At 42.0% G+C, this 67,755-nt stretch overlaps 2 protein-coding genes across 2 annotated transcripts; both read right to left on the reverse strand.

Annotated features, from left to right (window-relative positions):
* Positions 1 to 6,076: 6,076 nt before the first annotated feature.
* Positions 6,077 to 29,982, reverse strand: smc3 (structural maintenance of chromosomes 3). The gene is made up of 29 exons (XM_070856531.1): positions 29,828 to 29,982; positions 29,096 to 29,171; positions 28,862 to 28,900; positions 28,708 to 28,775; positions 28,372 to 28,443; positions 27,531 to 27,610; positions 27,347 to 27,425; positions 27,003 to 27,120; positions 26,440 to 26,615; positions 26,222 to 26,302; positions 25,530 to 25,694; positions 22,580 to 22,701; positions 21,906 to 22,119; positions 21,344 to 21,447; positions 20,246 to 20,345; positions 18,703 to 18,863; positions 18,020 to 18,161; positions 17,550 to 17,700; positions 16,839 to 16,991; positions 14,802 to 14,953; positions 14,526 to 14,684; positions 13,625 to 13,732; positions 13,164 to 13,272; positions 11,751 to 11,998; positions 9,525 to 9,737; positions 8,915 to 9,106; positions 8,453 to 8,630; positions 8,122 to 8,228; positions 6,077 to 7,389 (listed from the first exon to the last, which is right to left on the reverse strand). The coding sequence occupies exons 1-29, from the start codon at positions 29,840 to 29,842 to the stop codon at positions 7,318 to 7,320; spliced, it is 3,654 nt and encodes a 1,217-aa protein (XP_070712632.1). The 5' UTR covers positions 29,843 to 29,982; the 3' UTR covers positions 6,077 to 7,317.
* An 804-nt stretch (positions 29,983 to 30,786) lies between these two features.
* Positions 30,787 to 36,089, reverse strand: dusp5 (dual specificity phosphatase 5). The gene is made up of 4 exons (XM_070828200.1): positions 35,679 to 36,089; positions 34,690 to 34,829; positions 33,856 to 34,075; positions 30,787 to 31,575 (listed from the first exon to the last, which is right to left on the reverse strand). Exons 1-4 carry the CDS (start codon positions 36,040 to 36,042, stop codon positions 31,169 to 31,171), a joined length of 1,131 nt encoding a protein of 376 aa, XP_070684301.1. The 5' UTR covers positions 36,043 to 36,089; the 3' UTR covers positions 30,787 to 31,168.
* Positions 36,090 to 67,755: the final 31,666 nt, after the last annotated feature.

Genomic DNA, 67,755 nt, shown 5'->3' on the forward strand with positions numbered 1-67,755 from the left:
CTTCAAGATGCATCATCAAAGATGAACGAAGAGCCTTATGGGTAGCACTAGCCGCCATAGACAATATGAACGGGCACAGACTAGAGCGTCACTCACCCAATCTCAAATTTTAACTAAATAAATTTCATGTCTCATATTGTTTGCCTGACAAGTGATCTGTGGGAAGTACAGCTCAAAAACACCACAACAATGACTGCTTAGAACTAGCAAATAATAGGAATGAACAGAATCGTAAAGTTAACCACTTTTATATTTGGTTACGTTTTTTTTTCATCAAAGAAGTCTCTGATCGCTTCACTGCAAATCAGTTATAATTACAGACGGTTGAAAAGTCATGCAAATCCCAGAATGAGCTAATAAAACAACACTGATCTATATTGAGCATATCACACTTTACCAAAGTCCCTCAGCTTGGGTCATGTTTTGAAATCATGGGCCGGAGCGGCTGGTGACCTTTGGTTCCACGGAGTCTAAGCCAGGGCCTCCTGCAGGGCTCCAGCAGCTCAGCAGCAGGCCACCAGGGGTTAATGCTGTCTGCCTGTCGGGCAGATTGCTGTCAGCTAAATAAACATTTCTCTGATACCACTTTTCCACCAAGGCAGTCCCAACCAAGAGACACTGAAACTGTGACCACCAATCTTTCTTGAACGTGATCGCTGTCCATAGCAATGGTGACAAGCAGCACGAATGTGTTGGATCACTTGTTCGGATGCCAGTGCAGACTCACAAAGCCAGGAGCAACACTAAACACTAAACAGACAATGTCGTCCACTGTTGCTGTTGTGCTTGAAGTTGGCCCAAATATTACTGGAAAAGTGGAGAGATATACAGAGACATAATGATGTGGCTCTGTGGAAGAGAAGACACATTCATATAAGGCTCATATGCTGAACCGACTGTGAATCAGGAAGTAGTACCAAGGACCAGAGCTAGGAACAAGGTCCCCTGGAGAACTAGTATCATTTCTAATTGAAAAAGTCACTCTGCATTTGTATTCATGTTAATTACAGACATCTTCATATAGAATCATGTTTTAGCGTTACAGCACAATTACAAGGCAGCATGGTTGGTCTAGCTAATTGCTAATTCACTACCCAAACTAGTCCAACTAGGTTAACTAACCATACAGACAAGCTGACATGAGGGCACCAGCTTGGTGTGTGAAATATTCTCTCGTTCTCTCTGCCACCAAAGCCACCTGCATTTGGTTCAACACATCACTTAACTTCACTTGCTTTTCACTCACATAAGCTAGTTAGATCAGTAATACTGAAGACACCTGACTCATCACTGTCACACAGCCATGATCTGACTGGACTGAACTGAACTGAGGCATCTTAATGTTATTGGTATCACCTGACCTGTGCTTTCCCCACCATGACAGGTCAAAATGACTTGACTTTTTTGACTGAGGACACAGTTTGCTACTTGCCTGAAGGAGGACGAATAAATCGAGCTGTTAAAAGTTGGTCCAGAGTTTTTCCAGGTGTGCTTCCTCACAGTCTGGTACCCACTGAGTGGTACTGACCTCTGAGGCTCAATACATTAGCTAACATTAGCCATCAGTGGCAGGTAGGTCAATGGCAATTAAATGTGCATCTTTTAGCCAGAGAGGTCATGTTAACTCACATTTAGTGTTTAAAAACCATCCTGACTGTCTGTGACCCATTTGTCGTAGTTTAGCCTTAGCTAACTAGCCTTACTGGACCGTTACATAGGTAAGGTAGCCTTAACTAGCTAACTAGCTAACTAACAACCTACCAGTAGAGGTGCCCTGAACAAAAATGCTGCACAAGTCATTAAGGAGATCGGAACAAAGTCGGGAAATTCTCACAGTCTTATCAAAAGGTAAGTGGGGGTTTCATAGTTAGCTTCAGGAGAAACGCAGTCAGGTGTGCTAAGCTAACGCCACAGGTGTGCAAGGACGCATTCACATGAACACGGAAATTTGAGGTACTGACTGTGTGTGACCACCATGGATGTTCATGTGAGACGTTCAAGGTAACAGCATACTGTTAGCTGTTCAGGCTTGTTACATATTTTAGCTCATTTCATGAAGCTACATAAGGCATAAAGAATATTTCCTTAGATTCTATAATACAGCATCTCCTTTTTATACTACTGCCATACTTTACCACACACAGCTGTACTGTTACACCGCCTGCTTATGTAACTTTCTTTTACATCTCATTACTACAGTTTGTGTGTTTGTCTTAGATTCTGATTAGATTTGAACGTGCATAATGCATAAAGGCATTTTTTCATATATTGTTTTTATATTTCATGCACATATTTGTATGGAGCACTGTTGGAGAGAGTTTTAAGATGTTACCACAATAATACATAGGTAGATATTACAATAAAGAACTTGAACTCTTGATAAACTTATCTAAAGTGTTATATAACATGCCAGCTCACACCCAACAACAGAAACACATGGAAAAAAATTGGGTTAGACATACAGTATTATTATCTGGGGATCCTTCCTAAAGTACAGAATAGTTGCACTTTGGACTTAAGTTTGATTTAATGCCTTTTGGTGTAAAACAGATGTGGAGATGGATTATAATCCTCTATAACTCATCTTCCACATGTGTTACTCACATAATTCTCCATGGTCTCAAAAAGTTCAGACTATTCATTGAATTAGTCTAAACTCACAATTATACAAAAATCAAAAACAAATTGGTGAGAACTAGACCACAGCCAGTGGTTCATGATACATGAAAATTAGACTTTAGGTGCTCAAATAACAAAATATTTAAGAATATGTTTTAAAAATCACCTTTACCCACATTATACTTACACCCTGGGGTTTGCTCCCTAATGTCCATACCACCACTGTGAGCCCACAGTTTTAACTCAATCAGTCAGAAAAACTGTGGGTCTGCAGCTGTGTTTACTGAGATTTAATTCAGTGAATGAAATTAATTTTTCCCCTGAGCCAAAAAAAAAAAAAAAAAAAGCCAATAAAACCACAACTCTCATCTGTGATATTTTTCTTGGCAGCCTTCAAGTCATCGCTCAGCACCACTCTCACATGACAGGCAGTGAGACGGGCAGACAGACAGACTGATCGTCTGACAGGCAGATAAAACAGACAGACAGACAGAGATAGTCGGTCGGCCTGTCAGGCCTGCACGGCAAACGGACCACCGTGAAGTGCAAGGACAGAGCCAATCTGTTCACAAGGCACCCTCCTCCTCCTCCTCCTCCTCCTCCTCCTCCTCCCACTCTCCACCACAGTTAATAAGCACCTGTTAGACAACAAATTAACTCGTTGACTGTAAAAACCAGGACAGTTTTATGCCTGTTTTTATGATAAGGAGCTTGATTATGGGAGCTGGTATTATCTGTTCATTACTGCACTTCACATTCTGATACCAGAGGGCAGAGAGGCAGGTTGAAAAGATATGGTGTTTATTGTCTGAGAATGGAGGGAAGAGGAGATGCCAAGGACAGGGGGGTGGGGGGTCTAGGTAATAGTGGATTATCATACGAGGACACAAGAGAAGGTGTCATCAGTAAAAAAACAAAACTTACAAATCCACTCACATTGACAGATTTCAAGCAATGGCTGACAGATGACAAGTTATTATTATGAATTACAGCCAACCTCTAATTAATATTCAAAGATTGAAAATTAATTAAATTAAATTATTAAAAACGTACAGCTATGTGCCAGAGAACAAGCAAACCTGCAGCATACTCATGGGCAGCCATGAGTTTATCAAGACAGCTACAGCCTAACAGGCCCACTGGATTAGACGTGACGACACCCATTTGTCTCTAAATGACCTTCAATAGGCCAGAAGACATTTTGACACGTCACCATAGAGAAAGCACAGGAGTAAATAATAACAGCAATGATGGCTTAATTCCATTTAGCTGTTTCAGTTTCAGGGCGCTGGTATTGTTCATGCCAGCTCCCTGTCACACCGTCAGGGCTTTCACTGTGAATGTGAGTACACAGCGTCTGATGGTACGCTGGCCGGGCCACACTCCTATCAAAATAATATCAAAGTAATAAAAACCACGGGACAATACACCTTACGCCCACGAGAGAGGATTTTGATCCTCATCATCTGTGAGCTGACGGATAGCGTGCAGGGTTGTTCATATCTGGCAGCCAGAGCAGCAGATCTGCTCTCTGCTGGAAGGCACAGAGGGGCGAGGCGTGCTGTCACCATCGCACCACGCCCACTGCTGTGATGGCGGCCATCCTTTTTTTTTTTTTAAACCAACTGACTTTAAGGTCTGTGCAGTTCACATTTAATGAAAGCAGGAAAACATAAACTGCAGATAACATCCCTTTGTGCGGGGTTTTAGTACATGGTGCACTATACACACTGTAGACCTTCATCTTCAGTTCTCACAATGGGGACATTCACTTCCATTAAATCAAACAACTAAATCTGCTTTACATTAATTTCTTTCCAACACGTCTGGTATTACCACCACTCTTTTGTACATAGTGGTGAGTTTCTAGGACCAAAAAATAACATCAATACATAACTTTTATTTTCAGCTGGTGCTTTAAGATCATTATGTGGTACCACAAAATGTGGACATCCTGCTCCTCACCATGTAATAACAAGGTTTGTTTGTTTCGTCCACCTAGAGGACCTCTGTCACCTGCAATACCCTTTTATCTCCCTCCTTCTCTTATTCTATATTTTCTTGTTCTATTTAGAAGTGTTTTAAAGCACATTGACTTTGTTTTATATCTCGTCTTACTGCTATGTTATGCCTTATGTAAAGCACTCTAAATTACCTGGTTGTTAAAAGGTCTGATGCAAATAAAATGTCCTCGTTTTACTATCAATGAAAGAGTAGATAAATAAAGGCCAATAAACAGTAACAAACAATTTGCATTATTGCATTTCCAACGATTGAAGTTCTAATCCAGAACAACTCAGAATCACAGCCATTGTGCGACAAATGTGTGACACTCAAACAGGGATGGAAAGAAGCCCTATAAACATGTAAATTAGTGTTCCTCACACCCTGGAGTGAGCAGATAAGGAGAAATGTTCCTTATATACCAGAGTAAAGTGTACGGCAGAGAGGATGGGGGCAGATAAGAGGGATAGCAGCTAAGGAGTGAGATGGCAGGTTAAATCTAGATTTCAGTCAAGTGAGAATTTGCGGTGGAGGAATCTGCAGGAGGGCGGCGCAGCAGAGAGGCCGTGGTGAAAATGAAAATCCAGTGGTGGGTACTCTACTTTTAAAGGTTAAAATCCCCTGAGGTGGGGTATCATGTGAGTCCTGGCGAACGCAGCAGACAGAGATGCTCTGGAGGTCTGTGGTATTACAACAGGGGTCTACGAGCCCATCTCAGAGGAGCTCAGGGCCTTTCAGATACGCTGCCAGTGCAAGGCGATGTTACACTAGAATGACAGCCGTGTTATGTGCGCCATGTGGGATCTCCCCTGGCACACTGTAATTCAACAGGATCACTGATATCAACAACAAAATATAACACAGGTGTAAGGGCTTTATCACGGGAGCCAGCTGCCGCCCTCGTGTGCAGTGACGCTGGATCTAAAGCTGGATGGAGTTTCCTTCCCAAGATACTTCGAGATGGATTACAGTGGATCCAGTGACGTTAACTTGGTAGTGAAATCAAAGGATTAAATACAGACATGCACACGATAAAGAAAAACGGACGATAATACAGAAATGATTAAAAAAAACATAGTTTAGAATCATAGAATATGAAAAAATAAGTCGATATTTACAACTTTTTAGTCGATATATGAATTAATCAGATTTGACAAAAAGAGGTATATTATACCATATTTATATTATCATTATATTTTTAAAAACAAACAAAAGGATAAATTAAGAACATATTTACTGTGTATGAATTTAAAAAAAAATCACTAACACAATTTGATTTCCATGTGGAAAGTAATCCAATCACTAAAACCCTCCTGAATGGTGCATCATAAGTTTCCTCCAAAGCTCAAACTGACTCCAGACGCTGCTCGGATGTCAGGATTCAGTGAGGCAGCGCCACCTAGTGGTCTCATTAAATGAACCATAACATCAACAGTGTCACACACACACACACTGTATTTTAAAATCTTTTATTATTTTTGTAAGTTTTCTAATTACATAAAAAGGAACCAAAACATTTTAGAAGCAGGTTTTAAACTAGGTACAACATATGAGGAGTTTAATCCCAAACAATAAATCCAGTGAGGAAATAAACAAAAGATAAATTACAGTTTGTCAGTCCAGAGAAGCACAACTTGGCTTAGTGCTCAAGTTATGAGTCATTTCTGGAAGTAAATAGATACGGATGTCCACCACTTTGTCACTTCTGTTTATGAAATATTGACTGATTAAATTCAGAGTGTTATGTTGATTTCCAAAATGGATATCCTTAGTTTTGGAATTAAACTTTTCATATATTTAAATGACCTAAAAACAGGAAATTACACAATACAGTAACAACCATAAAAAGGAACCACAACCTTGAGACATTTTAAGCCATGTGGCTGGTTATGACAGATACAAGTTAGCATGAGTACAAAGATTATACATTAAAGAAACCTCAGAGTGAACAAAAACTCTTTTTTTCAAGGCTGGCGACAAAAACAAAAAAATCCAGATCAGTTTAAGACCCTCCAGTCTACACCGAGCTTTAAGGTTTCACTTTAACGATCCTCATCCAAGTCGTATCAAAACAGTCTCCACTGTACACAAGATGATTTGCTTGCTGAAAAGATCCTGAGAGTTTGTTACCTTTTCGAGTGTCTCTGGCGTGTCCCATTTCAAACATCAGATTTCCAAAACTCACCTCAAAACTATTTCTTAGAAAAATTCTACACAGTAACACAAAAGGTAACAAGTGCTCTCTTCAGGACCTCTTCAGACTTTTTTTTTTTTTTTTTTCAGTGTAAAAGAACTACACTTCTGTTAGCTGTCAGATCCGATGCAGCAAAGCAGGAAAATGTGACAAAACTAAGGTCCCATGCTCGCAGATTTTCAACAATAGCATGTTTTTTTGTTTTTTTAACCGCAAGATTTGTCGTTTTCTAAGCCTGAATTGATATCAACACTAAACAGTGAATATCGGGGTTTTGTGAGTGTCATCAAAACACCACATCCCATTTAAATTTCCAACTTCAGAGATGGTTTGAGAAGCTTAGACTTGCTGCATTGTTTATCTTTAACAGAAGGACTAAAAAAAGGCTGGTGGATTAAGCTATTTCTGTCTTTGGGCCCTGTTGTGGAAGGCTTTGAGCTACGCAGTGCACTGTAGAGGCGGAGGAGGGGGAGAGGAGGGCGATGAAGAGCAGTAGACTATTAACCATGGGTGGTGTCATCCTCCACAAAGTCTTTGGCCTGCTCCGCTGTGATCACATCGATGTGACTCACCTAATAAAAAATAAAAAAAATAGAAAAAAAATTAAAATAGAATGAAAAAAACCCACGAACCCACAGTTCCCAAACAATCAATGCTTCAATTTGAGCAGTTCTGACTAAGCGGTAATCATTTATGTTATGAAACCTCAAAAACTCAAGAGAAAGTATTTTCTTTTCACTACGGCAGCTCAGCACTAAACAAACCTGGTCTACAGGGAGAAACTGAAGGAGAAGAAAATGGAGAAGTGTCTGTTCACTGTCAACCCTAATTCACAGGAAACAGTGACGCTCTTGCGGAGACTTCTGTGATAATTCACTGACAGAAGTACTGTGGAAAACATTTCCTGTTATACATCTTCATTTTTCTAATTTGACATAAAAGGACGACAATGGTGACGATATACTAACGGTGATTGGAGGGGAACTTTTTTTAATCCAAGGTCTGGTACTATTTTAGACTTTATAGTCATGTCAAGTGAAGCTTACTGTGACTAAAGCTGTTGGTAAACTAGGTTTGTGTTTGCTACATTAAAACGCTCCAACTACACACTTTGACTCACTCAGCCACTAATGATCTGAGCGTGCTTTCAAACACTTGATCATCATGTGGGGTCGATGCTGCATGTTTGCGCTCATGCACACGGTGCGGGTGATCACAGGTAACGCAAAAGTCTGATTTTTAAGGCTTTTTGGACGAGGATTAGGCACAGGAATGCATGCTGTGACCTTTAGCAGGGGACTGACCTTGTTTCTGAATTTGACTCCGTAGAACTTGTCAGCGGACTCGAGCAGCTCAGGCCTGAAGGTGGTGGTGATGAACTGGGCGTGGCCTGCCAGCTCTACGATCATGTCTGAAATGGACACGCAGTAAAAAGATGTAGTGATTACTTTTTTACATTTGCAAGATAAAAAAAAGATGTATCCAATTCAACTCCAGCACAAAATCTAGCCATAAACTTCAAAACGACGTGAATTATGAAATTCATGATTCATCATAGTATTTACTGCAGATGTTTCTATTTTGCTACTCATTGGAATGAATGAGACTCTCTTGATTTTTAAACGAGCACTCTACCTGAGACAGCTTTCCTGTGCTGGGCGTCGAGGGCCTGATCGATCTCATCAAACAGGTAGAAAGGGGCGGGGTCACACTTCTGGATGGCAAAAATCAGGGCCAGAGCCACCAGAGACTTCTGACCTCCAGACAGCTGCTGCATCTCTCTCATCTCCCCCTGCTTCCCTGTGAACGACACCTGCACAAGGACAGGAGGGGGATTCATCATTGTGATTACCATAGTTCAGTTTGAATTATATAATATGAATAATTCAGGCAGTAGACCAGAGAGTTTCTCACTTAGTGCATTTTCTTGGTTGTTAGAAGACAAATATTAATATATTAAGTTTAAACAAAGAAACACTGTCAATATATAATAAACAACCCATACTTGGTGTTAGAAATGACATTTATCGGCTGTTGAAAAAGGAAAATGCATTCTCAGTCAAAAGGGATAACACTGATAAGTGAAAAGACTCTTACCCTGATGCCGACTCCAGTGAACTGGTCCACTGAGGGAACGCTGCTCTGTGAACCGGAGCCCCTCTCGCTCTCTGCACCGCCCTCGCCCTCATCCTGAGACTGGCTGCCTTCAGCATCACCCTTCTTCATCACCAACGTGGCTTTGCCACCTGGCACCAGCTTCTGGAAAACCTCACTGAAGTTCTTCGACACCTGAGGGGGGAACAGAAAAAGTGCATCTAATGAGAGGCTGAAGCAAAAACATTATTGACTTCTAAAAGTTCAACTAGGAGAATAAGTATCTAGTGAAATTTATGAAATTGTTTGTTAAACAACAACTAAATGTGCAAAAGCATTAAAAGAATTAAAGATTCTATGCTGTTTTATTTCCATGATAAAACTGTCAGGACTGAAACAATCTAAAAATCACACTGTATCACATTATTAGCAGTGCCAGAATTACTGTTAAACAGTATGTTGTTTCCAAGTGTCTACAAAACCAGGCTTGGCTTGTCAAACAATGAATACCCAATACGTGTCAGCTTACACAGATCTTTGCACGCTTGAGTGATGTCAGCGGATGTACGTACCCTGTCTGGACAGTTTGAACAGGATCTGAAGTGCCACGTACCTGTTTGAAGGTGAGTTGGATGGCCTCATATTTGCGCAGCTCCAGGACATTCATGAGCTCCATGATGGATTTGTAGCCACGGTCCAACTCGTCCTGACGCTTGATTAGCTTTTCCTTCTGCTCAGAGAAGTTGACGAACTGGTCCAGAGCTTTCTTGTTGACATGACTGTACTTCTTCAGCTCTGTGTTGCATTGTTCCAGTTTCCTGAACAACTGTTGGAGAGGGAAGAAAAGGAAAAATTAAATCACCATTTGCTGCAGGTGAAGTCAGGCTGGCAGTCTGTCAGTCAGTGTCTTTTTTTGTGTCTTCATTTTTGTATAATTCTGCTCCATATTAGTAAGTACAGTAGTAATAGAGTATAGAGAATAGTGGTAATAAATAATTATTGAATTATTTGAATGTGGTCACATGCGGCCCAGACCACCTCTGAATGTCCTTGGGTCTTTTGAAAGGCGCTATATAAATTCAAGCTATTATTATTATTATTATGTGGCCTGAGTGTGTCGATGCGTCTCGGTTGTACTCACACATGTACTGTCCATTCGTGATTAGACCCACAAAAGATGCATGTCAATGAAGCAGGTCTGAACAGGGTCTTACGCAAGGCCATAAATTCAGAACCATGATGCATTTTAGAACAAGTGTCTAAAAGTGCTTTGCCAGGTTCTATTTATATCTAAAGATGACATGACCTGATTAATTAAGGACCAGCTTTGTCTGGCTCAAAAGTGGCATGCACTCTCCAAACCCTCAAACTATAAATTCATCCATCTGAATCACTAATAGCTGAGGGAACATGAGCAAGTGCCATTATTACTTGGCCCTCTCACCCACTTCTGCAATCAATGGCACCATCTTGCCCCCGAGCAGTGTCCCGCAGAGAAAGATTAACTATGTGGAGTGTTTATGAGAAAGTGTGAGGCTATTTTCAGCAGTGTCAAGGAGGGGAGATGACACACACACACACACACACACACACACGCTCAGACACTTATGAAAGATGCAACCAAGTCCACTCAACACACAGTCTGTGTTTTCACAGACAGCTGGCTGGAAAAAAAAAAAAAAAACAGAGACAGAGCACTAACTAGCGTCTGAGTCACTGGTGAGCGGGTGGGATGTGTTGGCCTCAGGCCTGAGTTCTTCAGAGACCTGGGTCTATCTGTGTGTGTGTGTGTGTGTGTGTGTGTGTGTATGCATCGGTTTGACTCAGGTAGTAAGACAGACAGGATGCACAGACAAGTGGACCTTCAGGTAGACCTACTTAGTTACTGTTAGTGCTGCTGCTGTTGTGTCTTTAGCATCAATGTGAAGTCAAACAGTTTATCTAAAGTAATGTTGCTGCGGTGACAAGAGGGTTCAGGGGACAATAGCTTCATGAATACAAAGTGGAAACCAGGACTGGCTTTCGAATAATTTTCCTTTATAGCACCCAACACTTTCAAGGGCTCAAAGCTGCACTAATTTGTTTTATATCAACAATTGCTCAAATGACTATGTGTAATGTACAAGCTTGTAGTGACAATCCCACAGAGAATTATCACCTCTCTGCAGCTCTACGGCCCTTCGTTCAACATCTTGCAGCACATTGTTTTAGTTTTACGGTTCCCAAATTTAGTTTGGTTTAGTCTCACTGCTCCCCTCAACCTCATCTTCAGTTGCGACGTGCAGCTGTTTTCATCAAAACATCTGATAAACACAATGTTTGAAATCAAAGTGAATATTGGACCTAAATCCATCAGGGGGACAGAAGCACGACTCAAGCTGGATGTTAATGTTGCTCTGTGTCAGCTGGGTGTTTAAATATACAACCATTTGCTAACACATTTACCGCAACAATTTCTCGAGGTGATAATGTCACTGTTTTGCATTTAAAGCGTGTTCTGCTGCCCCCAAGTGGCAGCTTCAGAAAATAGTGGAACATAATTTTGCAGAGGAGGAGTAGTGTGGATATTTTAGTCCATTAGGAGGGGGAACTCCGATATAAACAGAAGGAATGATTGCAGCTAGCAAATCCTGTTGCAATGTTCATATGATTGTTTTAAGAAAATGTCATCAATCTACTGTGATATATAAATCCCCATTAAACAATAACACTGCATCCCTGAATGACGACAACGATGATGATGATGATGATGTTGCCTGGTGAACAAATGAAACTTAAAAGCCATAAACCATCATGTATCATCATTAATAAGTCTGTGTGTGTGTGTGTGTGTGTGTACCTGTTTGAGAGTGAGGGTCTGGTACTTCTCAAAGGCCTCCTGAGGCAGCGAGCCGAGCTCTCTGATCTTCTTCATGCACTCCTCTTTCTTCTTGAGCAGCATGCCCTGTCTGTTGGTCATCTTCTCCAGCTCCTTGGTGTCGTGGTTGATGGCGTCATTCTGCTCCTTCTCGATGTTCTTCCAGCGCTCCATGCTCTTAATGTGGTCCTTGATCTCCCCCTCCGTTTTGTCAATCAGAGAATCCAGATCTGGAAGAGACGATGGACGAGACGGTAAGTGGTGGCTCTGCCCAAGTCGTGGGTTTCACTCCAAATTAGACATTAGTGCGAACACTTAGAGACTTAGACGAGCAAAAATAATGGTTTTAAATTAATATCTCAAAAACAGACCGCAAAAAAACATCCAGCACTGCTTATAAACATGAGTTCCATTTCATTCAAGCCAAAATGACTCCATTTGGCTTTGAAGCCTTCATCAGTAACCTTTTAAAATGGAAGCTTTTTGACCCACTTTGGTATAAGAGAGACAAAAGAAGACTGTTCACTGAATCATTAATAGAAAATTGACAGGCAAAGAGTTTGAAACAAAGGACTGAATATAATGACTACGTGAGGAATGAGGCTATGAATATGTCTTTAATAAGCAAGTTAAATATGAATGCATGCAATTGAATTATACTCAAGTGCTTTCTGACAACTGCATTCTATCAAATGTGTGTGACTCACAGCGCCACTAGAACATTTATACAACTGTGCAGCCAGGCCGGCTCTGGAACAACATATTCTCCAAACTGTGAGTCAAACATATCACAGCACTTCTCACCATCTGCTGGTGGTACCAACCCACTGAGCTCAGTCTACAATTTCTCAATTTAGATTCCCAACTGACAAGTTGTGGGCTCAGTAGATGATAATTCATTAAATATTACTGATGCCAGATAATAGAAATAAGCTTTGTTTTGATAGTTGTTTGAAGGGATACCAAACAATATGGCTCTCAAATAGTAATGAATATTAAAATGAACAATTTAAAAATCATTGCCTGTTTCTATTTGTCTATTTACATCTATTCATATAACTTTTTTGGCCTTTGCTTAAGTATTAGCGTACGTGTGTGTGTGTGTGTGTGTGTGTGTGTGTGTGTGTGATCTTGAAGAATCTGCTGGCCGTGTACCAAGTTTGCCACAGAGGATACCAGAGCATTTTGCAGTAGAGGCCTATGTAGATTAAACTGTGAAGGCTGAAAGCAACAAAAAAAACACTGGTACATGACGATATTACAGAGGACGTTCTGTCACAGTATGGCTACACCTACAATTGACAGTCTTCCCTCAAAACCACAGTGGGAAATTTTTATATATACATTGGGCTCATGCAAAGCTACACTGCATTTAGTCTAAAGTACAAATCGTACCTTCTGATCGAGCCAAAGTTTCTTTGACACGTTTATTGATGCCATCCAGCTCAGATGTTGTGGCTGTGAGCACTGTGCCTCCCTCGGTCTCTCGCAGCTCGTTAAGCTCCTGTGACAATGCAAATGAGGCCACAATTTAAAAAATACAAAAAAACAGGGTCATGCAAATTCAAACACCTCTCTTTTGACTTGCATGAATGAAAGCTTTGAACCAAAGACTCTCCATTTACAACTGCACACAATTTCCACACATTAAAATAATTAAATCATCCAACAGCTGCAAACAAAAACCTTGAACTTGTTGGTTATGCAAGTAATAATGTATAAATCTAAGAATAGCAAAAGAAGAAAGTGACAATTATGCATTAACCTAATATTATGTCATAGAAAAACTATTCTGTATGCAGAGCTGTACTATAAAACTTATGACACCTTTCTAGGGAGTTAAAGGGACGGGTTACCTGCTCCACTTGGTCGAGACGCTTCCTTAAGTTCTCATTGAGGTACGTTTCCACTCTGGTCATGATGCCCTCCAACTTGATTCTCTCATTCAGCAACTGTCTGTTGTCCTGTGGGTGGATAGAAGGATCAACACACAAAATACAGTTACTCCTGTCAGGTCTTGGCAGAGTGCAGACAAGTTTTTAACAGTTTTTATTTGCTCTGCTTATCATATGGAGGAAATCTGCCACCACAGTGTTAGAAAGGAGAATGATGTTAAATAAAACTGTTGCTAAAAATTGTGTATGAACAGCCTCTGATTAATATCTGCTACGTCAGACACTCAATGCACAGTCTTTGCCAAAAACTGGTACACAAACACCCCTTTGTATGGATTTAGTGTCCGGGCAGATTAACAGTAACTGGCAACCTAGTGTTACGTAGCAAGCAATATAATTTGACAACCGCCAACGCTGCAGAAGCATACATGAAAGGCTCAATGTTGCAGGGGCGGAGTTGTTGTGCAACGATAACAAGAATGGCTGAGGGTTCATTGAGGTGAGAGCTGAGAGCAGCTGGCAATGAAAGAGAAAGAGGAGGCAACACTGGATCACAGTAACCTCCCACACACAGCTGCTGCTTGCTACTCTCACCTCAGTCAGGTCATTCGAAAAACATTAGCAGGAGGAGAGGAGGGGAAACAGAGAAACAACTAAATGTAGACAGCAGGCACATTCTCTGAACCATATACAAGCAGGTGGAGAGAGGTGGATGCGTCCACTGCTTCATCTTAACAGTGCCAATCCAATCGTCCACCTCACGCATTATGGCTGAATTAAAATCATCAAACATTGTAGTTTACTGTGCCCGTGTATAAAAGTAGACACAGATCATACGTCTTTGACTAATCCTCCTGCTGACCTGCTGGAGTTGACGGATCTCGTCGTTGAGGTCATCGACGCGCCTCTGGTCCTCCAGGCTGAGCTGAGAGAGCAGATCTGTGCCCAGCTCAGCCTTCAGTGACTCCCGGGTAGACTCCATGGCATGGAGGCTGGCCTCCAGACTTTGGAGGCTGCGTTGCTGGAGAGGAAAAAAAGAGGAAGAGAAAGTGAGTGGATAACACAGACAGACTGTAAGCCAGGAACAGGATGATCACAGATCACTTAAAACTTTCAGTTATTGCGAGTGTATGATCACCTTGGGCATGAACGTCTTCTCTGACTGCTGCCTCTTCTCCTTCAGCATCTTCATCTCTGACAGAATACTGTCTCTGGAGGCCTTGAACTTCCTCTGTTGTGTCTCAATCTGCTGCATCTGGTTCATCAGTTGGTCGATCTCATTGTTAATGCGTGGAGGAAGCGATTAAGGAAGTGTAACACAAAGTTTATCATACAGGAGCTTTTCAGATCCTTTATGAAGTTATTTAGCAAAGAATTTTCAAGTTGAGTTGACTTGTCCGACTTTATCTACACAGTTTTCCTAACATAATGTGGCTTGGTGTCTACAGGCTGCAGCTGTCCATATCACCTCTGTAGTACTGCCTAGTGGTGAGTGCACGTTACATTTAAGGTACGCAAGACTCGGACTGTTGAAACTGTAAACTTTCTTTCCTAAATAAATCATTATTCACAAATGAACAAAAAAAAAATGGAAGCAACAGGGACCATTTTTGTAAAGGCTCCTCTCATTAGCAAATAAAAAGGTCACGGGACAGCTTGTAGGCTTTTTTTTTTAACGCAACTCAGAGTGCTACAATAATGTGATTAGGCCTCCAAGGGAAGACTGTGTCATCACTGATATCAAGGCGGAGGATTAAGGAGAGCTGGACACACTCATCATTTAGATAATTTAACAGACAGGCTTATTGATCTTGCAGGACTACAACACTCCTTTGGGCCTTTGAGGTTTAGCAGGACTTAATAAACACTGAAGCCAATCAATCTGCTGATTTAAAAGGGTGACTGAGAGTCAGGGGGCTGCCCTGCTTGTTGCTCGGAGCGAATGAAAAAAAAAAAACAGACAGTTTAAGACCAGATCATAATTTTCTTGAATGCGAGCAGCTGATATCGGGCTACTAACTGCGCTGATTATTTAAAAAGAGAAACCTGCAATCTCTGTTATGAAAACGCATGAATCAGGTGCATTTCACATAACCAAGTCGGTAAGAGTTGGAGCAGTTATGAGCAGTCACTTACTGCATGGCCTCAATACTTAAAACAACTTAAAAGAGAGGGGATGGGTGAGGTGCATCGGCGTAATCGCATGCTTATTGACAGGGCAGAGTTGGAGAGAGAACAAGAGGCTTTTAAATGTGTGTATCTGTTCTCTGACTCACCGCTGCAGGAGTGGAGGACGAACACCATGTCATAGGCTCTGCCATCCCTTTCCCCCTGCCCACTCACACATATATGTAATCACCAGGTGCACGATTAACCCGCATACACACAACTGGCTGTGAGTGAGAAGCTATTCATGATCACACAGGTGTGCAAACACAGACAAGCATACAATCATGTCAGAGACAATCATACCTGCGCGGAAGTGACCATATCCATAAGCATAACATAAGCGCAAACACAAATCCTCTCTGATCCATCTGCTTTGCCTTCATGGGCTGTCCAGCAGTGAGTCACGGCTCTGGCAGACGTGACCCAACATCCACTAATCTTTCTTGACCTGCTTAGACCCTCTCATTGTATCTGAATCAGCCTCCTGTTGGCTGAGGTAGCAACATAACCCAGATGGATATAATCCACATATAAAATACAGTCTGAGCCGTGTGACCTCACACTGTACTTGAGTCAAGGCTCCCACACATTGCACAGTGGCATATGAATTTAAATTACTTCAACACTATTTTTGTTTTCCAACACATTGTGGTAACAAAGTATTGACTGCGTGCGATTATGATGCTTCCTCGTCCTTTTCTCCAAGACGGGTTGTAGAATAAGTCTGTTTAATTATGTCAAAGGTCAATAATTCATTTTGCAACTGTAGAGACAGTTCCTATAATGTCACGTAATCCTTCCTGTATACCCCAGGGGATGAACGCTGACATAATAACTGTTTGGTATTCATGTGACTCAACACACTATATATGTCAACACTCAATCTCAAAGGAGAGGAAAAAAATCTGTCTCTCTGATGGCTCCTTTTTGCGTAAACTGATTCCCAGCGCAGTCAGTCAGTCAACACAAAGAGCATAAATAAGCACGACCTAAATAGAAAGGATATGTTCAATGTTCCTGCGCAGGTTCTCATTGAGCTTAGCCTCCAGCTCGCCCAGCTCCTCCTCCGCCTTCCTCATGTCTTTCTGAAGCTCTAGCCGAGACTTTCTGGTATCGTAGTAGCCTCCTGTCAGGGCTCCACGGTGGCTCACCTGGTCACCTAAGAGGTCACAACACAGTGTACTGAATATAAGAGATGAACAGTACTGGAATTATGACATACAGTCATGCTAAATAAAAACTGAACAAGGCTACACAGAGTTGCATCAGAAGAACTGCAAATCCTATTCATCTACTAAGGGGCAGACAGAAAGAGAACTGGGAGTATGATTCAGACAAGGTGGAAAGTTCAAATAATTACACAGCTCATAATTGTCCCACAGCCTGGATTTGCACTTGGTCGCCACTTGAGAAGAGGTTTTACACTGAATAAATTAAGGTATTGCCTACTCTTTCTGACAAGGGATGCATTAGCAAGATGTCACACAGGTATTACTGATGCTGTCAATATAAACTGTACTTCAGGGCCCAAATTTAACGGTTACAAAATCACCAGAAAAAGTTTACAGTCGTAAACCTACAACTAACAACTCTTCAGATTCAAATTCCTCCCAGCACACATCTTTTTATATTTTTTTGTTTTGTAAGAATTGGTGCCTTTCTTTTATGTTCTTGTGGTAGTGGTATATACTCTGCTGTGTATCACAAGTCAGCTTACCCTCCAGAGTTATACAGTCCATGGTGAAAGCTCTGGCCAGCTGGGTGGAAACTTCCATGCTGCGACAAATCAGGGTCTTCCCAAACACATGCTTGAAGGCCTTGTCGAAGTTGGTGCTGTAGCGCAGTTTGCTGATCATGGGGATAGCGTCCTTATGGGACAAAAATACGTTGGCATGAATGCAGGGGTAAATTATGCACACCTCATTGTCATACAAAAACTGTCCGTCGCAGAGTGAGTGGAATATATGTTTGGTGCAGCTGGGAAAATCAAGGGAGCTCATAGTGACCTCGTATCCCACAGGGGATGAAGAGGATTAAGTAAGAGTGGGAGCATGGTTGTTACATCTCAAGGTAGCAAAATCAAGTATGTTCTAACATACAGTCACAGAGTTGGTTATACCAATTTGCTGCCAGGGTCTAAATTCACTACACACATAGAACTAGATGTAATGTATACATGCGCCTTACGTTGGTCTCTGGGTAGGCAGTGTCCCTGACGTCCAGCTTGCTCAGGGGCAGGAATGTGACTTCTCCAGGCAGGTTCATTTTGTTGAACTCCATTAGTATTTTGGTACTGACTTCGTCAGTCTCCACAATGTGGTAGAAGAGTCTGGAAAATATGACAGCAGGTAGGCAGACATTGAGCAACAACAAAAAAAAGAAAAAGAAAAAAGAAAAGACATGGATGGGTTTGCCACATTGTCACTTTATCTACAAGGCTGCATCATTGTAAACAGCTGACAAATATCCATCTGTATGCACAAAATATACAGAACTTCCATTCCTATGATGAGCAGACCTGTTAGTTATGGCAGCTTGCTGAATTTCTGCTATTAAAATTCAAATCAGTTATGACCATTCAGAGGAAAATAATTATGGGCCCCAAGGCAAATGATTGTGCAGAGGGAGGAACAACTGAACACAAAACGCTATTTCAAACAAACATTTTAATACTTTGGCTTCCTCTCCAGCACCGAACAACACCCAGCTCCTTACATCGACAGGACACATTTCTATTAACATGCAGGAAGTGGACCTGCTGCTGGCTTTAAATCAGACTACATGCATTTTCATACAAATGTTGGGTGGTGACAAATCCATTGTAAACAACACAAGGAGCTGGCAGTGAATATGCATAAAGCAGCACTCACCTGGTGCCAGCAGTCACCTCAACACAGGTGTAAAAGGCGGGCTCACACTCAAAGTTATTCATGACGATGCCGTGGTAACCGTTAATGACATGCTGGTTGATGCCCTTTCGACGGAAATGCTCAAGGACTTTGTTAATGCTGTCAATGCCATTCAGAATAGCCTGGAGGACCACGAGAAAAGGAAGAGGAAAGATGAGTCTGAAATCAATAAATAATAAATACATACATATGAACTCTCTGTCACAGGACATAAAACATTCCGATTCTCTCATCTCCTTCAAACACCACCTTAAAACTCACCTTTTCAGACAGGCATACTTCCTTTAATCTTGGGACTGGAATGACCTCACTGCTGCACTTTACTGCTGTTTTATTATGCTTGTATTATTTTGATTGTCTATGTTTTACACTTTATTGATTATTTTTGTCTTATGTACGGTGACCTTGAGTGTCCTGAAAGGCGCCTATAAATAAAATGTATTATTATTAGAAATGCTAAAATCTTGTACACTGATATATACATATATACAAAATGGGCCTGAACAATTAGCACAGCATAACAGACCTTAAAACACACAAATCCTTAATATAATGTTCTCACTTCCTCACTGGAGCAGTCATGATCCTCTCTAAAGTAGAGGACACTTGTTAGAGAAGGATTTCTTATCAGAATTCTGAGCTTTGAAGAATTTGTGAAACTAGCTGTTGTACGCTGGAGAAAATCCCAATGAAAAATGTCTTTCTATGTCATTCCTCCAAATATACTGTAGCACATTTTGTGCGGTATACACTAAACAGAATTACAGAGAAATTCTGACTGTTTTGTCAGTGCTGTACAACACTATGAACTACCCACTATAAATATAAAATGTGAGAGAGGATAGGTGGAGTCCATCAAAGGCTGGAGACAGGATGAGTCAGCCGGGACCGATGAAAGAAAAATAAATGCAGGACATTTGCCCATGAAGCCACAAACAGCCTCCTTTCATCTCAGCAGACATTATTCAGAAGTGATATTTGATTGATGTATCTGCCGAAAAGAAACGACTGGCAGTTAAGGGATGGGGCAGAGAGGGGTGAGTCATATGTAAATTTAGCTAGCTATGATAAGGTGCCAGCAGCGAGGCAGATGAATGATTCCATTTGATATACCTATCCTGACAACTGGCTGAGTCACAAAGCGACTCCTTCGCAGTATTTAGGTGGGCTCATTTGGAGAGAAGCACTTTTTCACTTGGGGATCTGATTTATCTTCACTTGCCCGTGTCCTTTCTCACAGTGCCTCTGCAAGAAAGTGTAAGTGTGAAGGTGTAGCGAGCCAGGTCTACCTCTCACTTACGAGTGTCATCCTGAGGAAAAGGGAGGTGAGTGTGTGCGCAGCTTAGCGTGGTATGATAAATGTTATCATTTTCAATCCTCTGAACACATCATTTCTCCTCTCACACATGCACATCTTTCACCTGTGTCCAGACGAAAGCATTAGGTACCCCGCAGCTGCGTTATGCAAGTCAATAATTACGCAATCATGTAGAGCGACACAGACCTTGCCAGTGGCTGCTCGAAGGAGCTGCTGTTTCTTCTCCAGGTCCTCTCGTTTGGCTGCCAGGGCCTGCTGCTCTGCGTTCTCCTCACGCCACAGGTAGCTGGACAGACACAGACAACCACACACTGTTACACTTATGTCACCAAAAAGACCAAAACCATGATACAGAAAAAACCCAAACTACAGCACTGCACTAAAATGATTATGTCTTTAGAAATCTTTTTCATGTGAAACATTTATGAATAAATACAAACAACATCGAGACAACATTAATACAACATTGAGAAGTATTTCTGCAAAACACAACGTGGTTCCTTGTCTTTAACAGCAGATCCATGCATGCGTAGAGTACCTTTGGCATTTATTCATATTTTCAGATCATACACTGCTAACAGCTTGCAGCTGTGGGGTCTTCATGTTGTGTCCCTTCTATCAAAGCTGTCATTATGCTGCCTTTTCACCCATTAAATCACAACAATTGATCACAGCGAACTGGAGGGTGCACGCCGAATTCAATAAAAGACAAACATGAAGACAAGAAATTTGTTTCATTTAGTGATGGTAATGAGGGCCTGCTACTAAATTTAATGAAATTCATTTTAAAAGAAAAAAGATAAATTAAAAAAAAAAAAAAACACACATTTTGTTAGTCGTGTTTTGAGAGGCAAGGAAGCAGCTGTCTTAACTGGATTTTCACTACCAACACACAACCCAATTCATCCACCCTGGGAGGACCTTTCAAAAGAAAAAAAAGGTCTCTGGCAACAGAGGCCCAAAGCATCATCCTTTCTGTTATATAAATAAATGTCATTGTTTAAGTGGACAGAAAAGGCCCGCTGACATTCACGGCACACAATACTCTGGTGTATGTAACTAAAGGTTGCCAAGCGGAAACAGCATATTGCCTTAATCGAAGGGTGAACTGCTCAACCTTAAAGCTTAATGCTAAATGCAGGCATGACTCCTGTAAAGATGAATCTAAATCAAGTGATGATATATAGAAAAAGCATGAGCACAAGCCAAGGCTGAACTTTAAATTAAATCAAAACCAATGTGTGAGGTCAAAGAGAAGGTTAGAGGGAAAGATAAGGTCCTTACTTTCTTTCGCTCTGCAGCTCATCTTTCCTGTTCTTCACTTCATAATACTTTTTGTCCAGTTCCTCAACGCGGGTCTTGACCTCATTTAGATCTTGATCGAGTTTCTAAAAGGACATGTTGAGAATGGGTCAGACACACTCATGTGTCAAGAGGTTAGATGAAAGCTGCTGAAAGTTTTTACAGAGATTTCATGACAAATACGTAATTCAATGGCATTTAAAAATTCTCTTCAAGTATTTAAAAGCACTGCAGGAATTAATTTCAGATTAAGATTAAAAACAAAAAGAGCAACACATACATCACAAATAAAAACTACATTTACCTCAATATAGTAGTAATAACAGTTACAGAAACATTTTCATTCATTTTGCTCCCTCTGAACGTGATCCTGAAAATGGGCCTGACACCCAAACTCCCCACTAATCTACACTTTAGACTTTTCTTTATTTGATCCCCCATAGGGGGAAATTCTCATGTTACAGCAGCAACAATTGAACAGGGAGAGTGAAAAGATCCTCATAGAGAAGCGGAGCGATAGTGGAACAGTTTGAAGTTGTCTTACATTGTACTGCTCGAGGTTCTTCTCCTTGTTAGTCTCTGTGTCCTCCAGGTCTTTGTGGATGGCTGCGATCTGCCTCTTTTTATCGTTGATGGCCTGGTCCAGAGACTTCAGCTCCTTCTTAATCCACTTGTCCCTCTCCTCCTTGGAGGTGAACTGGCTGCCACGGCCCTGCTTGGCGTACAGGTCTGTCCTCTCCTGTGTAGCCTGGGCCAGTCTGGAAGGAGGCATAACCACACAGACGGTTTAAAATGTGTTAAAATAAATCACAGGCTCACGCAGGAGACAACATCAATGGGCCATCTTAGTTCACAACATGTGCACAGTTAACAGCCTTTGTCAGCCACGGTTACACATTTAAAATCCCTAATTTTTCTGCCCACATGCATGTTGCTGTGATCATTTACGGGCATGTCACATGTCGTCAGTGACAGGTAAGCAGTCACCGCAGAGTTTTAAAAAGAAGTAGGAAGGAAGTAAACATCCTGCAATTTGGGATTCCAAATGTATGTAGCGCACCTGCATCAATCTGCTTCCAAATCCACAAATATCTCATGTGCATCAAACTCTTGATCTCCTGCCATCAAAATGTATTCAAAATGTGATGACTGGCTCAGCGAGTTATGCCAGGTCACCGGCTGCTCAAGGGACCGTAGCTGAGAATGAGTCATCCCTACCTGGATATGCCCCGCTCCTCTTTTTCTTTCACCATGTTGAATTTGGGTTCAGTCTCCTGCAGCTCTTTTTGCTTCTCCTCGATTTTCTCCAACAGCTTCTGACGCTCCTTCAGCAGGCGTTTCTGGGAAGAGTGAGGACGAGCAATATTACAAAAGAACCATCAAAATGCAGAACTTAGGAGATGAGGAGGGGAAGAAAACAAAAGAAACTTGGCAGTGGGAAATTGCTGTGAAAGAAAGATGATGAAATGATGACTTTAAAAAGTCACAACATTTATTTTCATATTTCATACCAGTACATCTTTTCTTACTCAACATCAAAGCAAAGTGGTTGTTGAAATAGTTCAACAAATCTTATCCTATGGTGCTCAGATGCCACGTTCTAATTCAAAAATGCAGTACTCCGGCCTTTTAGCCAGCAAATGTTTACAACACACCCCATACAATCTGGGTGTAGTTTAAGGTGCGGGAAGGAGAGATATCAATTCAATAAACAAAGACATAGTGGGCAGACTCTAAAAATATCTATACCCAATATAAGGCTGGGCAAAAATTGTTATCACAATAATTTTTTCATGTAGGTGGTAAATGGTCTATATTTGTAAAGGGCCTTTCTAGTCATTTCGACTACTCAAAGCGCTTTTACATAAAATCCTCATTCACACATCATTCATACACACAAGTTGGTGGACACACATTCACACACTGAAGCTCTGCTTCAGGACCAAGTTGGGGTTCAGAGTCTTGCCCAAGCACACTTTGACATGCTGACATCGAGAACCCACTCTACCTCTGAGCCGCCCCATCAATATTTATTACGATGTCAAACCAGGGGTTAAACTTTGAAATATAGTTCATTAACATAGATGAACATAATGGAAGCATTTGACATGGCTTTGTTTAGAATGTATTTTGTGATAAAAGAATTAACGTCTAAATGCTAAAAGCATATTCCGCAGACTGTCTTACTATGCTTTTAAGATATTCACACTGCTTCATATAATTTACTTCGTGCCATCTTTTTGTCAACAACCAGCTTTGGAGAATAAATCAAGTTCACTTTCACCATTACTTGGGTTCATTTTTTCCAATGGACACCCACTTTCTTAGGCTGCTAGATCTATTGAGCTCTTTTTATGGCCCAGCTTTGTTGATTTTCACACATATTTACTTTATAGCAAACACCGCAATGTATAAAAATAAATTAATAATTCCCACTATTACAGCTAATGCTGCAACATACCAAACGCCATTGTCTGTCACAACTAAAAAAACTGGGATACTACAAGTTACTTTAGACACATGCAACATTCAAAAAGTAATAGCAGCTTGTGAATTCAGGGAACATACAACAAACACGGAGGGTGAGTCATAGTAAAAACAAAAAAAAACAAAAAATCTCTATGAAGAGTAAACCCGTTCACTCCTGCCTCCTTTGTGTCAATATTTAAAAATCATTCTTAAATCTTTCTCCTCCGCCTTCATTAGGATTCTCAGCATTCACCTGGATCTCCCCGACAGCAGACCTGCCCAGTGACTACTGATTCTGACAGATTTTTCCATGTGGGTGATGTAGGTGGGCCGTCCTCCTACAGGCACGAAACACTCTACTCTCCTTCTCATGTCCAGGCCTAAAATCAGAACCATCGGCAGCTAGTGACGCAGTTCTGCTCCCATTGCTTTTCATTTTGCTCCAATAACTTTTGGCTGATGCTTTGCCAGCCGTAGCCAGGTGGGCTTAATCCAACCAACAGCCAGCATGCTGCCTGGGACCCATCATGATTCGCACAAACGGACTGAGCCAGTAAAGCCGTGATGTATGATTATCGTCTGCATACTCACACGTGCACATGAGCACACACACGACACAAGGCCATACGGAGAGTGATCCATGCCAGCTCTGTACACACAACCTCATGCCAGGAATGATGTATAGTGGAGCTGATGGCAAAGAGTCGGATACACAGGCTGGTGCTTCCTCTGTTTTGGTTCTCAAATCATACCACTATCAGATTAGCAAATGTGTCACTGAAAGATTCGGCACTAAAAATGGCATCTCTATACAATATAGCGTTGGGACGATACGCTTATCTCCAGATTCCATGCAGTCACGACACTTGGGTGCTGATTTGATATGCACTGTGATTTTTAAGTATTGCAAATTTGATATTAAGATTTATTGTGGGGTTTTTTAACATCAGACTATGGGAAAAAGTTGGATCATACACTTCTAGAGACTGTTTATCATTAGTCTTTCTGACTTGAATTTCAGCAGCATTGTTGCTGCATAGAAAAGTGGTGCATACAATGTACATGCACAAAAGACTGATTTAAAAAATAGCTACACTTTGAAGTAAACTTTAACTGCTACATTGAACTGTCCCTGTTCATTAAGCTAGCGCTATAAAATGTTATGGTAAGATGACATTTTCCTTCTTTGAACTGCTGGGCAGGTTATTCAGTCGAGTGGGGGGTGGAAGGGTAGGGGATGTTTGTCCATGGAAGCACCACTTAGTCATCAAGTGCCCAAAAAAACATAACAGTGGCTACCAGGGGGAATAGGGGGGAGAAGACAGACACCCGCCCATAAGTCGATACCTCTCTGGTAAAGTTGTGGTATAAACTGGAGAGTCAGCATTACGCAACGGCTATCACTCCGTTCAGCTACCATAGGCAAAGGTTTAGTGCAGAATAAGACTAAAATACAGTGCTATTTGGATCAGTGCTTTTTGATTAGTTGACGAATTGATGAAGTTGATCAGGAGGAAATTAATCAGAGAAAAAAATGCCATTCTCTGATTAATTTTACAGGGAAAACAAAAAGAGGTGAAAAGAGTAAAAGACTCGTCATGCTTCCCTACACACAGTGATGGTGCAGGGGAGGAGGGAGGGGCGTGTTGTTGGTGCAGCATCACGTGTGCACAGTGACGCAGATGGGAGGCTTCCGTACCCTCTGTTCGCTGTTGCCTGCCAGCTCATCCTGCAGGTCCTTGGCCTTCAGCTCGAGCTTGGTCCTCTGCTTGATCTGCTCCTGGCGCTCGGCCGATAGCTGCTCTCTCTCCTCCTTCATGGCAGAGATCTTGGACTTCAGCTCTCGCACAACACGCTCCGTCTCCTACAGATCAGGAGCCAAAAGTAAAGAAACAGGCTGTGAGATTTAGTTCAAAGAAGTGTAAACACAACAACTTACTTCCTCTTCAGTGATCAAATGACTATCCATTTATTGACCAAGGCCACTCACTGTCAGGAGAGTTGGATGCATTAGACCTAAATGAATTGTGTATGCATTTAATTGTGAATGCTTTCATGCGATTTCACTAAATATGCAGACAGGTAGAAGCAGATACCTTGCCTATAACTTATAAACCATGATGTTACATGAAGAAAAGCTAATATCATGGAAGAGAGTTTTTGTATTCTGTTTCCATGTTTCTGATGCCACCAGCTTTTTCAGCCCATATCCGGGCTGGAGTTTAGTGGCATCTTTTATCATCAATCCTAACAATCGCATCCTGCCAAAATCATTATAGTGACAACCTGAAATTTTACCATGAGACTTTCAATAAGTTATTAAATACTGAAACTCATTTACAATGTTTAATCCCAGATATCAATATTTCTTCTGCATGGTGGAATTCTTACCTCTACTTTGTCTCTGGCGTCTTGCTGAGCATCACGCAGCTGTCTGGATTTGTCTCCACAGGTTTCCCTCTTGGAGGAAAGCTGGAAAAAACCCAAAAGAAATATCTTGTATTACATTGTGTGCGATATTCCGAATGATGGGTAGAGATCATTTCCCAGCCTGGCGCCAAAACAGAGGCCTTATATGTTCATATGCACACAGCACATCTTTTTGTTACCTCATCCAGTTTGGCCCGGGTTTCATTCAGCTCCTGGTTGTAGATAGTGTACTCCAGGGCTCTTCTCATCTTGTCCCACTTCTGGTACTGGGCCAGCTCCTCCTTCTCATCTTCCAGGGTGTGCAGACGCTCCTCAATGTACTTTAACAGCTCATTGATCTTCTCTCGCTTCCCCTCTGAGGAACACACACATCAGATTGTTTTTAGAAATGTAAACCTCTACTAACTGCACACTTAATTTCTGGCACTTCAAGTGGTTTTATTTAGTTGCATAACTAAAATATGACGATACAGACTTACTAGTCCCACGCAACGAACCTTCACATTTTTACAACTTTATTTTCCACACTAACCACTGCATATTTTTGTCTGTGTGCAGTCTGGAGTGTGAACCCCTTGAAACCTACTAAATAAATACTGATGGGCATTGTGAAACCTTCTCAAAAACATTTTAGCTTAATGCAGACCTGAACAGATGGGACTATATTTTTGGCCACATCCCTTTAACTATACTAAAAATAATTCATGGCAGTCTGTGAAACAGTGATGTTAAGAGCTTTTACCTGTCTCCTTCATGAGAGAAATACTCTCCTCTTTGCGCTCATCATACACGCGTGTGCCTGCCACCTCTCTCAGCAGCTTCAGACGCTGGGAGTCAGGTGCTGTGGCCATTTGGTTGATCTGCATGAAACAATAAAATAACGCGTGAGATGTAGTGTTACGATCCCCCTGCCTAGAAAAATTATACATTTAGCAATTGTTAATTTGTGATTTTACACGACAAGACAACCAGCTATTGCCAGTTAACAATTTAATACAGCAATGCATTACAGAACTATAAAATAACTACGAAAACAAATGATTTCGTGTTAAACTAGAATGAGGTTGGCACCCATCGGTTTCTCACCTTTCCCTGCTTGACAATGTAGTAGGGGTTACTGCGGGAGAAGCCAGCACTCTCCAGAAGGTTCATGACATCATTCTTACTGCAACAATCACAAACGCCGTGCCATCAAAAAAGTGATTACATGGATTCACAGAGTTGTTATTTCCTGTGATTACACGGACTGTCGATCCACAGCAATACTTACGTCACCATCTTCTTGTCTAAGAAGTACTGGTCCTTCTTGGCGCCAATGACGCGGCGTAGGGAGACTTCCTCTTTGTCAATCTGGAGGGAGAGACATTTATCGCTGGTCAAGAGGAGAATCACACACACGGCAGCAGAATTGGCCTGTTATGTCACAGTATTACCAGACTGCACAATTACAGCTTCACACAAAGTAAAAAAAAAACAGCAATCTTTGGCTGTCTAGAGTGGTGCAAACACCCGGCTTTCATTGTCAGAGTAATAAGCACTGATTGTACTGGAGCCAGTGTAACCACAGTCAGTGGTCACTGGTCAAAGCAGTCGTCAGCAATTTAGGAAGACATCATGACATTATGAACTGAACAACATAGTAAAGTGATAATGTACCACTCCCACTGGTGGCCTGGATTAAGGATGTTGACAAGCTGTTTTAAATGGGTGATTCCATATCTAGTATTTTGCCACATGCGTTGTGCATTTTTTAAGAGTTTTGCTGGTACATGTTTAGCAGAAAAATTGGTTACATTTCCTTTATTCTGTGGCTGATTTGGTAGTTATGCGTTATACTTTTTATGCTATGGTTAATTTGTCACCAATGTTGCACACAAAAGCGTCAAATACACTGTCAGTTAAACATCTACGGTTAAAAAATGAATTCGTACATACTACAATATGCACATTTCAGATCAGACTGGCCAGTGTAGATGGCATGCAAATATACCCTTGGTTATTAACTGAGAGGCCTACCTAATGGTTTGAACGATAACCTGTTGAAAAGAATCAATCAGTGTGTCTGCGATTACATTAACAAAATGAATATTAAATATTTATGCCATTCCTACCGGTAGCCTGTTGTCAGAGTTGTCAAATATAATTTCCACAAAAGCTGAAATGACACGAGGACCAGTTCCCTCCTACAGAGACAGGGGAGGAAACACATATTTAATACAATGGTTACATGATCACATTAATAGCTTTGCACGTTACAATCTGTTTAAATCTCTGATAACACAAACTCCATATTTTAACAGACATGTAACTAATCTTTTTAAGACTTTTGTAATTCACCAGTTAGTAAGAAGTTACACAAACTTATTTCTACACAGGCACGACCAACAAGAAATGTCTACACAACCACTGCATCAGAGAGTGTGAGTCTGACATTTGCTTGTACTTACATGGAGCAGGGCCAGGCGCTGCTCGGGTCGCAGGTGACTGAACTCATCACTGAGCACAAACTGGATGGCTAAGAAAACAGAGAGGAGCCACAGTTTTAGGCAAAATAATAAATACAGTCAATGGAAAGACGTGACTGCTGTGTAGCTCACATACCATAGAAGAAGTTGCTTTTTCCTGAGCCATTTCTTCCCACTGTAACAGAGGAAAAAACACTAAAATTAGTGACATGGTGGCATATGTTCACTGCCACCCACATGAGAAAAGTCTTTCGGACTGGCAACTTGTGTAGGATAAACCACTCATAGTACATCCACATGTACACAGCACCGAAGTATAGATTGTGATATAACAGCACGAGTGAGGAGTTTAGGTGAACCACATACTCACCGATGACATTGTGCTTTGGACTGAAGGGGTCTACCACAGTCTGGTCCCTGTAACTTCGGAACCCCTGGATGATGACCTGCACAAGACCCCGGAGACCACCGTGATCACACAGCAGCACAACATCTACCACATGCTGCACTAAACATGGCTATATAGAGGGACTTCATGCAGAAACTTTACTACCTCGGCCCCCTGATATAAACTGGACACAACCTGTAACGTTATGATGAGTGTATCATAAGCGGGGCACAGTTTCTAACAGGGCCTCGCCTGTCGGCTACCGTTTGAACCAGTTTTCATTCAAGAACTTAGCCGGTTTTAATGCTCGCCAGCGAGATTACCTTAAAGTTGGACAACCAAAATGCTGTCAAAGTTGATATTTACACACAATGAGCCAGGCTACATTGTAATATTCTGCAGCATTTGCAGAAAAGCGACAAACCCGCTAGGCTAACGTTAGCCTTGTAGCGTTAGCTTAGCACCCTGAGAAAGAGCACAGGCAACTCAATTCAACATTAAGCCAGGTAGCCGCTGCTAGCATTAGCAACCCAGGTATTAACTTATAGCCGTTTCTGGTGTGTTTTGGCAAGGCTCTGAAGCCCAGTTAATACCAGACTGTGTGTAAAGGCTCAGTATGCCAAGCATTATCATTCGGTGGAAACAACGCTGAGATAAATTACGTTGGGCCAGTGATAGTCGGCAACACGCTCAAGTCTGGGGTCGCTAGCTTACCTGTTTGATGTACATGGCTGTCTAAGCAGGGCGTCTCCTTGGCCGAATCAGGAGATAAACTCCCCCTCCACTACACCGGAGAAGCCGGGATTCCAATTACCCAAAATGCAAATAAAAATTACAAATCAATGCATTCAAAATTATTGAAACACTGTGGGAAAAGAGAATAACATGGAAAATGGCGGCGGGGGCGGGATAGAATGGACCATACCATTATGTGAAAACAGGGTTGTAAAATAAACGAGTACTAAATGATGTGTGGTAGTGAAGTGCATTAGAAGGAATTCTACAACGGAAAAATATCATCTAGGTTAGTACAGATATTCTAATCCTTGTCTATTGTGTATTTCTAAGTAAACGACAATGTTGACACGTTAGCTATTTATTTACCTCCCTATTTGTACAGTTGGTACAGTCTGGCTGTCTGCCGTCTGGGCGCCAAAGACAGAAAACCGTCCACAGCACCAAGCACACCAAGTACAAGTGTCAAAGGATAAAGGTGTCTGCCCATTGATACTTACCCAACCACACGCATTAATAGATTCTTAGAAAGCAAACTTTACTGTCTCTGTGGGGATTTAGACTACAATTCTTTACCTGTGGCTGGTTTTCCAAAATATTATGCAACATGCAATTTTTCATGCATAGTTGTCTCAGGTAGCACTGAGTTACACTAACTTGTTGACCAAAAATCTAAATATGTGCACTCTGACTGTAACTATGAATGCTGCCAGGTGTCACTGTTGCCCTTCCTGCCGTATTTAGGCCGCTCCTGTCAGATGAAATACTCTAAGGTCTTAGAAGTAGTATTGATTTTCCCTCTGTCTTGGTGTTTGCAGAAATAGGCCTGGGGTAACTTACTTGAAAAAGTCAATTTGCAGTTCCATTTGACTTCTCAGTGACAGACCCAACCATCAACCGCTACGAACTCGGTGCAACAATGATTACATGACAACAACTTTCTTTTTGTGGTGAAAACATTTATTAAACACACAATAACATCCACATCATTGAAAAAAATCAGACAGACTGTAATTTTCAAATAAATTAGGTTTTAAATGCCTGACTGTATTTGTGAATAGGCAAATAAATCACAATATCAACCTAAGGCATGTATATTGCAGTTTATCACTGTGCTGTGTTGCTTCACCAATGCAGCTCAGAGGACAAGAAAACAACATTTCATAGGCCTTGAGCCCCATGAACTGATCACTATTACACTGACTCTTCTCTGTCTCTGATCTCCTGTCTGATCTGCTGGTTTCACCAACAGGCGCACAGAGAGCATTATTTTTTAGGGTTTTTTTTTTCAAGTAAGACTACAAGCAGTCACAGTTCATCTTAAGGCAGTGCAGTTATTGGGCTCAGTTTGAACTGGTGGTGGACCGGGGACTGCAGGCAAGAGGTAGGGAGGGTGAACACAGATGGCTCAAAGTTTTTGGTGTTGAAGGTGGTGGTGAAGTCGTTGGCGAAAAAGGAGGCGGACTCCGGGGCGCAGGGTGTGGCCGGTTCAGGAGTGGTGGCATGAGCCGGGGCCGTGGAGAGGATCTCTGACTCGAACTGCAGCAGCTGACCCATGAAACTGAAGTTGGGTGAGATGACTGCCCGGCGCTGCTTGATGATGTCGAAGGCCGCATCCAGCCGCAGCTGCTGCGTCCTCATGATGTACGCCATGCAGATGGTGGGTGAGCGTGAGATGCCTGCTTCGCAGTGCACCAGGACCTTTCCCCCTGATTGCTTCACGTTATCTGGAAGGAGAGAACGAAGAAAAGGGACAAGCCAAGGTTAATGATGTAATGATTTTTTTTCAATGATCATCAGCAAATTGTTGCACAAGTTGTCGTGTTTCTTTGTGTCTGTAATTGACATTTCTAAAGTCAAATTATGTGGTGGAGAGGTTACAATAAATCAACTGGCAGTTTTAAATCATGAATAATAATGAAAATCACAGTTTAACTGTGTAATGATGTGCCTACTCCTCACTCCCATCCATCTAATCGTCTCTCTCCCTCTCTCTCTCTTTCATACATACACACACACACGTATAACATTATGGACAAACAGGAAAATGGAACTGGTCGGTACACTTCATTTTTAGGAACACAGATATGTACACACGTCTTATACCGGTTTCGGTTTCACACACACACACAGACTCACGAGGCTTGTCTGAGTCACAGAGTGCAGCTGTACGTGAGACTTTCTCTCTCCTACACTGCTGTGGGGGTAGAGTACACTGTGGCACAGATAGTGTATGAAATTAGAGTTGCAGCACTCGATGTGTATGTTCTAATGCCCACACAAGAATCTACTTTCATCTTGTCATCTGTATAAGTGTCGTTCACGACACATTTCAGGATTTTGTTAATTCATCTAACTACTGCAAACACCTACACGTCTCCTTTCCTGTCTGTCTCGTTAAAGTTTGATCTACCTACAGACACTCAGCTCCACAAAGCCGCTGCAGACACCTACACGTACCCTCTTTGTGTTAAACAGAAAGACAGAGGGCCACTTCTGTCCAGGCCTGAGAGCCACTGCAGGGGGAACAACGATGATTTCTGACAGCTCTGACCCTCGATAAACTGCATGAATGAATCATGAGCTTCACATCTGGAGCGGAGGATGCAACAAGAGAGGGACAGCAGCAGTGGGTTTTTAAATGACCATCCTTGAGCCCCTCAGCCCTCACTGGCTGGAGATGTCATCCAGGAGGTCAATAATATTTATTATCTGCTTCCTGCCTGTGCATCAGTCACCATGTCAGAGGGGTTTCTGATTGGTGATTGATTTTTTGGGGGGTGACCAGCTGTGGCTCGGTGAGGATTTGTGTCCACTGCATTTCTAATTACTTGCCATGGTTGATGAATTTTGGAGGGCCTCCCTGAATGTAGGCTAAACCTGCCCCTGTTTAAACCTGCATTATTTAATAATAGACAGGCTTACACAAAAACACGCTAAATGTCGGCTGCATCCTCAAACAATGCACAATACCAACAATAGCAGCCACCAAACACCGGTCAGCCAAGCTGCTCGTGGGTAAGCTTTGTCCTTGGTTATGCTTGGCTATAAATAGCCACCAGCACATTGTGTACATCTTCTTGCTGCTGCTACCGCTATTATCCAGCACCTCTCTCCTCTCCCACACACTCCCTCTTCCTCTGTAACACATTATCTTACCTGCTGCCCTCAGGTCCATCAATGATTCCCACCTGAGAGCAACTGGCAACTGCGCTTTCTCATTGTGTGTCATTCAGCCAGCTTTTACCCTCCACCCGACCATCACAAACAACTGTGTTTGAGAGTGTGAGTGTCAGCCAGCCCCCAGCCTCCTCTGCCCGGCCATTACTAAACGCGGACAGCTCACCCAGTTGTCACACTGACTGGCCACACCCGGCAGAGTGAGCCACAGAGAGATTAGGCCTGGAGGGGATGACGGCATGGGAGCGTCTTTTTCAAGTTAAGACGGGGGAGTGGGGGAGGGGGAGGGGGTGGTGAGTAAAGCCTGAATGAAGGCAGACTGGCTGGATATGTTTGTGGGGGATTGAAGGCAGGCGATCAAGTTAAACTGATTACCGCTGGGTTTCTTATAGGCCTCTGTTTGGTGAATGGCAGGTGAGGTGAGAGGCAGCGACAAAGGGGGCTTATCTGAAGACGCAAAAATAAACACACCTATGTATAGATGGCTCTCTATCTCAGCGTGGGTAGCTTTGAGACGCCTCTGGGTGATGTTGAGCTATAAATATACAGAGGCTGAAGTTGCTGTTATTCCTGGAGAGGTCTCTATCTTGGTGTTGGTGGTGTATTTATTTCCCTTCCTGGCTTGTTTGGGTGAATAGACTATTCCAGTATTGAGCCAAGTGAATCCGTTTCCTCATAAAATAACAAAACAGAAATCTCCATCCTGCTCCTGCTGTGGCTTTTTAGAACTCAGATTCAGACACAAACCTTTGAGTGCAACCCCAGTCACTCAGATTATAGTTTAAGAGCTGCGTCCTATAAAAGAGGGTCAATTCCCTTCAACTCACCAATAAACTCTATGGCCTCCTGGAAGTGGGAGCTGATGTCGGCCATGTGGCTGTCCTCCACTGGGATCCACTTGTAGTCGTAGTGGCCCTTGGCCGCCTGCATGTCCCTGCGTGACACGTTGAGCAAGGCCGTGATGTGAAGGTCGCTGAGATAGTCCTGTCTGGAGGCGTGGTAGGCACTACCGAGGTAGAGGAAAGGCAGGATCTCTACAGGTTTACCCTGAGGGGAAGAAAACACAGTGTGATTTCACAGCCACCTGACAAGACAAAACACCAGACCTGCCCCCCTCCCCAATCTTGATGCGTCTGCTTCAATCCACCCATGGACAGAGCCACAACATCCACACACCTGCCAGCCCAGTGAGCAGCAGGGCAGAACGTAATGTTCAGCTGCAAATGGATGCACGCAGCTGGAGGAATGGATTTTCCCTATTATGTAAACCATTAACCCACAGTATTTCAACCACAGACACAGTAGAGTGTTCTTTCAGATGCGAAGCAGCCACATGCTCTCTGTTTGGCCGGTGGTGGACATAGGAGAAAGGTCAGAGATGAAAGAGTGTTTTTCTCTATGAGTCTACGTGGTGTCCTGATGGGCATCATTGAGTGGTCTGAGCTAAATATGAGACGGCTGGGGATCGGTGAAGGTCAGAGAATATCATGTGTATGTTGAGAAAATGTTTCGATGCCAAATATAAGTCTCTGTGGAGTCCACAGGGCTCGTGCCTCTGATTTTATTTAAGAATCAGGTTAAAAATAAAAACTGGCTGTCCATGGGTGCCCTGAGCTGTGTGAGGGTGGGAAGGTGGCGTCTGGTGAAGGGTGTTTCCATACCTGATCGTAATCTGGTTTGTGGTGAGAAAGCCTCTCGCTGTGGCTGTGGACTCTTTTCTCAGTTTCAGTTCCGCTCTGGTCGATGGTTTTCACCTCAGTGCAAAGTTCAGGGTATTGAGAGTGGAAGTTCTCGTATCCTCCTGAGAGAAAAGGGGGGGAAGCCATGAGCACAAATAATCTCTGAATAATTCTCCCTCTACACACGCACACAGGCACAAACATCTTGTGAAATGGCAGCTTTAGTGAAACAGTCTTACCAGCAGATTATAACCCTTACAACCTGATTATAAGCGCGTAATTAATTACAAGAGCCCGCAGTTGAAGGACCGGTAATCCTTTTAGGGCGACATCCTGAGGACGCACGGGTGACAGACGGAAATGGATGTGTTTCAACACATTAACACAACCCCGATGGATTTGTTTAGCTAAAATAAATGGTTCGGCGGGGAGTCAATTTTCTTTTCTTTTCTTTTCTTTTTTTTTTTTTTATCAATGAGAGTCATTGCACCACCAATTTGCCTCCGTTTCTGGCGCACTGACTCATCCGCTCCGTTGACGCACGTAGGACATTTATCTCTCCAAGAAGTGAGAGAAAAATGTAGGCTGCTCTCAACACAGGCGAGAGGAATAATAAGAGAAAGATGACTTAACCTTAACGGAAAAGTGAAATAAGATATATATATATTTATTTTAAAAACCACACATGACATGTGGGTTAATCCATAAAAATAGGGGAGAGGAGAATCATTTCTTTAAGGCTTATATTTCACTGACTGCAGTTTATGAAGATGAACATGAACACAGTATTGATCATCTGTTAAGCCACAAGAACACCTTTTAAAACTGTGGAACAGAAACTACAGTCTAAACAAGGCTGTGTGATTAAAAGCCCCAGGCCGTCCTGCCCCACACTTTGTTTTTAACTACACAAACCAATCTGTATTTTTCTCTTTATGGTTTCAAACAGTTTAATATCCCAAAGCTCTCACCTTTCAGGAAGCAGATGTTCGCTCCGCTTGCTAGATGTGACAGAGTGTTTATTACTATTTGTGCTACACTGTCCTTTTTCAGCTTTTGCCAGTGGGACGTCCGGTCATCCAGAGCTACGATAGCCGATATGCTCCCCTCCCGAAGCCGAAACAGGGCTCGCTCATCCGGGATGACGAACTGCGGAGGCACCGGCCCTCCTCGAGACCTCCGGACCACCACTGAGTTGAGATTGGCATTGACAGAGCCTTTGATGCTGGAGTTCGTGAATGAGAAGTAAGGTCGGCAATCCACAATAAGGCAGCTACCGCACTCCTTCCTGATGATTTTCCTGAGACGCCGGCAGTCAATGCTGGACACTTTCATTTTGACGCCTGGGACTTTGTTATTATTGCCTAAAGGACTGAGCTGAGGATTACTCCTGAACGGCGGGTACGGGCGAGCGAGGGGTCCCGTGCGCGTCTGTGCCTGCATGTCCTCCAAGGGGATCCCGGCCGATCAGTTTTATGTGAATGGGACCTCCGGCGCGTGACGTCACGAGCCATATATGGACACCGGCGAGGTGCGATTGCAGCAAAAGCCCCGCCCACCCGTATGACTGGCCTGTGACCCCGCCCCCAGCCCTTGTAAATAAAAGCCCTACTACTGCAGTGTGTTTGATTCAGCCATTACTCACTGTGTGTCCTCCACCAGCTCCCACACCTGCCCTCTCTTATTAAAGAAAACCCAGAGTGTTTTCAGGAGAATGGATGTAATATTTTGGAAGAATTTGATCAAACTACGCAGCCAGAGTTACAAATCTGTGCAGGATCAACACATTGGGCTGTTAGATGAATGATGAAGACACAAACACAAGACGAGAAATTACAGGAATATCACAAGGATACAATATATGAAATAGGGCTGCAAAAGTTACAATTGTTTTTATTATTATTTAATCTGCTGATTATTTTCCCTGTTACAACAAATGATGGTCCGCAAGATGTCAGTAGATAGTGAAAAATAACCCATCTACCAATTTGCAATGACAAAAAACAAAGAAAAGCTGAAAATCCTACTGATTAAGAAGCTGGAAACTTTGGCAGTTTTTTGCTTGGAAAAAAAAAAAAATGAACGATTAGATCATTCTGTAGGTCAAAACATGCGATTAGTCAGCTAATTGGCTCTATTAGTTCTATGTGCACCACACGGACAAACACACTGCACACTAATGCACAAACAATCACATATAAAGACATACACTCATGGAAAACATTGCAGAAAACTATTGAAGTGATGTCACAGGAAATGATTAACACATAGAGCATGAAATGACACACTGCAGGTCCTCAAAACAATAACATTTACAGTGATAGAGCGACTAACAGAAATGCCATTTTATCGTGCTTGTGCTTACATACTACAAACTCATAGGTGAGTACGTTTTTATTTATTTATTCTTTTGTTTAGGCTACTTATGAATCCTTACATTTAGTACTCAGTAATGTGGGAAGCTCCGTAGCTGGAACACAAGTAGCTGACAAAAGCAACCTCTAACTTCCGCTGAGTCCCATGTATAGCCCAGTGAACCTGCCTTATATCCCTCAGCGTGTAAGCCTAATCCCCCAAATGAATTAACAGGTTTAAACGTCACACCACAAGCACTCACATGACGTGCAATCAATCCGAACGCTCAGCTCAGGACTGTGTTTGGGTTTTGTTTGCATTCGTGTGTGTTTGGATGTGAATAGGTAACTGTAGCCTTTAATCCAACTGAAACCGTTTGAATTTACAGTTACGTGTTATAGTTGTCCACCCAGAAGAGGAAGAACACAGTCACTGTTGTGTGCGCATTAGCTGTTATTCATTCATGGATTCTAAACCAAAAAGCACATGTTTGTAGAAATTATTCTCATTAACCTGGAGAGACTCCTGTTTTTGGTTAAAGCAATAAATTAAAAAATATTTTGATTCTCTTTTTAGGAAGCTTTAGGTCAGAAGATCAGGACAGAGCCAAAAACGGTGATTCTCATTTTACTCTTAGCAAGAAAGTAGATAAGCTACTATTGCATGAATCTGTCCAAATGGCAATGGCCAGTTGCTCCTGGGACTGCAAGCTAATCTAATAATTAGATTTTTAACCTGAATGTATGACCTATTACGTATTGTACACGTATGAAAATAATATTTGTTTTATGGGTAGAGTTTCCCATCCAGAGTGTGACGTTAGTTCCAGTGCAGAGCCTGTAATAACACAGCCTTCACATGTAGTGTAAAGCCTCTGTGGTCAAGTGTAGCTATGTTACATCATGTTGTGTCTGCTGCATGAATGCGTGGGAATGGGAGCAAAACAGAGAGCGAGAGAGAGGGACACCGAACAACAGATATGTGACAAATGGACCGACGGCGAGACAGACGCAATGACAGCTCCAGTGACAGACACAGATGGACAGACACCAGACAAAACAGCAAAAACAATAGATAGTCTTCTCGGCCATGACAGTCTCATTCAGGGCTGGAGAATGGATTGCAGCACCGTGCCTGGTTAGCGCCCTTGAATGGATGGATGATAGATAGATAGATAGATAGATAGATAGATAGATAGATAGATAGATAGATAGATAGATAGATAGATAGATAGATAGATAGATAGATAGATAGATAGATAGATAGATAGATAGATTCTCTGGGGTTGGGTGCAGAGATGCCTGGATGGCGGCTGAGGATTAGAGGGACAGCAGGCAGCGTGCCATATGGTCCAGTCTAATCTGGGCTTGTGACATCATTACTGATGAGCGGGGAGGCCCACCATCCGTTTCCGAGCCCTCATTTCATTATGGGGTTTGTTAGTCTCACATGTAAATAACAACAGAAGACCCAGACAGGCCGGATAAATAGAAGAAAACATCCTGTGGGAAGAAGCAGAACTGAAACAATTAGTTGATTCATCAATAATTCTGATTATTGATCTTAAAAAATGTATTTTTTTAAGAAAAAAGTCAGTTTCCAGCTTCTATTGCCTCTCAATTGTGATTAATTGAGAAAATAATCATTCCTTGCCTCCCCAAACAGCAGATAATACTGGTAAATGTATGAGCCACTATGTTCCCTACATTGATCCATAATGTGCAGGTGTGCAGGAGGATCCCAGTCCTCCGTAATCCAAGTCCACAAAGGAGGAGGAGGAACACAAGAAAATGTTACCCTTTTAGATGTCAACAGCATGTGATGTTCTGTGCTGTCCAAGAAGTTTATTATGGTGAGATTTTACAGTTTAGTTCTTGTGCAGCTTTCCATTAATCTGATTTGTGCGCTTGTAAGGAAAAAGTTTGGAAATTTCTTGTGTTTCCAAGAAAGAAATTCCCCCTGTCAACTCTGTCAAAGAATCTCTTGTCTTACAGTTGCACTGTTTTCTAGTCTACTGAGGCTCCTGCCAGTGAAAACCTGTTTTTCTGCCTCATCTGTTATTGATTTCTGCTGTTTTCATTGTTGAACACTGACCCAAAATGGTGGATTGAGAAACCACTGTCTTTTGTTCCAAGGGATAAACCCAGCTGCTCGGTTTACGGTTACTGTGTGCTATTTACAGAGTCTGAATATTTCCTGCCATCGAAATTCACTGTAACTTTCTTCACATGTATTTTGACAGAAAACAGAAAAAAATACAACACCAAAAAACAAAATGCTAAAGTGTAAATGTCATGAATTAAGTTGAGTGTTTATATGGATTAATGTAACTTGTAAAAAAAAAAAAAGGCTGACTCAAAAAAGCACAGAACATTATTTGTTAGCAGTTTATACTGCAGCCGTCTTTATATGTCTGCATGTGCTGTGTGTGCTGCAGGGTACTCCTGTCAGAAGCCTTTTCATGCACACCATCAGCATCAGTATGGTATGTGAGTGCGTCAAGTCGCTTCCTGTGCAGAATGTCCCGTTTTTTCCATGTGACTTATAAAAAGCACCAAAACACAATAGGCCGCCTTTGCAGGGACATGTACCCTGCCGCCTCCTCGCCCTCCCTCCCTCCCCCCCTCAGCTGCACAGGTGCTTCCTGGTTTGCTGACAGGGCCTCCAGATGATGATGATGATACTGTTTCCCAATAAGGCCCACATTACTCACTTCACCTCAGCTGACCACTGAGTACCACAGGTTGGAATTCCACCCATGTACCAAAAATGACTCAAAGAAGTCCCAGAACTATTAATGCAATACATGTATTGTAAGAACAGCAGTCATTTTCTGGTAATGTAGCCCACAGAGTTAAAAAGAAAACCATCACAAGAAACTGTGAACTGAGTCAACATATCTCATTACATCAAAGTCACTAAAGCCACTGCTAATAAAAAAGGGAAATAGTTAAGGAGTGTTCTGTGTACTCAGGTAGTGATTAAGCACTGTTGTTGACAGGCAACAGTAAATGCCACAATAAGTTCCCCAAACCCCCACACTTCTCCATTTTCAGTTTCTAAAGTTCAATTAAATAAAAGAGAAAAGAAAAGTGCCCAACCTGGCAACACCTGTACATGATGGACAACAGTAACACTCAGTTACAGTATGGAGAAAAGCAAGTACAATATCAATTAAATAGTCTATAGCGCGTTGATTAAATATCATAAACGTCAAAACTTTAAGAGTGTTTGACTGTCAAAAGTGTTGTTAGCAAAGAAACTTTATTAACCATGATGGTTTCCCAATAAAGTCAACCAAAAAGTCTTTCAGGGGTTGCTAACGGCATGTGGGCACGTCAGGTCTTGTTTATCACAGGCTGCAACAACAAGCATCAGCGTCGTGAGTAACCACACACACACTCAAATCATATTCACATCCCATGCAGCAGTCAACCAGAGGCTGCCAAAATCAATGTGAAACAGGAATGTTTGGTATTCCCGAGTTCAAGTCATGATATGATGGCCCAGATGACACATGCTGAACCAAACACACACACACACACACACACACCCTTCAAAGGCTTGACTCAACCCCCCCGCCCCCCCATTTCCTGCTCACCGTCATGTTGTGACTCTTTGAGGAAAGCCAAACTCTTAGGCAAGACAGTCAAGGAGAGGGAGAGAGAGAGAGAGAGAGAAGAGAGAGAAGAGAGAGAGTTTGTGTGTTTGGAAGATTCGGGAGGTAATTCACTCATTCCCTGCCGCCAGTGATTGTTCCAAATTAAAACAACTCTGGGTTTTATTGCATAAAAATAGCCGAGGCCTCAGGTGGTGATAATTTTGGCTTGCCCTGTTTATGCTGTGGAGGTGAGGCTGCTGTGGGAATTCACTGTGGAGGTCATGATGCTCAATGAAGTGTAAACTACAAAGAAAAACGAACACCTGATTTTTTTGGGTTGCCATTTTGTGCCCAGATGTTCCACATAACAGACAGCCTTTCCGTTTGAAAAGATGCTGTAAGACGTTTCGAAACTGAATCGCATTCAGTGCTGTACGGTGAATCACAGCACGACCTGGTTATCAAGAGGAGTTTATCACATCTCTTAAAATAACACAAATGCGCATGCAGATCTGTGAACGCTATCAAGACAGATGACAATCCAGGAAAGCTGTTCATGTGTTCTTCACCTGCTCCACATTCACACTTCCACACATTCATATCTGGAAGCTGCTCAGTGTGCTGTTTCCCATCACAAAGACTCCACGTATCACTGCTTTAAGTCCTCTTTGTCCTTTATCTCTGACCCCTGCCCAGAAAGCAGCATGTCTTTTACAACAGAGAGCAAACTGAAATGTGGTGATGAAGTGATGCATCACCACACAAAGCAACATAGTTATTTCCTGTCTTGGCTTGTCAACAAGGCTTTTGTACCTAATATGTGTTGCAATACTGATTCTTTGTAGGCCACACTAAGCTGCATTCCCATTGAAAGCAGAGTCACAATTCTGCAAAAATGGTGTCTCAAATGTCAGTCAATGAGTAGTTCTCATTTCACAACAACACAAGCAGTCAGGAGAGTTAAAGGATAACTCTGGTGATATTCTGTATTTTTACTGTCAACTAAACAAACCAAAAGATCACAACCACCTTTTGTTCAATAGCTATAAAAAACACATTGATGAGACACACGGTTGCACTAGGAGACACATTCCTTTGTTACACTGCAGTTCATCTTAAATCAATCCTTTTTCTGAATCCATAAATATTCACTGGGATACTAAATGTACATTAATCCATTGCTAAAAATAGTTCCAAAAACTACAGTGCCCACCTATTTCAGACATTTCATTAGCCCCTTTTAAAATTTAGCTTATCATTGTGTATTAAATCATTAAAAAAAAAAGCTATATATTTGTTTTTTAAAATCTGCATCAATGGGCAATGCAACTGAATGCCGCAGACAGCATCAAGTCAGAAAGGATTGAGAGATGGACCACATGGTTGGTTTTAGTTTTTTCATTGGATTTGAATAAGGAATAACACCAGCATTGTCATTTTGGACAAGATTCATCATTGATTATAAAATGACAATCCAATGTACCTTATTGATGGTTTCCCATTAAGGGAAAGCTACTGATGTGGTCTTTTTTGTGCTGAATCGGTTCATATGGCCCATTTCAGCAGGGCATGTAAAACCTGGGCAGAAATGCAACCTGAAAACAGCCTCATAGCCTCAGCAATTACTCAAGCTGAGAGAAAAATCTCATAGTACTTGGATTCAGTCACCTTGTGTGTGCCTGCTCTGCATTATTCTAACACATCCTCAGCATTATATATATAAAACAATTTATCTCCCCCGTCTTCCTCTGCAGCTTTGCTCTCTAACTCCTTTAAGTGTCTATAAATATACATATATGTCACTATATTGTTATCCATCTTCACTTCCAGTGAGTGCAGTGGGTCACAGAAGAGAACGAGGAAGGAAGCCTTATGATAAATACACACAGGGGCAGCGCTGAAAATGTGGCTGGTGTTTGCCTCTCTGAGGGTGGTGCTGTTACTTTGAATAGGCAATAAATATCCCTCCAAGCATTTGGCGGTGAGTCAGCCAATGGATCATCAACTTCAGAGCTCTGCAGAATAAATCCCGATATGTTCTTACTATGATTGTGTACGTTGAGCTTTTCTGCACAAAGAGCAAAATAATCCGGGTCGTATCAATGCGGCACAGTTGGGAGAGGCTTTTAATATCATGGTCACTGTGGGGAACTCATTCCAGTCACAGTGGCTGTAAACTTGTTTGTTCATCTTCATTCATACGTAGAACTATGAGCTACATCCAGTTGCTGAATAATGCTAATATGGCACGCAGGAAACAAAATGCAGAAACAAGGAGTAGCAGGGTTTCCACTGAGTCACAAGGTAGGAGAACTACTTTCAGGAAGCTTTGTGGAGTGTGCAGAAAGAGTGCCGATTAGTGTTTGGATGTATTATTTTCTACTTTCATATCTTCCATTCCATGTGGGCACTGTCACCTGCCAGGAAAAATCAGACTGATTTACAGGCAAAACAGCCTTCAGCTTACTACTGAGCATTTCCTGATGCCCGGCAAACCGGCCTTTGTTGTTCAAGGAAGTGCGTTCTCTTGCAAGCTCAAAAACATTCCTGTAGGCAATTGAGTGTTTTCTTTCTGCAGCTGTGTTTCAGAAGTGAAGCCTACGATTGCAGAATTCAGATGTCTAAACTATTGAAACAACATTAAACATTGAGTTGTACAGTTAGTCCACATTGTCAGTCATTTGGGATATGGCCACATGAAACAAAAAAACAGACTCTCTTGACTCAGCAAGTACAGTGTAATAAATGTCATATCAGTGCCACGAGTTCCCGACAGTTTACAGTAAACAGGACTGTTTGTATTTCAGACATTAATGTGAATCTGAACCCGAACAGTCCAGCGCAGGAATTTTTCAATAAACTATTTCAGACACAATGAGATCTTAATCTGGGGAGGGCGGATATCAGTGTAGCGTTGCAGAGTGAAGAATATGATACAGAAAGGAATAAGCTATATAATACGAAAAACACAGTAATTTGAATAGAAGTGAATAGTGTCTGCAGACATGTAGTCAAATGTGGACTTTAGTTCTCTGGAAAAATACAAGTTTGTGGTTGGAAACCAGCTGGAGTTTTATCTTACAATGAGGGTTTCATATCTAAACACATCAGGACTGTGGCTCATCATGGAAACAAATAATATGTGACCTTCATAGGAAGCCATGTCAGAAATCCTCCCATGTGGACACGCACTGAGATGAGGGATCTTTTTTTTTTTTTTTACGTAAAGACCGGAAAGGGTCACTCCCTCCGCACCCACCCCCTCTGTCTGTCTGTCTGTCTGTCTGTCCCTGTCCCTCTTTCTCTGTTTTAATTCCACCCTCTTCCCTCATCCCGTCGGTGTCCAGCCTGTTCTCCCCCCTCCTCCCCATCCTCCCCTCTCATCACCTGTGTGGGAGGCACAAAGACAAATCCACTCAGCTGGAATTGAACTCACTGGGACCTTACAGATTGTACTGCTCTGCTTTAATTACACACGAACAATACACACACACACACACGATCACACACTAACACAAACGCTCTCCCACTCAGTGGATGGAAAGACAGAGGCAGGAATGGAAAGATTTAATAGAGCGGAGCTCTGGGAGTGCGTGGCGACTGGGGAGTGCCCACGTCATCGGAAGTAGGTATAGACAGGTATAGACATAACTGTCACACACACACACACACACACACACACACACACACACACACACTTTTGCCAACAACAACAGTTGTAAGCTTATTGCTTGTGTTCTGTTGTGGTAAATTTGCAAACTGAGGCTATGATGGATTTGTGCCTGTTTGATAATTCAATTCAATTTACATATCATTAATTTGTTTTCCGAATTAAATGTAAAGGTTTATGTTCACAGGAAACGTTTTCTCCCTTATTATTTCCTTATTATGATAAAGGGGAACTCTTTTACACATTAAGGTCTGTTTTGTGGGTCCAGAGAGAGCCGTGTGAAGTCATATAAATTGCCTCAAATGATGTCATATTGAGTCAGTGTTGGTTGGGTCTGAACCTACAAGTAGTAAAATGAAAGAAGTCAGAAGGTGTGGACCTCCTGTAGCCCGCTTCTCATCTCTGCTTGAGGCTAGCAGCTCACAGCTACATCAGCCGCTTTTAGCGCAACATATCTGAAGCTCCAACTGTACTGTCAGGTGCCAGATTTTGACAAGAAAGAAGAATGTGTTGAACAGAAAAGACAGATATTTCTGGTTCTGCTGCATAAAATGTTATGCAATGCTGAATTGCAGGCTTTTAATAAAAGACGTAATCCGGGGGACGCTACATTTCCTTCAAATGCTTCTACTGTAAATAAATTAAATACTAAATATCTGTGAGACAGGGTTGGTAAAATGGCTGCTTTAGAAAAAAGGCCCTCCTTTTCTATGCTGATTTACTAGAGCAAAAAAAAAGGATGTCTGCTAATTTTTTTGTTATTATCTGTATGTGACATCATCTTGATCTTGATTTTAAGCAGTTTGTTTTAGGATTGATTTTCCTTTAAGGTAAATGCCTGTAAAATATCATGGATCAATTTGTACTGCTGTGTTGAACAATCACAAACAATATACATACAACAAAGGTGACACCACGACGACAAATTCAGAGAATAAAATGGACTATCTGTTATTTTTTTAAACAACGGTTAAATTATCAACAGTATCAATACAAGATTTTGGTCAGTGACCCTGAAGCTGGCAGTGTGAACCCACGCAGCCACGTAGACAGTCAGCTGGTTTCTGACATTTCCTCTTTCTATACCACTCTTGTCTCAGAGGAGCAGAGGCAGGAGCTGGGCAGGTGACTCATACGCTGTCTGTCTCCATCTAACTTCCCCCAATCAGTGACAGAGGGAGGGAAGGATGTGGGAGGCTTGACTCTCAATTTCTTGTTTTTTTTTCTTTCTCATATTGGCTATAACTCCCCACCCCTACCAACTGTTTCAGGGAAGAGTTTGGCTGTGTGAGAGGACACGAAGGTTGCACATCCTTCATTACTGGAGGCATCCCCGCCCGCCCTCTCCCTCTCAGCCCTTCCTTCCCACAGAGCTATCAGATAGAATGAGGGACTAATTTAACCCACTGCCTTGATTACGAGGAACCGCTGCGTCTTGATAAGGCTGATGTGTGGGTGGGGTGGGGGGTTTGGAGTGGTGCGGGGAGGGGCACAGGAGGAAAGACACGTAACAGTCAACAAACGACCCCAGGAAACCGGCTGTAATCAAGTGGCGACATCTAGATTGTCACTTCTGTGGAAGTCAGATGACTCAGTGAGAAACTCGACATGATTTCACTTCATCAATTTTTGCAATTTTTTACATTACCCCGATATAGGGTGTCAATGTGCATAAGCACACATTTAACAAGAATTACGCTCGAGTTAACTTTGTTTTCTCAGTGGCTAATTACTGAATATGACAGTGCTGCTGTTCTTTTTATCTTTGAGTCTTTTTTCAATTTGATAATAATATTGCGAAAAAAAAACAACAACTTTAAGACGGAAGATGGCACATGATGGATGCACAGTACATGCTGTTGAAATGCGATCTTAGATTTACCTTTGTTCATTTAAAGTACTGTCATTTAAGTGTTTGCAAGGCTGCTAAAAAGGCCATTCAAATGTCTGCCTTAATTTCTAGTTTAGATTTCACAAAAGGATGCACTGACCTTGGCCACTGACCAGAGTCAACATGGTGTAGCCTGAAGTGCCATGCCATGAAAACTCATGAATGGCTGAGTCACTTATCCAAACTAAACCACATCAGAGCTGATCTCTCACAGCCTTGAAACTGGGCCAGCAGTGTATGTCCCAACAAGTGTTGACCCAATACCATGGAACTATGGTGAGAGGTTTGTACCTGTTAGTCTAGATGACACTCTATGTCCACTAACGACATCACAGAGTCGGGAGTGTCTGGCAATGTCAGTGGGAGTAAGGTTTTTTTCTTCCAGGTTGTTCTAGAGAGTGAAAACCAGGAGATCTTGGCTGGAAAAGGTTTATAGTCACATGTACTGACCAACATGCCTACAATATCAGCAAATATATTAATCATATTTATATGCGAAGGTTATTTTGCACCACCAGGAATTCTCGTTTAATGAAACTTCAAGATATTAACAAACCACAAAAAGACTGATTGGTACCATTAGCGTTTTTGCTCATGAGCAACCCCCCCACAATGACTTACTGATTTGTTAAACTACGTGACAAGGGGACGGAGGAGAGGCGCGCGCGCGCGCGTGTGTGTGTGTGTGTGTGTGTGTGACATGATGGGTGTGTGAGGATGTGTTTGTAAATGCAGAGGCACATTGAAATTAAGCTGCTGTGCCGTCATCAGTGAGAAAAAGACATTAATCCTCCAGAATCCTGCAGGGGCAGAAGAGGGCAGACATGTGTGTGTGTGTGTGTGTGTGTGTCTGTGTGTGTGTGTGTACACTTGTGTAAAGGAGTATAGAAAGACCCTTGAACAATGTGATGACAGCGTAGCCAATGTAGCCTCATTGTGTGACCCATACTTTTTGAAGTAAGTGTACAGTATACAGATAACGACAGGGAACTATATTGGCAGTTAATATACAAGAACATAACGAAGCATAACATTTTAGCTCAGGCAGAGCATTGTAGTCAAGCTTGCATTAGCTTATTGGAATCAGCTGCTTCATTCATGCTTCACAATCACTGGCTTATTCATCGACTGCTTGGCTACCAGCTGACTAACAACATCCAAACATACATACACTTCTTGCTTTCAGTCTGCTGGCTCAAAAAACACACAAAAATAGACTAAATCGCACTGTGCCCGATATTTTCACTTTGGATCAGCGCCTACGCCATTTCTCCTAACATTGTCTGGAATTGTGTCCATCAACGAGTTCAGTAGGACACAGGTTTTTCCCATAAGCATGAAAAAAAACAGTCAGTCAATCCATTGATTCGCCATAATTGATCTGTTCACACTAATCAATAGGTCATTACTCTTTGTCCACTGCAAGGTTACCACCTTGGATTAACCCTTGGACTGATGAATGGACACGAAGTGAAAAATCACTACAGATTGGACGGTGTGAGTGCACAATGATAGATGATGTATGTTGCACAGACTGTTGAGCCCTTTAAGGCAAAAGATTTTGGGCTATAATAAAACAAATTTAATGGGAGGAAAGAGAGAAAGAGCAGAAGCAAACAAAGTGTGAATGTCAAAAAGAACAATCTTTTCTTTCAAACCAATAGTTTATGACAGTTATTGAGATAGTGATCAAAATGCCCTGGATGAGTCAGCCTGGTGAAATATAAATCCCATCCCTGAGTCACTGAGAAAGAAATGATGAGCAACAAAAGTCCATCGCGGGCTGGGATAAGACCCCCACACAGAGACACAGAAACCAGTGGAGAATCACAGAAAAGTATCCTCAGGGAATACCCCCACACAGCCATTTCCGTCTCTACAAAAGGACAGCGGGCAGACAGCTCCCTTTGGTATCCAGGCAGGGTCCAGCAACACAAAGAGCTCAGAATGGAAGTAAAAGTCCAGCTTAATGCACAATGACGCTATTTATCTCATTCACTAATGGCTGGCTTGGCTTAGAGTCACCATTTTGCAGCAACATCCAAATTTAAAAACAGGGGAAAAAAAGAGAGAAAAGGCGGAAATGTTGCTTTAACAACCATTTCGAAACCTCAACTGACTGGGATGAATAAGACATGCTGCATTTTCCAGATATCCTATGAAAATCGTGCTTTTTTGATGCTATCGCTGCTTGCGTCTCCGCCTACACGTTCTGATCAAGTCCAGGCATGTTCTCTCAGAGTTTTTTAATCTCATTCTGGGGAGGGAATGAAATCACTGACGGAGGTAGAAAAAGATGAGGCCAGTTGACGCAGGGTTACAAAATGAAAAAGGAAACTTCCAACTCTTTATGACATAATAACTCCTGGAACATGCCAAAGATGGTGATGGCTAATTATATGAGAGCATCCAAAAGGCACACTCTTCCTTTCATTATTACTGGGAACATTGCTCTCTTCTCCAAGTAACATTGTGTTAGTTCACCTACTTTTTCTTTCACTTGTACTCTCATTCTGAGTCATATGCTGTCAGCTGGATCAGAGAAGAGCATCTAAATGATGACTGCAGCACCAGCGGACTGGTCACCTGCGCTCCATGAATTGCTGGTAAATTGTTGCTTTGGATAATTTGTTTTTCTGCTCTACCAGCAGCTCGGGCAGCTACCAAATCATCATTTTGCATTCGTTTTCATGTTGCAAAAGTCAATTTGCCTGGTAGAAAAGGTAAATGAAAAGATCAAAAGGCAATTTCCTGTCTCCTGAAAGTCAAGCCAGTGACGCACGCTAATGGCCATTTAATCTACCGCTGCCTCTGATGGGAGCGTTTTGCTACGATTCCTTCCTTGATATAAGTGGAGGCAGATCTACTCTAAGCCAGGTTATCTCTGTTCTTTGTTTGTCTGAGTTTTACTGCTGTAAATGTAAAGCTAGGGGTACGATACGAAAGGCTCCGTGGTGTCTGTTCATTAAGGAAGCGATCAATGCCCTGGAAATGAGCCCTTCTACCTGAATTCAATCAGTGACGGAGCTAAAGACTGTTATCATGAAGAACCTCTGGCACTGATGAAAGGGGACAGGGCAGGCAGACGTCTCCCGGCTGAGAGGAGTCGGGCGGGGCTGGATGCTAGCGAGGCATTTCCCCTCTGAGAGTAATTCCTAGAAAGGGTCTGGGAGCAGGAAGCAAGGAGCTGGTCAACGCTATCCCATAATTCTGTGTGGTTATGGTAAAAGTTTTCTGAACATGAGGCCATTGTTGCAGAAAATCACCCAGACAGAAGACATTACCCAAAGTCAAAGTAATGTGTTCTTGCTGCTGGAGGATTATTTTTGTCCTCGGAGGTACAGAGGAGACAGCAAACAGCAGGACGGCCCTTCTGCACTTCATTTTCGAATACAAATAGAAAGTTTATTTTGCACCAAGCGTTCCAAGTCACGGCACACCTGTCACAGTTTGAACAGCCGTCTGGTCTCACATACATTTTTTCACGTCTCCCACAAGTAATCCACAAACACTATCTAAATCGATGTACATTATCTTGCTAAATGCAAATGCATATTATGACTTTTTGTATTTAGGTTAAATAATGCTACTATAACAAAGCCCTGGCTGCATGCCATACAAGCAAAATTATTCACCATTATTCAGTTGGCTGTCGCATATAATGACGTGACAAATCAAAAAATTTACAGCCACTTTTACATTTTATTTGCTTTTATTTCTCTGCGGTGATTTTGTAATCTCCCACGCTGAAAATATTTCAAGAATAACATATGCTTAAGATAAAGTTTAGTAAGTAAAATCATCCAATGAAGGCCTTAACAAACACAGCAATGTTCATTAGTGGTATCAGCTGGGACGTATGTGACACTGTGCATATCACTGTTCAGCATCTAAAACACCCCAAGTACGTTTAGGTTTACCTGTCAGCATTCTTTCCTTGAATTTCAGCATTTTTCAAATTCATGCTTTCAACAATATCTGCGCATGTCAACTATGCTACAGCTGAGGTGCAGGAAACCTATATGCAAAGCTGAATGTAGGAGTGTAAAGGTCAGGCTGGGTTATGGGTGTGTAGAACACAGACCAGGGTTTGTGTCCTGTCACAGATCTTCAATTAATCTTTTAACTAAACGTAACCACACTCTTTCCCTCAAGAAAGAGTTTGTGCCTAGAAAGAAATCAGCCCTTACTAAACCTATGACAACTTACTTTGTCTTTTAGGTCGGAGAAAGAGAAAATACGTCGTCTGTCCGCACTCTCCGATGTAACCCTACCGGCAGGACGGCATTGTTTGTCTGCGCCTTTACAAATCACCGCTGAAAAAGAAGTCAGTTTTTGTGACGTGACGTAGTTTTAGTTGTAAATAAGCACTTTGTAAAGATTAGAGAAACATTGTGGTTTGGGTTAACATGGTTAGTGAATGATGCTTTAAGAGAACAACGTTGACTGTTGGTTGATGTTTATATATTTGGCATTAATCCACATTAATCAACATTTCCACACCAACGTAAATGTGCCACTCCACAACTTTGTCACTCTCCTCCTTTGCAACCACTATAACTGATAAGGACACTAGAGTCCTTTGTGCCATGAACTTAGTCATGTTTCTAAAACAGCTCATGCGGTCTTAGAAATCCACATCTTTACTTGTTACTGCAGTGTATAAGCGTCACAATACTTCATGTTTTGGCATTAAAGGTTGCCTCTGAATATAAACCACCACTAGAAGACAAGGCTGAAACATACAGCCATTCACAAATACCCCCCCACACACACACCTAAAGACACAAATGTCACTTTCAGGTTGAGTAATATGTGAAGGAGGTGATTAGAAGAAAGAGCCTCCACATATAGCAGCATGGATGAAAGACCTTTATGAAAAAAATGAATGAGTCAGAGGAGTGACCACCCCCACCCCACCACACCAACTCTCTTGCTCAGTGACAGCTGATGTCTTAAAAGCTTATTTTATCCCATTTGATGGCAATTACCTTGCCTCTTGACTCATCCTTCCATCTTGCACTTTGTTTCACCAATTGTTCCTGCTGCAAACCTGATAAATGTCAACTCAAATAGCCGTCACTCATCACTTGTGACCCGTTTCGCCCCCCCATCCTCCAAAGACAACATCACCTGCTGAGTGCCCCTCCTCCTTTCAGCTTGCCAATTCCACCTGGTGTCAAAATGCTGAAATCAATCAGCTATTTCTCTAAGTTCTAATAACACCCATGCGAGCAAACCTCTCCCTTCTTCTCTCTCTCTACACCCATAAACACACACACACACACACACACACACACACACACACAGCTTTTATTTATCTAGCATCCATTTTGTCTGGCTGTGCGGGTCGAGCATCACCCTATGAGTCACAGCCACGCCGCCGCCCGCCTGCATTCACACTCTTATTAGCAGCTGCCATCGTCTGCGTGGTAATGATGCTGCTGACCTCAGTGGTGATGACTGTCTGAGGTCATGTTGAGACTCCACTGAGCTGATTGCTGCGATTTTAGTGTGAATTCAATGTGGACGAGGAGGGGCCGTGTGAGGATGCGGTGACGGCCCGCAAATATTTGAGATGCAGGAAGTTGAAGTGGTTCATCTTTAATGTGATGCTCTTTTGCTCCGTTTTGAGGAACTGAAATCAAACTTGACATGAGAATTTTGTTGTCAACTGGGACTCAAAATGTACAACAGGAAATGTAAACCTGTTTCTATAGTTTTGGTTTTGACGCTGTGGACAATTTGCATTGCCTGAGTGTTCAGGCCTGTCTGTGGTATTCTTAGAGTAGTTTCTCCTGTTGGGTTTCTATGAAACGTTATGACTTGACGTTGATCATGTAAAGCTTTGGGCTAAATGGTCTAAAGTCAGATGAAACTGCTTTTAAAGGGAAGGGGTACTTTGTCGATTTAGTATTGCACTTCCATAAGTTACAGGATTTATGAGACAGATGTGAGGAAAATAAAAGGTAAAAATTGATGGTCAAAATATCTAGACTTTTAGACACAATATGGGTTAAGCTTTGAAACTCCCCCGGCTGGTAGCGCAGGCCTTTTGTAAAAGTTTGAATTTTGAATCAGGGCTTATTTTGATATTGTTCAAATTACACAGTATCGATGTATCTCTGAAGCACATACATGAATTTTGAATTTCCACCTCTACACTCAAACTACATGCCAGTAATATGAAACAAATTAATTAATAAATAAAGAACATTTTAAAAAAACGACAAGTGAACAAGTGTAATGATGATTTGCACCACGATGGAGGAAAGAAAAAGACATATTTCCGTTTCTGTGCGTTAACAGTGCTGTGGTTTACTGCACTTCCCTTGTAAAATGACGTGGTACTCTTTGTTTTGAAGCTGAATTCCCCTGAAGAGAGAAAACAGAAAACATCTATGTCACCTTTATGTAAAGATCAAAATGACCCGTACGAGTGTATGAGGAGGTCTATCAAATGTCATGTGTATCACAATACATTACATTTAATAAATCTACTGGAAACATTTGCACACTTTTTAAAACCATCAATGTTGACAGTGGTAGTGTGTTTGAGTAGAGACTAGTTCACGTACCGAGAGCGCGTCACAGATATGTTTTGTTTTGGCCTTAATGTCAAAAGTGGAGGCTACAGGAAATACTTCTGTAACCTATTTTAACCCCAAAATTAATATCAAATTTCAGTGAAATGCTGTAAACGACCTCTCATGTGGCTCCTCTTTCATAAATAATACTTCTCAAAATACGACCACAGCAGCAACATGAACATGAACTCCACTGGGGGAGGATGGTGTAACAAAAACACGACTGGATTATGTGTGATGAGTATATATTAGACACAAAGAAGTCAATTTAAAATGACAAAGAACATATTTTAGCGCCACTGACTTCAACTAAACTTGTTCAAAATACTTTTGAGCATGCATTTCCAAGAAACTTACCAGGAAGCTCATTCTAGTTTAGATGGAAGAAAAAATACTTTATTTAACCTTATTGTGTGTCTTTTTTTTAATAAATGTTAAGATAACTCATGGCCCTTTCCTCTGATAATAATGAAAACAATCCATTAAGACAGTGAGAGCAACTACACGTGTAACACCACTGTCCTTTCTAAACTCAGCAGGACTAAAAGGTTCAGGACTCACCATGTGTAAAATAAAATTGTGGATTCAGCATGAGTAGCTGAGATTAGAAAGGCCGTCCAAACATTGCTGCAGACAATGGTTGGCAAGCTGCAGGGAACTGTTTCCTGTTGGCTCTTCCTGTCCCCAGTCAGGCAAGTGACACACAGCCAGCCATGTACTTCCTGTACAACAGGAAGTGGATCAGCTTTTGTCAGGAGGACTGAAGCTGGGGAGTGAACTATATACTAGATATGCAGCCAAATTTATTTATCTAGGCATGAGATGTGCTGCTGTTTTAACATCATATTGACAAAGATTCGGACTTTAGAGACACTGGCTGCGTGCATGTACAGTAAATATATAACATCCTTCTCCTTTCGTTTTCCAAGCCTTTCTTCGTTGTCCAACCGTGATCATCCAGTCTCCCACTTTCCAGCCTTTATAATATTTATAAGTATGCTGCTCATCAGTGCACAAATCTATTTTATTTTTCAAGGCTTAAAGCAGCCTGTTAATACCCCACTACTGTATTGTAGCACTTTTACTCTCTGTTTTTATCCTTAGCTTTGGAGCTTAATTTGTATCTGAGTGAGGTATGTATGTCATATACCATGGCCGCACTCAGTTATCAACTAATCATGGCCACGACTGTGCTATGATTATCTGCGAGTGTTGTATTTGTCCTATTTGTCCATGACACAAATGAAGTTCCTCGCAAAAAAATAAAGTCATTTGAATTTGATAAATCATGAGATGCACTTTGTACAGATGTTGGAAGACTAAATCCCTGAAGTCACATAAGATCAAGACAAAAATAAATGTAGTATTTCTTAGGGAAAGTAAGTCAAAGTGCAGGAGATAAAGCAGACGCAGTGCATGCGTTTGAGTGGATGTGGTCAGTGGTAAGTGAAGTGCAGTCAGCAGATGAATCTCACCACCACAGGCGGTATCTGAGTCATCATGTCAAGCTCTCAGGGCCTGTCAGCATGAATGGTGTTTTTAAAGGGGACTGCTTTGTTCATAACAAGACTGAAACTGTGGTGAGGGTGGCAACAAAACTCCCATACATCTGAGTGTGTGAGGACGGGGCGTGTGTACAGGACACGAGTGTGATTAGGAAATAAGCGAGGAAGCTTTTGCACATTAAGTTCAAGTTTTACATATATCATGTGCCAGTCTGTGTTGCTTGGGAGGAAATACACCCACATTTAGTTCTCCTGCGGTGAAAGACAAACATTTCATTGTTTATCTATGATCAGGAAGGACTGAAGTTTCCTGAGGCAGATCCTGTTTCTTTGGTAGAGGTGTCACTTCCTATTGTTCACTTGTTCAGTCAAAGTAGTCGGTTGGAGTAATTTTAATGTGCAAATTCTAGAAAGGAGCGGTCACATGGTGTGTGTGAGAGATTCTGAATGAGTCGGCAGCTTTGAACTAAGATTACACATCAAATGATCTGCGCTTTGTAAAGGTCACTGTTATTTTGCTGAATATTTCCATCCTAAAGTCAACAATAGCTGGAAGTGGGTATCGTGAAACCCTGTCTGATGTTATGGTCTTGGCGAGTGTGACTCTGTCAGAATGCACAAGTCTGTGTGTGACAATGTGTCTAATTATCCTGTGCAACCACGACAATGTACTAACACAATACAAGCACAGCTACCTTTCAGTTATAATGGTTTACTTCTTATTCCAAACTTGAATTAAATGATAGTACAAAACATATATATGCTATGCAGAAGGGATGGGTGGATGGTGGGTGTACAAAGCCATTTTTTGAGAGATTTGGCTGAAACTAGTTTGACCCCCCATTGTCAACAATAGAGTGAGTGTTTTGAAATTGCCTAAATATCTGTCTTTAGAACAAAATTAAGGCAAAGTTAAAAATGGACCAGGGTATAGTACCCTTAGTATTAAATCCTTTGGTAGCTTCCAACCTTTAACAAAGATCCATAGATCTTCAAATTAAGAGCATCAGTCCAGCTAAACACACAGATGTTTTTGGCTCTGCCTCCCTTCACAAACAATTTGATAACCGAAAAATACAGACAGAAAAATTGTGCGTGCTTGCCCTACCAATAAGTGAGATCTAGAAATTAAAATTTTGTATCTCTTATGACATGGTGAACACTCCCTGTTGAAGTGTTTTGATCTTGGCATGGGGAACAGACGTGGTGGGGGGTATCTGGGCCCAACAGTCTAGGCCCCTAATTCTCACTGTTTACCCACCAACATCCTGCACAAACAGCCCTGCCTCAGAGTCAGACAACAGTGAATGATCTTGCCCAATCTGTTCCTCTACTCCTCTGGCTTCTGCTTCTTCCCTGCAGGCTGCAGCCCCGAGCCAAGAGCTCAGCTCGCACCAAGCGGAGCCGCCGGGCGGGAGGACGTTGCGCCGTGTGCGCACACAGCCGCCCTGGCTGTTAAACTAGGTGTGATCTGAGAGGTTGATGATAACAGGGTGTCATTGAGGATGATGATGACGAGGCTAGTACACAGTAGCAAATGGGATCCCATCTGGAGAGAAGTGCTGATTAGAGTTAGAGCCAGTTAGCTGGCTGATGCTTCGGTGGAGCTGAAGTTTTACAGGGACCAGGTTTTTATGTAATTCATCCTGACACATGGACTGCTTACTCTGGGTTTGTGAATGCAGTTGTAACATGGGTGTGTAGTGACTGAACAGCAGTGTGGCCAACGCCAACAGGGGATGTGGTTATACTGTGACAGCTAACAGGTGTGATCACTGTGCCATTTTGAAATTCTTGAAATAAGCTTTATGTCTTAAAATATAAAACATCTGTCCCTTGCTGAGAAAAGTGAGACAAATGCATATGTAGGTTAAGTTTCAGAAAACACAAGTCTGGAAGTGAAACACCCAGTGGAAAGCACCTTGAAGTCCCTATTCCTCCATCTATTTTCTCCCTTTATTCTGGCTTTGGTTTGCTGTTGCAGGAGAAACTTTCCAGCCCAACCTACACGTCTGGTAGATTCAAATGATGAAAAGAAACTTGATTCTGTGATTGAGGTTTTCATGAACCATTACTCAATCATGACCACAAACTCGACCTAACATGAAAGGCAACTTTGGGCAAAATGTTTATCTGATTGCTGCCACTTCTCTTTGTGAGTTAGACATCAGACTACAGCAAGCAGTTGGTTAGCTTAGCACCGCTAACAAAATACTAGTCTGGGACATGACCCTCCTTATAACAGCAAACTGTACTTTTTATACTTTGTTTTTTGGTCACAGTACACAAAACACAATATAAAATGTGTGTGAGCTTTAGAGGTGCTAGTAGTGGATCCTATCAGACAATAGTCAGGGTAGCTTTTTACACCTGTGACTGGCTCGAGCTTTACATCTAGCATATAGACATGAGAGCAGTATCAACCTTATTTAACTTTGTGGAAAAAAAAAATATATACATATACATATTTCCCAAAATGTCAAACTTGGCTACTCCTTTGACGATTTTTCAAGACCAGTCTCCGAGGCATCAACTCAAATACACAGTTCACAATGAACAGTACTTAATGAAAAGTTCTCCTTGACAAAATACGACAGAAAATCAACAACAACCAACATGAATCAAAAAAAAATTGCACAATAGCACAATAACAATAGCTCAGAGCTCTTACACAAACACAGGGACTTGATTTGACGAAGCACTGGGGGCACACAGAGACAGACAACCACTCACACCTACAGGCAATTTAGAGTCATCAACTAACCTAACCTGCATGTCTTTAGACTGTGGGAGGAAGCCGGACTACCTGGGGAAAACCCACGCAAACACGGGGAGAACATGCAAACACACAGAAAGGCCCCAGGCTCAAACCACAAACCTGCTGGACAGCAGATTCTAACCTGAAACCCTCAATGGGGTCCCAAAGATGGGAGAACACCCAAAGACAGGAAATAAAGTTAACACAAACGAGAGGGCAAACTCAACTACAAAGTAAAACAGGAAGTCATGAGACAACACAGACAGGAGACAAAAGAACTAACTAAAAAAAAAACAAACATAATCTACAAGACATAACACGACTGTCGCATGATGCTTTCACAATGAAGTTATTCCACATTTTTCAGACTCGCTTCAAAAAACGTTGTGGGACTTTTGTTAGGTGAGATCGTGCCGGTAAAGAGATTCTGTGCTCAGCAAGACTGAAGAACGCAATTAATTTAGTTTCACACGAAGCGTTTACTTTCATACCCTGCAGGCAGGAGCGATGACACCTTTATTAACAACACAGGGAGTGCTGCTCAGAGGCAACGCTGAGATCTATGACTCAGCCGTGACATCTCCGTGCCATTAGCAAGACTCCTACAAATTACCTTATTTCCCCCATGACTACTCCAATGACCTATTCATTATAAATTATTAATCATTGTCTCTTGTTTTCAATTTGTCACAATTCTGCTATTTACAGTAACACTGTAAACATACTGATCTTAAAAGAAAATATCACCACCTGAATATTTTGTTGTGCTTCAGTCATGAGGTGTTTCTGAGCACACAGCTCTCACAGGTATTAGATGGATAAGTGACAGATGATGTGACACTCGTGTGCTGAATCAAGCGTGCTGACATACGGTGTCCACGAAACAACTCTTGATGAACACACCCCTGGTTTGCACACAAACCAACCAAAGGTGTGTGTCCATCAAATATTAGCCTCCCTTTGAGTTGTGCACACACATGTGACTCACCTGGCTTTTTTGGTAAACTTGATCTGTCGTGCGTCACATGATGCCCCCCCCAGAGCCTGCACAAGCTGTTTTGCAAAAGACCGTGTGACCCAGTGTCGACGTTTAAGCCTCATTAGATGTTTTCCGGAGTGTGAATATGTTTTCTATTGTTAGCCCTGTGGCTCTCTTTCCTGCAGCTGCAATAAACTGAGGTGCAAAGTTTTTTTGGCAGCTTTGTTTAAGCTATCAACACTGCCAAACATTTAAATTTAGTTAAGATGTTTTGTTTAGTTTTACTGCCTTCATCACTCACATGTCTTACTGATATTATACAAGTGTATTTTCTATTAACCACTAATGTTGTTGTATCAGATTAACTCTCCATGAATGCTTATTTGTTGGGGAACTGTTCTGAATGTCCTAAATCGTTGAGACAATTTTATACAAAAATCACCAAACAAAAACAACAGAATGGTAATTTATCACCCAAGAAAACGCACCAAAAGCACCTTGGCATGTCACGGTGGGCGACCGTTCCTATCGTGCATACCATGTAACCACAACATCTGGGCGAGGACCTTTGGTGGACGCCACTGTCCTCTCTCTCTCTCCCAACATTTACATTCTAAACCGTACTTCATAAATGTAAGGCAAAAAAGCCCAGAAATAATCCAAAATAAACACCTTTTCATGTGGCGTTCAGTGACATTTTCAGAACCTTTCAGATTAACCTCCTTCTCCTCTCCACACTCGGAAAACCAGAACTCCACGAGAGTTAAACAAACAGGTCTTCCACAGAGTCTGCAGTAAGTCACGATTGTGACTCTGCTCAAACAAAAATATCTGAGCACCTAGTCATTGTGTGTCAGATACACACCCTCAGATTACGGCGCCTTTTCTTGTCCGCCGCTGTGTTTGGCAACACTGATGACCTGCCCTGACGCTCCGAAAGCACCAACTGTCTCCCTCAGGCCTTTTGATGACTCAAACCCAGATGCAGTTGTCTCCAGCTGGGGAGAGTTTTGTTATCTCAGCTTCTCCTGGGAGCTGCTTGGTTTAGGCCGCAATCATCACCACCACTGCTCTGCAACCTCCCATGAGCCCTTGGGAGCAGGGGGACCTTTAAGGAAAGCTGGGTCCCATAGTGTGAGATGAAGGTTGGCTTGTTATTTTGAGCTCCTTGCTTACGTATGGAGGTGTATCATCATTTAAAGCAGCGTTAAGTTGGCGGTGTGAGTTGGACAAAGCCGTGGAGGAGGGTTGTACTCACATACGCAGGGCTTTAACATTGACGGCTGAATCATATACCATTAATCATACCCTTACTGCTACATGTGGTTAAGGCTGCTCTGCATGGATGTGTGTGCATTTACAGTAAGTGGATGTGTGTATGGTAGCGAAAGAGAGAAGCAGAGCCTGCATGTGTGTGCATACGCATGAAAATATGTGTGAACGACATAGTGAGGGATGAGAGCAGGGTGTGTGTGTGTGTGTGTGTGTTTCTGCGCACATGTGGGTGTGATTCCTGCCTCCGTGTCAATAAATGAACTGCATGAGTCTTCAAAAGGTTCTCGGATGACGCACATCACAACAGACAGGCTCGTTTCAGGAGGAGCCTCGATGGCCTCTCCAGATATGCTAATTCACAAACTGTGAATAATACTGAAACTTACGCTGTGCACAAGCAAAAAAAACAAACAAACCCTTAATTGGTTTGTTCCTTTTTTGACTTTTTTGACTTTTTGACTCTTCAGAAAATGAAAAGTAGTAAAAAACGGCCATTTTACCCCAAGACCCTGGAGGGTTAAAGCGGCAACCTTTACGATTTTTATGGAATCAAAGCAGTTTTTGGATATTATTGATTGATGTTGTTGTCCTATGTAGGCAAAATGTGGTACACACATTCATGGCTCCCAAATCCTGATGACTTTCGTGACACACTGACATGCTTACATCTAAGACCATCATCAGGTCAAACTCTCAGTTTGTCAGATGTTTTGGTTAACAACACACCTGCAGAAATAATGAAATTCCCTTCAGTGTTTGTGGTGCTGTGTGTTAAGACCTTCTTAACAGATGTTAGCACGTTAAGCATGCTAACAGGCCGACATCAGCATTTAGCTCAAAGCACTGCTTTACCTACAGGTCCGCTAGCATGACTCTCAGTGTTGGTGGACGTGTGAAAATGTCCCCTTTGATGACGCTTTTGACCAATAATGATACGCTTACTTCAAAACGAGTCCTATTTCATGAAGTGTCTATCACACACATTACATTCATAATCATTCCTGTAGGTGTGCGATATGTGTCATTCCAAGGGTGCTTGGACTAATGATTATTCTGAGATATTCTGCACCTCTACTGTCGTTTGTCTTGTACTGAATGGGTTGTGAACCAACTGAAGCATCATTATTTTCATGTGAACTATAGTCTAAACATTGAAAGTGGATATTTTGTTCAATGATAAAGCTGAACATATACTAAACCTGTAGACTTAAACTTGAAATGAGATGTTTTTGTCCTGAAACTTAAAGGCACACTGTAGTCTGTAGTCACCCAAGTGACATTTACTAGATAATCCAATCCAAGCTCTAAACTAGTCCAACTAGCTATAAAATATGGCCTGCTTTTGTTAGAGTACTTATTCTGTGTGAAGTGCATGGCATTCATACGCCTCTCTCACACACAAACAACAACACACTGACTACGCAGTTTCATACCATAATAAAAGGGTGGTGAAGTAATTACATGGGAACGTGTTGTAAACACACACAAAGATGATAAGTTGTCAAAACATCAGAGAAGGCTGAAAACATCGCTTTAGATTACTTAAATTATGACTGAATTACCATTTTATTTTATTTGCTAGCTTTGCATCAAGTTCAAGTTAGCCAAGCTCATTTTAGAGGGGGTTTTATTATTCTTTTATTTTTGCTCTAATCAATAGCGAGAGAGAATTCTGGTCCCCTGATGTAATTTTGAAGAGGTTGCAGTTATAACTGCTAAGAGGAAAGAACATTTCCCAGAACAACTGAAGAGCTATGTCAGTTTAAATGTTGTTATTTCTGTAATTTGTCATACACACTTGCTACTATATTGCTGTTTTTCCATGCATGTAGTTAGGTATCTAGCTGGTTAAGTGGGAAGATGGAGTCCTCCTCCATGATCCTACAGCCATCTGATTGGTCGTTTCTGCAGGGTAAACAGCTGTCAGTGAGCACAACACCAGACCCGATTGAATTGCTAAACAAATCGGAAAGTGAATTACTCCGTTTAATTGATCAATCAACACCCTGAATATGAGATGCTGCTGGTCATTTTGATGTTTCCTAATGAAGCAAACAGCTACAACTACTTTTCATGTCAACGGCCATGACTTGGGATGACCCATTTCTTTGCTACAAGTAGTTCTCTAGAGACTGGGTTTTTTTTTTTCCCTCTTCAGAGTCTTTAAAGTAAGATGATGAACACTTCAAAGATGTCAAACCACCAGCGGCTGCAGCATCGCAGACATTCAACACCATCCAGCATCAGACAGCACAACCTCCTGCTCCGCCTGCTTCACTTTGCCTGACGCAAGGTTATCAGTGACATCATCGTAGGACACCTGCCCGCTGGCGTCACAGTTTATACTAACAAGTGTAATGACAAGTCCAGTAAGGCGTCAAAGCCCTGCCTCTTAATTTCATTCTAGAGGCATTTTGTCTGCAACTGGCTGCCTCAGAGCATGTCTTGGCTGAAAATCGACGTCAGGCAGCATGACGATTATGCTTGTGTGTGTGTGTGTGTGTGTATTTGCACAAATGTAGTGGGCTGCATAGCATACTTGAAAAACTAATTTTAATACAGCTTATGAAATACCACATCACCACAAAAACTTGCAGTAAAAAAAGATGGTTAAGTTAGGTAGAGAATGAGTGCCTCGAATGTATACATTTTAGATATTATATACATTTTAGAATATAGTACATGACATTTTAGATACATGGTATTAAATCTGTTTAACAGATCTTTTAAACAGACCTTATAGATTTATAGTTTAACGTCAGACCAAGTTAATGTATTTACATGTTATGTCAATTCATGACACTGAAACACACACAGACTGAAGCCAAGGGGCATAAGCACACACATACAAAGAAAAAGAGATGGAGGAAGAAAGAGAGAAAAGAGACTGTGACAAGCCTGTGGGCACTAACACACATTCAGAGAGAGAGAGGGAGAGGGAGAGAGGGAGAGAGAGAGAGAGAGACTTTAGGCACAAACAAAGGGCAAAAGACGCAGCAGAAAAGGGAGAAGCAATACACACAAAGAAGAAGCTTTAATATATAATCAAGCGGTGACTCATACTCTTTTGTCAAAACACTTACACATACACACACACACACCAAAACACAAAGCTCTGACTGCCTTTCTCCCTGCCTTTCCAAACAGCAGATGAAGGAGGGAGGCCTGTGGGGACTGAGATGGCAGGGTGACCCACCACCCCAACTTGGCTTGATGTAACAGGATGTGACCCACTTAGCTGACCCTCCAAAATCACAACCTGCCTCTGAGTGTCCTCCACTGGGCTAAGAACCCCACTTCACTTTTGCACGTCTTCCTCTCTCCTCACAAAATGTTGATGCGTTTCCCCCCCCCAAGTCAGGCTCGATCCCGCTCAGTGCGCCAGATGTGGTTGTTGTTGGAGGGCAGAGCCCCATCTGATTGGCTGCCTGGGTAGGAACACATAGTCACTGGCTCCTAATTGGCTCGTTTGCTCTGACCTTTTTCTGTACTTCGGTTAGATCCTGCCTGAATTTTAGTTTAAAACATTCAGAAAACAACAAAAAATATCAATAGATTGCAAAGAAAAAATATAAATGACGTAAACAAAGACGTCTATGTACTGTGTTGCAGAGATATCTACTGAAATTAGCATGCTAACCAGTTAATCCCAGCCCATAATACCACTGTGTAAACCACGGGCGATGGTGAGTCACAGTAGCATCCAGTCCGCCTTCAGTCCAACATGAGAGAAAGAAGTAGTAACACATGTAATATTAGTGCAACAAATCGTACCGAAAAGAGTTCTAGATGTAGCTGCTGTAGCTCCTTAAAACATTTGTACATTTGTGTACAAAATCTTTTTTTTTTAGGTTTTGATGAAGAGCCGTGGACCCTGAAACAATCACTGCCTACAGCATCCAGCAGCGCCAAACACCACAGCCTGCAGCGCTCCCACCCCAGAGGAGAGGGAAGATAGCCGGGGAAAGGGCTAAGCTAACCCAGCTCTGTCCTGGCTGCTTGTTCCGGGAAGGTGGATGGCCGAAATGAGACTCGGAGACTTGGCTTCATTCTCAGGGCCTTGGATCAAGCTGCTGCTCTCAGTGGGCGGACCGTCGTCTGAGCAGATGGAGCTCAGGACTCCTGTGAGTTGAGGGGAGGCGGACTCTGTGCGTACATCAATGAAGCTTTGTGCTCAAACACAGTCAACGTTGATGGACAATGTTTCCCAGATGTCGAACCTTTAACCTGAAGAGGAAGACTATATGATAATGGAAATGTATTTATTCCATTCGTATAGATTTATTAGTGGAGGACAAGGGTGGGAGGAAGAGGTGAAATGCTGCCCCCTATTTATTTGGAGCAGGTGGCCAAATCTTACAAATTGTACCTTTAATGACTTGTTTTAACTGAAACAACATATGTAATATGTAAAGACATGCAATTTTGTATTCAATCAGGTTTAATCATGTGTGCAGTAAACAATGAACGTGTCAAAACAAGTGTTTCAATATCTATGAAAAACCTGCTAATGCATTTACAAGCTACAGATACAGAGCACTAGTCTAGGTGTAGACTAATTCTTTGTAATCTGTGGTAAAAACATGGGGGCAGTTATTTAATGAGAGGTCTTGCCCCAAGGTGTTGTTTGGACTGAAAATGCCTTTTTCATCCTTACCAGGGGGTCGCAAATTGAATTTTAGAGGCAGCACGACTGTTCGCAAAGTCAAAGACAAGTAGAAAGACGCAACGGGATGCAAGTTCCCTTAAGTGTGAATTGATGCGAAGACACGTCCAGATGAGTTGAAAATGTTTCATTGAGGTAATGCCTTTTTTACGCTGAGCAGGTCATGTACGGTGGGTTTGTAAAGGTGTTTCTGAAAACGCAAAGTTATGCTATGAGAGCGACCCCGTTTGTTCCTTAACTTTCTAGACGACTCCGTTTTTAATTTAAAAGTACTCAAGCAGGCAAAGAAATCTAAAAAGACGAGACAAAACATAAACAGATAATGAGAAGACACTTGTCCACAATGTGAAGTAGTGGGGACTTCTTCGAAAAAAACACAACAAGCCTTGTCACAGAGGCTTTAATAAGACGCTGCAGTGTTCCCAGTGTGATTCACCCCTCCTCATTTCCTGTTGACCACAGTCAGAGAGCCACAGAGCACCACATGGTTTAAGGCGGACAGAGAGCAGACCGCTGCAGATCAGAGGCAGATAGAGCGGGCGAAAACGTGACTCCTTCATCATCATGAACACCGTCACCCAGGCAAGTTCTCATTAGTGGCTGAGTGCGATATGATAAGGTGTGAATGACGCCGGGTGTCAGGCATACCAGATCTTACACCGTCACAGTCTCACATCTAATTGGACTGGTGGCAGCTTTACTCATGTTATTGTTGTTGTTGTTGAGGGAGGTACGGCTAGTTGGAGGATGCTCAGACACAAGAAAGCATGAAACAACAAAGGAATGTCTGTGATACTCTGTCACATACCCACACAGCCTCACACACACACACACACACTAACACACATATAGATAAAAGCTTCCTCACACACATTTTCAAACACACAAGCAAACGTAGGCACATAAACACACACAAGCTTGAGCTCCAGTTTGAAAAATAGCTAGTGTGTAGCTATTATATATGCGTGCACACACAAATATTGTACACACACACACACATATACACGCACACACCCACACACACACATATGTATGCACACACCCACTCACTCTGTACCTGCTGCGCACAGAGATGACACACTGAATTTGAATTCCACTCACACAGTTTTTCCTCCTCTACTGTAAGAGGAGGAGCGGTGCTACTGCTGCTGCTGCTGCCGGTGTTGACGTAGCAATTATCATTCTCGTGCTCCAGTATTACAGCCAATCCTCGAGGATTAAGGGCACAGAAGAAGAAGAGTTAGTCATTATCCTTGTATGAGCGTCATAGCCATCATCATAGCAGTCATGTCATCGATATGTTAATAGAGGGGTTCAAGCTGCAATAAAAAAAGCTAACAAAGGCAGAAATCTTCACTAACGGGAGCTGTGGGAGACCACAGTGGATGAAAACTTTTAAAGTGCCTCCACAGCAGGTGTACTCCTGGAGCTTCCTCCGTCTTTCCTCCGCAAGATGCAGCCGACAAAGTGCTTAGGCTAAAAATAAGAAGTGCAACACCACCTAGCAGCAGCTACATCTAATTATGTACGGACACACATGCATGCTAAAATTATAGGCCTGGTTCCTCCAAATTAGAAGAAAAGAAACACATGTTCTCATCATCTTTTTGTGGTATCCTGCCACGCAAATCACTCACTCTCATTTGCCCAAGCACACCGATGTCGAGCAATTTAAATGATATTTTTCAGTGCCTTGAAGAGCACAAACATTTGTCTGGATGGTCAGATACCACTGAGGCTGAGGCCATGGACTTAAATCATTGTTGTTCACTTCCTACTTGTCCAAAAACATGTTAACAACACAGCACAATTATTAAGACATAGCTTGAATACAATTATTACACGACTTTGTTGAATAATTGATTCTGATTGGTTAATTCTGGCATTCCAGGGTCTATTATTTCTGTACAGCAGATTGTTGCCATATATAACTGTTGCTTTGGACGCAACTCTGATAGCAGAAGCAATAAAATCATTTTGAAAATCAATAAAATTTGTTTCAAGTCAGTGTTTTGTGTCAAATTGTTGATTTCTTTAGCACAAAGCCATGATGAAACGAATACATGGTACACCAAACGACGGCCATTATTGCAAAACGAACTCCTTCAGGATGATTAAAGACCTGCGTCACCCTGTCGGGGGTTCATTTTGCAACAATCACCGGCTCGCTGTACATTATCATTATACATATTTTCATAGTTACAACACGCAACAACATGTTTGTAATAATACAGAAAAGGGAGCAGATGTTTGTTAGCTGCCCAAAAAGCTGGTTCTCTTAATAGAACCAAATAAGTCTTTTATTTATATACTTTTATTACGTAAAAGTGAACGTGAACTTGTTGACAGATAACCAGCTAATTAGAACTACTCACTAAGTCCTGGCTGAAAATATTTTGTAGCCTTCAAGTCCATGTCCAAAAAAACCTAAACACACACACATTTCATTGGAAGTAGGCCTATGTAGTACAGTGGGAATGTTTAATGAGAATTGTCGCCACTTTAACAAGCTGAAGCCAGCATATGTTTAGTAATATCGAATGTTCAACGGTTCTGAACAGTACAGTAGATAAATACAGCTCATGTATGTGTACTTGTCCAGGACTACTTTATGATACAGACAAACAGATCCCACCATCACTCCGTCACATGGAAAGACAGGCTGATGGAGACATGACTGGGCTGATGCAGTGTCTTGTCATACATACCAACAACGCTGGTGACTCATCAGCCCCCTCTTTTATTTCAACAGACACTATTACATTTTCTCTGCTGTATGCCTTTTTTTTTCTCACTTTCTCTCTTTTTTTAATCTGTGTGATGTGGCTGTTTCTATTGCCTTCCGATTGCCGTTCTTTGTTCAGTTTAAACCTCTCTCTCTCTGTCTCTCTCTCTCTCACACATACCCACACACACACAGAGTGGGATGCCTGTGGATGATGTGCTGCTGACACTTTTCCATGATGTCTCAGTGCTGACATATTTGCTGGTGTAATCAGACCGCCGTGCACTAGCTCCCTGTACCGCAAACACAGACCTACATTCATAATTCCGCTTTCGTAAAAACAAACCAGGTGCACCACCGGTGAATCAGCCTCAGCATAACCAGGTGTGAGGCAGCATGGCTGTTGCTTCCATAGAAAAAAGATTTGCATGTTCAGTAACCAAACTGTCTTGGATTTGAATGAACATAGGTCATTCAGAAAACTCTGGTCTGCTGATACTAAACGGAAACAACTGAAAGTCACCGTTTGTGTCCATGTTAGATTTCTACTTTCATATATATTCTCAATGACGGAATAGAGACTATGTGACATGATGCGTTTGACAGAGTGCTGTTCACTCTCTAAACAGGCCTGTGGTTGCACACATCACCTGCCAAACCCTGAAAGTCTGAGTCAACAGCATGAGTGTGGATGATTATCATCTGAGACATCTCCAGGGCAGCTGCTGCAACTGGCTCAGTCCCCTCTGCCTGCCGTGCCCTTTAAGACTACACGACTTTCCACCGCCTCAGCAAACCCACCTACACACTAAAGTATGCACACACATACAGAGGAAGACGCACAGATAGGAAGCTGGATTTCTGTTATCGTAGAGACCATGAACCATGTGTTAGAGGATATCCCTACATTGAAAGTTTCACACAAAGGAGATGTGGACAGAGGCAGACAGAGCAGACATTTTGGGCAGGTCTCATGTAAAGAGAAAATGTATCTAGTTAAGTAAACGTAAAAAATAAACGACAAGACGGACAAAAA

Source organism: Pempheris klunzingeri, chromosome 3 (genome assembly GCF_042242105.1).
Source record: "Pempheris klunzingeri isolate RE-2024b chromosome 3, fPemKlu1.hap1, whole genome shotgun sequence".
NCBI classification, from domain to species: domain Eukaryota; kingdom Metazoa; phylum Chordata; class Actinopteri; order Acropomatiformes; family Pempheridae; genus Pempheris; species Pempheris klunzingeri.

Coding starts and splice junctions, on each gene's coding strand:
- smc3 (XM_070856531.1), bottom strand. Junction 21,448..21,905: donor AGAACCTCGAGCAGTACAAT/GTAAGACAACTT, acceptor ATGTCCTTTTAG/AAACTCGATCAAGATCTAAA. Junction 18,162..18,702: donor GAGGTGACTGCTGGCACCAG/GTGAGTGCTGCT, acceptor CATATTTTCCAG/ACTCTTCTACCACATTGTGG.
- dusp5 (XM_070828200.1), bottom strand. CDS start 36,042: ATGAAAGTGTCCAGCATTGACTGCCGGCGTCTCAGGAAAATCATCAGG. Junction 34,830..35,678: donor GAACATCTGCTTCCTGAAAG/GTGAGAGCTTTG, acceptor CTTTTCTCTCAG/GAGGATACGAGAACTTCCAC. Junction 34,076..34,689: donor ACAAACCAGATTACGATCAG/GTATGGAAACAC, acceptor TCTTCCCCTCAG/GGTAAACCTGTAGAGATCCT.